Source organism: Haemaphysalis longicornis, unplaced genomic scaffold, assembly GCF_048455015.1.
Source record: "Haemaphysalis longicornis isolate Haplotype H1 unplaced genomic scaffold, Haemaphysalis longicornis Haplotype H1 scaffold_4, whole genome shotgun sequence".
Classification (NCBI taxonomy): Eukaryota; Metazoa; Arthropoda; class Arachnida; order Ixodida; family Ixodidae; genus Haemaphysalis; species Haemaphysalis longicornis.
The window spans coordinates 149,921,509-149,989,835 of NW_027526361.1; the positions used below are offsets into that span (position 1 = coordinate 149,921,509).

At 45.4% G+C, this 68,327-nt stretch overlaps 1 protein-coding gene across 1 annotated transcript; it reads right to left on the reverse strand.

Annotated features, from left to right (window-relative positions):
* Positions 1–33,913: 33,913 nt before the first annotated feature.
* LOC144179433 (carboxypeptidase inhibitor-like) lies at positions 33,914–59,638 on the reverse strand. The gene is made up of 3 exons (XM_077707785.1): positions 59,479–59,638; positions 43,771–43,887; positions 33,914–34,136 (listed from the first exon to the last, which is right to left on the reverse strand). Exons 1-3 carry the CDS (start codon positions 59,525–59,527, stop codon positions 34,012–34,014), a joined length of 291 nt encoding a protein of 96 aa, XP_077563911.1. The 5' UTR covers positions 59,528–59,638; the 3' UTR covers positions 33,914–34,011.
* Between the last annotated feature and the right edge of the window lie 8,689 nt (positions 59,639–68,327).

Genomic DNA, 68,327 nt, shown 5'->3' on the forward strand with positions numbered 1-68,327 from the left:
TGACTAGGGCTGCGAGTGCACTAGGTTTTACTAGTATTTTTAAAATAGCCGCCGTCTCGGTTTCGGCACGATTTCCGGTTCCTGTCTGACTCCCGCTTATGGGTGCTATATGGAGTCGACATACTAAGTACCTGTTTCATGGACCGGCTCGTATGATGTCATTGTTCACGTCACGAAATGTGCAATTTTAGCGGGAGATTTAAAATTTTGGCTTAAATTGCCTTATTTTTCAGTGAATAAAGCATCATTTGCTTTCGGGAAAGCGCTTGGGGTACTATGAAACACCTAAACTTTCGAATAAAACAAACTTTTGTTTCCTCTTCATGTCTCCTTTAACCCTTTCAGCGCGGACAGACGCTCGTGTTGTCCTCTTCTTCTGTATCGTCTGTCCGCTCTTTAAACATGAATCAGATCCAACTAGCTCAACTCTTCGTTAAACTAACTAGTTGATTAATCGGTATAAATGGGAATCACTATGCTCACATGCCGAATTGTTTCGGTGTCTGCGCTTGTGTCCCTCGGTGTTGTTGCCCAGAGCACATCAGGATGGCTAGGTTCCGCTGCCCCACACTACGATAGACGCTTCTCTCCGTTTTCTTTCTCCCGACTCACGGCCGGGCTACAGCGGCGGCGTCCGCTGCTCGAGCTCAGCGGGGCCGACGCTTTTGCGTTCGGCACGCCTCCCCCGCGAATTCTAGGTAACATCCCGCAGAATCTCTGGTTTCACTTCTTGTAGAGTTACGTGTGTGAATTTAAGTGAGATCGCATGGCCAATCGTTGTGTGTGCATGCAGTTTAAAGTTTTGCTTTCCAACCACCTTCACAGCGTGGATTGGAGCCAATTTTGTTTCAGCGATAGCTTCTTTTTTCAATTAAAAGAAGGGCGATGCTTTAATGTCTTCCCCCTCCCAGCATATGTACAGTTTTTGTATAGCGTACTTTCGACAGAATTACGCATTTCATAAAGTTGTGTTATATATCTTAAGATAAGCGCATGCAAGGGGTTGGTAGGGTATATACCAGTGTATTTCAGAAAGGATGATTCACCATCTTTGAACAGGTATGAACTTGCCTTGACCGCTCTCTATACGTGTCCAGGGGCTCAGGGAATCGCCATGCACTTACTTTCGAGATAAAAGTTTCCGGGCCATCTCCACTAACGGGAAACCCGGAGAGGAGTAAAGCATGGAGTGTATAAGTGTATTCTTGGCGCCTTGCCGTTTTTGCAACGGAGATGAAACCGTTGGGGGGTAGAGGTGCGCAGCTTTGATGCAAAAGCCTTCGAAACACGAAGCTCTCTAGCACGAGCCGTGAACGAGTGTCCCGGTATTTTAGTAGCGGGACTACATTAGATGACAATTACGACAACGACGACAGGAGACACTAACAGCCCCAGCCCCTAAGGGGCTTTGCGCCTAAAAAAGGGGTGCACGTATCACTAGCGGTGCACCAGGAACAAAACAGCTAGCGGCCACTTGCACCGGAGATTGGTTTGCTGCACCCCACATGGATTTCCGAACTTTCTGCCGTAAGTTCATCATTGGCAGGTCCGGATCGTTTTCTCCGGAGGCTTTCCCGTCTCTTGCAAAGTGGAGTAGCACGTGCTAGAAGCGGCGGCAACCGGCTTCGCGTACTCGGCGCCTGTAGCGCGAGTTTTCTTATTTTTCCCACTTAAGGCGACAACACACCTGAATTCGCCAGAACAAAATGCGAGACCACGCCATTACCGCTGATAGTGTGTTCTCAGACGTCGGTTGGTGCCTGTGCGCGCAATGACGCCATAGCTAGGCGACGCTTGGCTTCGCTTACGCAGCTGCATAAAGGTTGTGCCGGGAGCGTCGCGGTCGAGGAGCTTTTTTAAAAGGCGATAGTCTTTTTTGTGCTACTTGAACGGGAAAATTTTGGTCTGTCGGTCTGTCTGTCTGTCACTCGATTCAGCCAGCTGGCCACAGTAAATATACTGCTGCTCAGTAGCCTTATATACTCACAGCCAAATCTAAACGTCTAATTCCGGTGTTACTGTTCATAATTGTCAACATTGTTGAACAAGAACAAGAAATTAAGCAAATATAAGGGAGAAAATCAAAACATAGGTGACATTTGCAGTGTAGCTTTATTAAAAATTTACGGATGTTTGCGTTTTGTGATAGAAAATAAAATACTACATCAACCGCAGAAAACTGTCGCCTGCTGTTGCCCGCGTTACCTGGCGGAATTCAACAAAATCAAGCCACAACAGCAACGAAAGATATAATTAGATAGGTTCCGCGTTCGGGAACGCTCGTGGAGTACGGAAACGTGGTTCTATAAACGTTGTTGTCGGGTGCCTCGATTCACGCTCGTCTCCGTTGTACGGCAGCGCTGGCATCGAGGCACGCCACTTGGAGCAGTTGAACGCGGTAAATTTAATTTCATTTGAGCAAATTTCTAGCGTGCTCTCTTCTAAAAAACGATTTATTGATTTGATTGATTAATTGTGGTGTTTAACGCGCCGACGCAACGCAGGCGATGAGGCGCGCCGTAGTGGAGGGCTCCGGATTAATTTTGACCACCTGGGGATCTTTAACGTGCGCCGAAATTCGTACACACGGGCGTTTTTACTTTTCGCCTCCATCAGAAAAGCGGCCGCTGCGGCCGGGAATCGAACCCGCGACCTCGTGCTCAGCAGCGCAACGCCTTAGCCACTGAGCCACCGCGGCGGGTTTGTAAAAAACGAGACCGCAGAGGAACATCATGAGAGGTGAGCGGTAAAGAGAAGGGATGCAGTTGCTTGCTAGGGGCGCCAGTTGACTATCGCCTTGCGTCGACATTTGCAACGAAAGGAACAGATACGCGGCCAATTTTTGTGTTGGTATCATTTTTTTCTATCGGCCACAGACCAAACTCAAGCTTATACAGATATGCGGTTAAAACACATAATTTCTAAGCAAAAAGCACTTAATTAATATGACAGTATAAATTTACAACATTGGGGAACAGAAACAAAAGTGAACTTACAAACAATAAATAGCGCAGCAACGCTGGCTACTAATATCCAAACCTGTTTGTCAAATAGTTCCACTCAAGACATGTGGCATAAGAATGCTACGCATCAGTAGACAATTCTCTGAATGTGTGAAGATTTTTTTCAGTCAACGCTGCCTACGACGCCGGCCTTCCCGCATCGCGTGCTTTGAACGAACGCGTTGAAGCAGTACGGACGTTAGCCCGAGTCGGGAGCCAAAGAGCAGTGAACATAGTGTAGAGCCCGAGCACTGTACTTTTACACTGAGCAAAGAGCTGGGAGAGCGATCTGTATATATAAACTTTCCGTCAAGGCGGCGCGGTAAGGCCGGAAGGCGGAAATTGACTTTATAATCAATCCATGTCGGCGAAGAATTTTACGGTGCTGATACTTGTTTGTTAGTGTTTCGGTTCCAATGAACCCTTAGTTATTGGGTCAATTGCTTTCTAAAGCGGGCTGGGTGGTTGTTAAGTGTGGGTCCCTCACTTAATAATTAAAACCGCCCGGCAGCTAGATATCTTTCACTGTGGTTTCACTGTGGTTTCACGCCGGCCGAGCCGACTTGGACGTGAGGGGCGTAAGGAGAAACCGCGGAGGCTTCTTTGTTATTCGCCGCGCTTTTGTGTCCACCAGACGAGCGGGCCCGGAGACGACGCATACAAACGCGTCGGTCACCCTATAATAGTTGAAGCGATGTAAGCTTTCGATTGAGGATTTCCTTGCGTTCGTTTGAGAAGCCGGCGGAGGGGGACCGTTGACATTTTAACGACCCGCGATTACCGCCACCAGAATACTCGAACCGGACAGGAGCTGGAGGTCAGTCAAGGGGTCAAACACAGGAAGAGGGCAGCAGACGTTCAGTTTACGACAGATGCACTGCTCAAAGCTAGTGGGCTAAGTTCCAGTACGTCACACGTCTGAACATGACGATTTGGCGGATGGGATGCGTCATTAGGTAGGGGACCTGGCTTTGTTAGGCCCTCCACGTGGCTACTAAGGAAACGAATTTTGGCGGCGTGGGGCACCGTTATACACAATACTTTAAGACGAGCCGCCCGACAACCGATGGCCGGCGCTAGGTTTGCTTTTAGTTGTGTGATTTTCGTGTGTTATATTTGTGTTTTGCGGAATACCTCTGGGTGTCTGTATTAGTGAGAAAGGTGGGTCACGTGACTACTTTGAACCCACCGAGCTATGTTTGTAACTGTGGTCAATCAGTGGCCTAGCGTGGGCTAATGAATCCTCACTCTCAGATTGTGACACCCCTGTTGTGGGCGGGGTTTTAGGGGTAAAACAGAGGAGTTTGATGTTTTTGAAAAAAAAAGAACGAGAGAGATTGAGAGACAGAAAGGAGAGAGGAGAGCTGCAAGCCCCGCTCGACGCGGGCCTTGCCCGACCTCTTGTATGCGATCATGAGCCGTGTACGTTGTAAATACGTAGCTTTAATAAAGTGTACATATAGTACATTTTGAGTTTTCTTGGAGTAGACCGTCGTCGGCTACGTGCCTTCGGCCAACGAGGCAGCGATTCGTCGTTTCATCGGATCACCGCTTCCAACATTGACTATCGGCGACCGATACACCTTTGAAAGTTAACTGCGGTTTTAAATTCTTAATAGGTAATGAGATGCCGGACGTGCCGTGTTTTAACGAAAGACTCTGCAGCCCCTCGTGGTGACTTTGTGGTATAAATTATAAGATATGGCGGTGGCCTGTAATTTGGTATTGTCTTTTTTCTTTGCTACAAAAGAAAAAAAGTTCACCTCAGCATTATCCATTCATCTTCGTTGCAGGAACACCCGACGGGTGAAACCCCAAAAGCATAGATAACAGGCTGCGTTTTGCCATGGACGTCCTCTGCCGTCACTGGGGCAATCGTTGCGATAATGACAGACAACTGATTTGCTGAGCAAGCGTGACGTCACACGTAAACAGGAACCTGGTCGGTACTGTAATGACATTTTATGAGGAATAGACGACGGAGGATTGGCTGGCTGGGTTACCAAAAGCCATATAGACAGGGGGGGCTGTCAGAGTAGGTGTAATGATATCTAGAAAATAGGCTTGGAAATAATACTAGGTCTGGATCAGGACTTTTATATCTGCATCGAAAGGAGTCACGGGAATATACGATGGGTCGTCCATACTGCAGCCATGAATTAAAGCCGGGATATGATAAAAAAGGCGGTTCCAGGAGAAGACTAATAGTGGGATCCCTCTTTAAATGCCTGGAAACCGGCAGCACCCATTGTTCGTTTTTGCGGCCTTATTCCGGTCATTTTGAAATCAACACAGTCGTGATTCATGAGCGACGGTGTTGACAAGGAGATCCGCGTCTGGATTTTCATCAATGTCAGGGTAAAACGTGAGATGCCGCCGCCAATCAAACAGTAAAAACGTGCCAACTAGGATGGCTAGGTATATCTTCTCCGCGTGAAAATCGGTAACTTCGCGTGAAACTCGTCAGTAGAATTCATGGTGGGAAGCAGGACGAGTAGAATGAAATAGCGCACCCGTGGTTTTCGCTGGTTCGCCGTTAAGCTGGAGCTGCATACGGCATGGTTGGCATGAAGGCAATAGGAATGTTTTTGATTTCATAGCGCAAACAAACATACAAGGAATTCAAGAATTGAAGCAAATGAAACATCAACTTGGCCAAGCATCAGCGTTGACCAAGAGGTGTAACTTACACTAGTGGTGCCCTCTGGCAGGAGTGTCCTTACGGACAAAGGCGAGAACGTGCGGAGATACCTTCACAAAAACAGTTTTCGACCGGTTCACGCGGGCAATAAAGGTTAAGTGGCACTCTAATGCTACTCCGAGAAGCAGCATCTCCACCCCCTTTTAATGAGCATATTCACACTAAGTATGTGGCTTCTTGTCTCACCTTATGTCGAAGTAAACGTGAGCTTTTTTCCAATTTCGCGTATCAAGCAAATACAGTAGTGTAGACGCAGTGCACGATATGCAGCTCTGTCTGCCTGAGGGCATATACGATCGAATTACAATACAAGTGTTACACTGTCACTGGTGCGCACCTGAAGGTGCACGTCATTGGGGATCCGTTTAAAGAGAAAGTCATAGATGAGGTGGGTTTATAATAATGTTCTCAGGGACCAACTTGTGCACTTTTCTTCACTACCGCGTGGAGAAATTCGGCATTTCGGAATTGGTATCACATTGCTCGGCCACCACAAAACAATTACAGAGGGTAGTGTTCCTAAGGCAGGCAGTCATTTCAATAGAAAAAAAATGGCACAGCTTGCACTAGTGGTGCAAGCTGGTGTAAGCTGCGCCGTCAACCTACCCCAGTGGTTAGACTGCCGGTGTCACCGTTTCAGGGCGTAAATTTCCGGGGTTGGATTCCCGCGACCTTCCTAACTACATTTGTTTCTTGAGGCTTCGAGGTTTCTTGGTGCGACAGACGAAAAAGCTCTGACTAAAAAGCTCTGCTTTTAATAAGATATAGTTGCCTACAAAACAAAACAGAGTAGAAGGCACTGGCAAAGCCGAGGGGTTACAACCAGAACTGCAAGTCTCAATGCGCTGCTAATGGAGGCGATTGGAAATGTCAAACAGTGCCTCCGTTGCGTACTTGCCTTTATTAGGTTGCGGTGTTAATAGTAATGTGAAAATTCCCTACCTTACGTTGAGTGCGGAACCCCAGGAGCATTAAACAGGAATATTTGTAACGCAGATTGACTTGTACAAAAAGCGTTCGCGTTTTGGAAGTCAAGTTGAAAAGCATGGTTACGTTGTGTCTTAGTGAAGAGGTAAACAGCCAAAATGCTAAGTCGCGTTGAATACCTAAAAAAAAAACTGACGCGATGGAGCAGGATATGTCTCAAGCCATTGAACTTCTGAAGCAAATTGGGTCAAGGGTTTCTAGTCACTAATGTCCGTTCGTTCTGTGTGAAATCGGCCTCCTCAACTAGGCGGTGGTAGGGGTTACCTCTTCCTGCCAGTGTTCAGGACTTGGCCTCCGCAATGATCTCATCAGCAGTCACCGAACTATTAGGAACATGCTCACCAAAAATCTTACCCCTCATTCATCTTGTAGGGGCACGCACCTTGCTTTCCTGTGTATCCAGCAGATCCGCTTGCGCGCTCAACGAAAAAACACCTTCCCTGAGGTTGTAACGCTTTCATATGTCTTCAACTAATCTGTGGCCGTCTGGAGTCGCAAGCCAAGGGCAAAAAGACAGCTGGTAGCCTTCCAAGCAGTACCCAAACGGTGGAAGGGCGGGTGGGTTATTGACACCCCGGTTGCGAGAAGTTACCCGTAAATAAATTTTCAGCCTCTAGTAGCACCGGTCTGCTGCTACAGCTCGCTGTTCAGCCACTGGCTGTTCTGTTTGATCCAATCTTTGGCGTCCTGGAAGGCGTTGTCATAAAAAAAATCAGGAGTTCGGAAAACGGGGCACGATGAGCCAGTACATGATGATAGACCCCAAAATTTTATTTTTATGTCACTCTGGTCCCATAGCAATCACATGTATCGACGCAGCAGTAACGTCCCGAATCAACTAACCGTGTAATGCAGGTCATCACACAGTTGACCTGCTTTTGCTTTTGCTATTCGTGTAGAGAACGTTCTTTTTGTGGGCTTCTTTATTTTAGTCTGCTTTTTTAGAGATGTGTAAGATGGAAATTTTTATTTCATTTCTTTATTTTGGAAATACATATAATTACTTATTTTTCTGGTGGTTCAAAGTTCAATTCATTCAATTGTCATGATTTACGCGGTTTTATGGAATACGCGTGTTACATGAGCCAAATATCTATTTTTTAAAAAAGTCAGCTTTTAGGCGGTTGACCTGTTTTTGCTTTTTTTCATATGGAACATTTATTGGCTAGGCGAAAAAACAATCTGGTGTTTCTGTGTATGAAGAAAACTTTCCCTAGGTAACCTGACAAACATTCTTGAAAATTCAGTTTGGAGAACAGTATAAATAAGGGGAGAGAGTGTGCCCAGGTTTATCTTTTTTTCTGCTGACGGTGCGCGTCCCGAGATACTGCGTTAAGCGTATACAACCAACAATGGCGGGCAGTGGCGGGGGCCAGTGCTGGAATAGTAGCGTCAACGTGACAACCGGGAGTTTTAGTATAACGCTTGTTCATTATGCGTACGCTAAACGCTGAATTATTGCGCCACGCTACGTTAACTCTGCGACGGAAGTTTTAGCATATCGCCTCACCAGTTAGGCGTGGCGAAAGACAAACGCTCATGGCTCTATCTCTTGAGTAGATTGCAAACGACTCGCGCATCGGCTTATTGCCTGCGGAGGGCATGAGTGCCTGCACATTTTACGAGTAAGCGAACATGTGCAAACACACGCTTTTCCGTCATGAGGGAATGCTAAACGGCCACAACATGATCTGAATCTTCTTTTGCCTGACTGCGCTCCATAAAGGAAGCACAGCACAGTAATGATTTGGATGACCTGGTACATGGCGAAGTATTAAAGCGCTGTACAAGACGAGGGTAAGTATATCACAAAGAAAACACACAGGACACTATGTGTGCCTTCTTTGAGTGATTGTCCCTCGTCCTGTGCTACGCTTTTATAGTTTGCCATAAAGGCAACGTTGAATCCCCATGGAACTTGTTTTGTGCAATCTCACACAACTTGCTGAACCAAAAGTCCGGGTTTGAAGTAAGCATTGTACACTCGACGACGGATAATTCGGACCTTTGACGGACCCCGAAAATGTCCTAAAAATTGGGCAGTCTGAAAAAGCCAATCTTCCCGCAAAAAGCTAAATGTCCTGGTGCCGTGAAAAAGTCAGAATAACAGAGCATGACCGAAAAATTACGAAACCAGAAAATGGGTTGTCAACTGTGTTCAACTTCAAAACATTCAAGAGATGCGTTTCAAAAAAAAAAAAAAAAACACATCGACACGACATGCGCTGCAAGTCTGAACAGCGATTAACAGGGGATCGCTTGCCTCCTGCTCGTCGCAAATTCAGCACTCACATCTGGCCATTCGCGGGGAAGAAAAGCAAGTCACTTAACTCTGGCTCGCAAGCAAAAAGGTCTTTTAAGTGTACCCTGTACATACCCGATGCGAGGTTGACTAGTACGTCGGCAGAGAAAGATCATCTGAAGCATGCTAAGCGCAGTCCACCCGCAGAAGTACAACTTCGCATATTATGGCCAAACGAATGCGCCCACAACCAACACGCAGCTTCGGTCTCTGGCATGGTTGCAAAGCTGCGTTCACACAGTCACTGATGTTAGGACGACGCAGCGCTGTGGAAGTGTGACGTGAAACTCTGCGACGTATTTAAAAACACAACAGCAAAGAACCTAGTCCATTAGAGGTAATTACTTCCCATAGAAGAGCGGAACCATGGAGTGTCATCGCGCTTTTCTCCGCTGTGTTCGAAACAAAGCAATGCACAAGCATCTCGACGAATTCATAGCGCAAAAAGAACGAGGACAGAGAGAACACAACTTCAAAGAGCAAACGGAGCGCTTGCTCGCTACTGGGTATCCGGCGGCCATTCTCTTATCGGTGGCTGAGAGTAACCTCAAGAATTTAGAACAGGGGAAGGGCAGGTCACAGGAGGGTGAAAAGAAAAAAGTAGCAGTAATTCCATATCTGCACAATACGTCTCCCCGTCTGAAAAGGATTGCGAATCGTATGAACGTAAAGGTTGTTTTCTCTGCACCTAACAAATTGAACAAAATTTGCAAGTTGACTAACCCCTTCCGTAAAGCACCGGTTGGGTGTGTAAAAGGACATAGGAAACCATGTGTTAAGTGCGCAGTCTGTGTGGTGTATGATGTTCCCCTTTCGTGTGGGAAGCGTTATATAGGCCAGACCAGCCGATGTCTTAACGACAGGTTAGGCGAGCACAGACGGAATGTCAGCAAATACAGGGATGGCCATTTGTCTGTTCACTGCCACGACTGCGGCTGCGTGCCACGGTCTGACCAATGTGTGATACGGTCTAAACACAAGGAACAAAAAGTAAGAGAAATAGTAGAGGCAGATTTGATTAGTAAAGCGGGATTTTCCTGTGTGAGCGTGCCGTCAGTGAATTTGTCAGATAAGGAGGCAACGTTTCTGCACGTGACTGCAACACGTCAGCATTGGAGTTGAGAGCGGGAAGTGATTGCGGTAGGCTGGGGATACATATATGTACGTTTGTGTGAAATAAAATTAGTTGGAAGTTGGCGCTGTGTTGTGTGTTCTCTCTCTGCCCTCATTCTTTTTGCGCTATGAATTCGTCAAGATCGCCACACCAACTTGCCCAAGAATCCGTACTAGGGCGCAAGCAGCCTCGCGTACGCACGCTATTTTTCTGATATAGCGTCCGCTCGTCTTCCGCCACCTAAAAAACCAGCTTTGCGTACGGCGCATGCGAGTGCGAGCGAGGCAAAGTAAAAAAAAATTCACAGCATATCCACGGGGTGAATGATGATGAGTGGGCGAAGCTCCTGAGGGGAAATCATCGGTAAAACCGTGACTCTTCAGTGAAAGTTCGCCCACTACATCTGTGTCCGAACGTAACGTCTAGAAAGTCTCGCTTAAACCGCGCGTCGGCACCTTGGGGCTGAGCTCGCCTGATGCGTTTTGCAGACGCCTCACGAGCTCTCACTGCATCGGGGTCTGCCTGCCGATACGCGTGCTTTCTCGCCGCTTCCCGTTCTCTGACGTTTTGGAGATCCTCTTCGCGCCGCAGCCGTGCCGCTTCGCGTACGGCAGGGTCCTCGCGTCGTTGCCGTGACGCTTGGGCCTCTCGTTCTCGAACGCTGGGATCTTGGCGGCGTCGTCGCGCAGCCAGACGACACGCTTCGGCCTCCCGCTCTCGTACGGCAGGATCTTGGCGGCGGCGTCGCGCAGCTTCACGGAGCGCTTCTGCCTCGCGGGCTCGCACATCTGCAGCCTTATCCATCGGGCGACTCCGAGCGCGCGCCAACAGCGAACGGATTTTATTACAACGCTCCCCGCCATCTAGTAAACAATCCAAGCGCATCTTTTCATCATATACAAGTACCGCCATCTAGTAAACAATCCAAGAACTAAACTAGAGGTAGCCACGCCATCTAGTAAACAATCCAAGAACTAAAGTAGAGGTGGCTACATACATACGTCGAGGATGGACAGACCCACGCCTTAAGGAGCTTCGCCCCTAAAACGGTCACTAACTCTTTGCGTACGGCTGCGTACGCTATTCTAAAACTCTAAAACCCCGGCCGCTGGATACTTGGAGGCGTAAGCGGAGAGAGATTGGTTGAATTTATCACAGCATACCGTGTCTGCAGCGGGCTACTTCTTGAATCACAGCTCACGTGATAGCGCCGGGCGGTACGGCCCAGTAAAACATGGTTAAGTAGCCCGGTAAGGGCGGAACAAAAGTAGAGAACACACATGTCTAGTGCTAGACACATCAACTGAATTTTTACTACACGTATCAAAATATATATACAGCAGCTCGCATGCCTTAACATGCTCAAAATACAAAGAAAAATCATGACAGGGTCAAGTGGTGCATTCCATTACACACGTGGCAAGTTCGCATTCAGATACTCTATTTCTTTTTTTGACAAACTAATAGATGCCGTCCTTACACACTTATCACCGCCTTTCATGATGCGCCACGCTTCAAACAATTCACGGCTGGCTTAGTCCTTAAAACAACGCAATATTTGTGTCTTCTCGTAAAGTGGAACACATTGTAGAGCGCACAAGCAGCGGCGGAAATGGTCAGCTAAATGGCCCCCGGGGGCCATTTAGCTGACAACGTGAATCGATGACAACTTGAAATTCATGTGGCGTTTCTGGGTAACTCGATAGAGTACGTGTTGCAGCTTTTACGTAGAGGAGTTAAAGGAATGCAATTGAACTTCCCGCCCATTATAGCAGTGGGAATGGGCTAAATTCTGTCCTTCCGAGGAATTGAAAGCAATGGAATCAAGACAGGTTCCAATTCCTGGAATGGCATTCGTATAGAATGGTGATGCCCATTGCGCAACACTGGTACGGATCCAGCACCGCCAACCCGTGAATTGGAAACACCAGCCTTGCGTTACTTAAAGCCGTGTAGACGACGGGCCGTGCGTAAGACACCGTCTTAACGCATGAGCTTTACTGGTTCATCATCTGAACGGAGGTCATGGCTGGATATTTTTATTTTTTGTTGTATTTCTGTTTACAGTGTATTTTCTGGGCTTTCTCTGGATTTCTCCTGTGGTTTCTTCTCTGGTTTTCTTTCTCTGGTTTTTTTCTGCGTGTTTTCTTCGTTCAATTATTATGCCAGTTGCACACTGCACACACATACCAAACGACCGGCCACGGCCTTTTCGGGGCATCGGCCGCCGCTGCGACCGGCGGCGACCGGCAGGGACCGGCGGCGACCGGCAGGGACCGGCGGCAGGCGCGAAAGTTGGGCGAGCGTCTGTGGCGGGGGCCCGGTTAGGCTGACCCGGAAAAATTATGTCAGCAGCTCCCGCGACGTCACCAACCTGTTTTCCTTCCTCGCCAATCGTTGCCATAACGATTAATGCAACGTTTTTCAGACGCCAAGTGCCACTAGGGAAGTATTTGGCTCTGTTGGCCCGAATTACGCGGCACCACGGTGGATGCTAACAGTGGCCGTCCAGTGTTGAGAGGCTTACTTGTTAGTTTTTGGTCATAACGATATCCACATCCTATATCATGTTTTGTGGTTTTGTGACCCCCACTATATAGCGCAAAGTTGGTCGCTGTAGGCTATAAAAAAAAAAAAAAAAAATAAATAAATAAATAAATAAATAAATAAATAAATAAATAAATAAATAAATAAATGTGTTGCCGATAACTTAGCGTCCAGAAGTGTACCGCGCAAGTTAAACTTTTAGAGCGTAGGACGTGGAAAAAATGAACAACACAAAACACAATTTTCAGGATAATGACTGGAAAAGCGAGATACTCACGGGGTCCAGCATCGGATAAAGACATTGCTGGGGGGCGGAAACGAAAAGACCATTAAAGACAATGAAGAGGAGGAGAGAATTTAACGGGGCGCTATAATTTCATCTCTTATTGGTGACTAAAGTTTGTTTCAATCGAATTGCAATGAAATGCCACTATTCCGTTCACCCATATTTTTTTCTTGGTTGCAGGCTGGAAAAGAAATGAGCAGGCAATCTCAGGCGCGTCTCATATTGCCTTTCACCCCCCTTACGGTCTACGGCACCAGAAATTTGGAATATGGTGCGCAACTTCATATGGTATCGTCCAGAAAATAGATTCCTCAACATAGTACACATACCAAGGTAGTAACACTCTAAATAGAAAGTTACAGATGTGAAGGCTGTTAAATTCAAATTGGAGATTCATGCTCTAGGGCTAGATCTCGGCTATATATATGCTCAGCCAAATTGTTACTGATTTGTTGCTAGTTTCCTAAATGAAACAGCCACCGCAGTTTTTTTTTCAACTGCTTGCTGAGCAACTTTATGGCTTTGGCACTGAGGCCAATGGCATGTACAAATTTGTAATATTCGCCTTCACCTTTTCTCCTTGAATACAACGCGGGTGAGATTCACATCTCGCCTATACGTAAACTAACTTTTTTACATACGGCTGCTGTCCGTGATTTCACATACCAATAGATCTTTACCACTTTAATTCGCTTGGCTGATAAGGCATTTAGAGCAAAAAAACCCCGCAAACCGCATCGAGGTTAGATGTTCGTGTGACTGTAAACTACCAGTTGGATTATTGGCAACATAATTTGAAAATTGGGAACATCGCAAAATAATATTAAGCTAATGTAGTCGGCGGCGGCTGCTTCAGTTCTTGCAATTACCAGGAGGCTTTGTTGAAGGTGTGCGCAATTCTGACTGGCTGCACATCTGTAGGCCGTATTAATCATTATGACTTACGTAGAGATGAGCCGATGTTCCCACTTTTCACATAATGAATATTATGGTTGAGAAAATCGGGCGTCTTATCTTGATGCATTTTTTGCTTCGCAAGCATAGTAACAACAACGCAGAATGGTTCCTGTTTGAACATAAATGTTGCTTATGTGCTTGTAGGTAAGATCCACACTTAAAATTACCCAGGTTGGCACCGTAGGTTTCTAAAAAAGTAGCCTCTTGCCCCATTACTGGAAATTTAAGTACTACCATAAAACAGCACCAAAGGTTCTTACACATGCATTTTTTGTTTCACTTCTTTGCGTCGAGATTGACTTTGTTTCATTGGTGTTCGATTAACAGCCACCAACTGAACGCCAACCCAATTTCTGAGATAAAACGTAGACGCACTTCCTCTGAAGTGGTAAAACTTTTTTTTATGCGATGCACCATTCAACAAAAAAAAAAACCATCTTCAAAGGTCGGCGTCAACTTATATCCCAACTGCGTGTGATTGCGCATTCGCAGCATTTGAAACAGTTCGAAGCAAACGGATGTCTTTGGAACCATTCCATGTAATTTCAAGTAATGGCTAGTAATAGCAGGAAATTTAAGTACTTCTGCTCGCAGTTCTCCGACACCAATCCAACATTCCCATTAATAGACGAATGCCAGAAACAAACACTTGTCATTTTTGACTTCAGCGTGTAGCAAATCGTTAGTTAAAGCCCTAACATTACGTGAATAATATATAACTGATAGTAATGAATGCCCCCATTCAGCAATTTTCGTTGTGACAGTTCACTCGCCCACCGCATTACCAAGGCAGCTAGCGCATCAGCGCCTTTACCTTCGGAAAGCAACAAAGTATTTCCCTTGTTTCTCTTATTTGTACAGCGAGAAGAGAAATCCATCCTGTCCCAACGACTGCTGGCAGGTGGTGGTACTGGTATAAAAATTTACGAACCTCATGCATAAGTAGAAATAGCCCTGGAACGAGGCTTCGATTGCACGCCATTCCGAATTGGTTGCGTACAGACAGTTTTTCAAACATTTCTTTGCGCCGACAAACAACACGCGCTTGCCTCGCAAGGACATGAGGCGTGGTTTCAATTGTCACTTATTGTAGCAGCAGTCACCACGCTGCTAGCCCTCGACAGCGTCGCATGTGGACAGCACCTGTTTAGATGCCATTCCAAGTATATTTTTAAGTGCAGAGCACTTTGGGGGTTTGCCTTGTCGTCGTGGCTCCCTCGCTAAACCCAACTAGAGCCACACGGCGTTTCGTCGTAACCGAGAAGCTTCGAAAGCCAAGCGGTTTATATTGCAACGAAACACATAGGTAGACATTACCTTATGGAGCAATCAACCTCCACCGACACCGACGAGGAGGGTGGGACGGGCGTGAGCTCTTCAATGACCTCTTGTACATATATCATCCATGTGAATACATCATTGCAAATATTCGTCAAATATTCGTCCGCCCCCTCCCTGAAACTGCGCCTGCGGGAGTACTGCTCTCTTTGTGCTTGCTTTTCCTCCCGCACGTGCCGGCGTTGCACTGCCACTTATTTACGCTTACTATCGTAAAAACCAACCCAACGAGCTTTCTCAACTAAATGAACGCGAATGCTGGTGTTTAAGTACGTATATTTTGCCTCAAATGTACCTGCAGTTTTCTTTGCGCTAAACAACGGGGAGATGTATGACCAGCGCCAGCGGTTGGCGAGGTTCGAACGCTTATGACTATATTGTCAAGTGTTCTCGCCGTTGTCGCCACGTAACAATATAGTCATAAGCGTTAGAAACTTTTGAACCGCTGACGCTTGTCATACATCTCCCCGTTGTTTAGCGCCAAGTATACTGCAGGTACATTTGAGGCAAAACATACGTAATTAACCACCAGCGTCCGCGTTCATTTAGTTAAGAACGCTCGTTGGGTTGGTTTCTACGATAGTAAGCGTAAATAAGTGGCAGTGCAACGTCGGCACGTGCGGGAGGAAAAGCAAGCACAAAAAGAACAGAACTCTCGTTGGCGCAGTTTCATGCAGGGGGCGCACGAACACTGCGAAATCGGGAAATTTGAATTGCGTTGGGTGGTAGCAGTGAGCGCATAACGGCGCCACAGCCCATTATGGCGAATCACTGTTCTGCACGTCCGACGGCTTTCACATTGAGTGGAACGGCTTTAAATTTTAATACTGCTTCATCTGGCGACCGAAGCATCGTCGGTGGCGCTTTTGTCGGAGCCGCGAAACAGCACGAGACGCTTCCTTGACCTAAGCTTAGCTTCAAGGTGACAGTTGCGCTACCTGGCACTTCCTTGGTTTGTACCCGGAGTAAAACATATCGCTTAAGAATTTGTTACAAGGGTACTTGCGGCATTGTGGTAGATGCTGAATCCGGTGTGTTATGTCCCCGCGCCTCACAACCAGTGCAGTCGGAGCTCGGACTACACTGGCTGTGAGTGTGAACCTAGATGTTCCTTTCATAACAGGGATTCCGAAGGGATTACAAGAAGCCGGCTGCTACTCAGGTTTTTTTTTTTGCTTGTTCAAAACACTTGCAATAATTAGCGGGGTCCTAGAAATATTGTAACTTAAGGAAAGGGCTTGGCTGTAAAATTTTAATTTGTGAACAAAAATGTAATAATACGGTTGTTTGTAATAAATGTTACTAGAGCGCAACGTGGTTTCTACAGTTTATTGAAATATATCTTTTTTTTATTTTCTAGAAATTGCTCTAATCTTTGTTTTATGTGTAATACGTTTTGGTGGGGTGCTTCCGGGGGACAAACTGGTTATTTGTGTTTTGAGGAAACTGACGGCTTGTAACGTCCGACAGCACATCTTTAATGCTTGCGTTGTCTAATCCCTCCTTTCAGTAGCCCTTTCATGGGTGAACTAAAGTACGAGACCATCGCTAGAAACGACAATATTGTACGTAATTTGTTTTAAGGGAAAACGTCTTGCCGTTCGTCCCTTATATCTACGCTTTCCACGTGACAGGCGCAATGGGCGAGAAATGAGGTTGGCTGATGCGATATCTAGACGGAGTCACATCCAGCCGGAACAATATTTAAATAATCTGCAGTAGCGCCTCCGAAAATGACAAAGCACCGCTCTCGCACCCACTGCGCAAGCCTCATAGAACGAGCGGTGTGTGCTCCCAGGGACTTCGAGGGTTAGGTCAGGCATCGACGCCCTGCCCCGTCAGCTCTTATCTTCTGCCTGAAACATATTTTCGATTTTCTGTGCTGGGGTTCGGTATTTTCACTTCCTAGTGCTGCGAGAAATTGAAATCCGTGCATAATTCTTCACTTTGCCTTCTTTGTTGGTTAGAGTCTTATTTTTCAACCTGGCCGGACACATCAAACCTAAATGATGACTTCCTTAGTGATCACGCTTCAGTTTGATCACTCAGAGGGAAAGACACGTGAAATTATTCGTCACTTCGTCACAGTGAGAAGTGCACAAGCGGCATACAGACAGCATTTTGTATACCTAATAATCAGTGAACCCTCAGACAGCCTAGTATGCTTCTTTAAAATATCTTGGAACCATGTTCCCACGGGAATATTCTCCAAGCGAACTTTCGCATAGAGTGGACATAATCTCACATCAAAAGCTTTCTTTTCAATTGTCATATCATTCTGAACCGCCGAAAGACACGCAAAAAATATCACTCTTTATCCATATCGATGATATTGTTCGTTGTTCAGCAATGAAGGGAAGGCACAACTTTATCTGTGAGGTTTGTAACCCGGTAGCTTTCAAAATAATTCTCGGTAATTGATTTCCTGCAATTTCCCTTTATTAGAATATTTTCATACCGCACTGACGCCGTCATTGGTCACAAAAAAGTCAGTTCAGAAGAGCCAACTTTGCACTTCGCTTTAAGAGATATATCAAGTGCTTCAACAAAAATGCTGAAATTCAGAGAACTGGCTACTAAAGGGCAGCATTCTGACGCCGCTTGTCTTGAATGTGAGTTCTGGACAGCCCGATTTGGCGGTGAATAGCCGAAGAGGTTGGGTTATTTTACTGTATTTAAGTATTCTTTTGTTTCATGTGGTCAACGAATGGAATATATAGCATGTTAGCGATTAAGTGCCATTGCTTCACCAATTATGCATTTTCCGCAGATGCAAGGCATAGTGCAGGGTTTCTCCGTTTTTGTTATTTTTTATCCGTATTTCAAACTTTTTTCCGAGATGTTTTTACTTCGGTATTCCTTATTTGGCGGGCAGGTATAAGATGCATATTTTTTATTTCGGCAGGTCATTTCTGAGAAATTATTACATTTTCAATATTTTTATTTTCTGGTTTCTCAAACTTCTGTTCGACCAAACATGTCCACTTGCGCCGTCATAACGATTATAGCTGTAACTTCTGCCACTTTTCTGTGTCTGCGGAAAAGGAGGGAGTTACGTGGTTTGCTCATTTTCGTTATTTTCTTGCTTGCATTGGAAAACGTTCTTTGTAGCGTTTTCTGTGTACCCTTCGGTTTCTGAAGATATATATGATGCGTATTGTTTATTGTTCAACTTATTTTTGTGAAATCGTTATTTTTTTATTTTTCCTATAATTGGTTTTTCAAAATTCTCTCACACACATTATCTCTATTTGCGCTATTATAGCGAATAAATGTGTTACTTGCGTCAATTATGCAGTTTTGTGGGAATTCAGGGCGTTACACGGTCCAGTCTGCGTGGTTGCACGGCAAAGAATGCTACGTGCTAAAAACCGCTTCTATGGTCGGAATCAAACCTGAGCCCCTCACGTTATGAAGGCGACATCTATCCGACTGCGCCATTTCGACCCGGTAAAAACCCTTTGGATTTTAGACTTCGACTCCGGTTGCATAGGAGAAAGTTTCGCGTGTTACCCACGTTTCTCTTGGGAAAGGGACAAAGGGACTTCAATTTTTAATAAATCACTTTATGTCGATGAACGTTGCACGTCGGAATTACCGAATTCATGGCTTTCGATGTCAACTTCTTCGTTGTTCCGGAGGGGAGTGCAGGAGCTTCGTCGCACTTTTGAAAACACGGTTGTCGCACTCTTGAAACGGCCTGGCTGGGGTTTTTCACTCAAGATAGGGTATCTATTATTTATCACGTACGAAGTACATTCTCATGGGGATACTCGGCAACTACATTGCACTATTTGGTGGCCCATTAGGATTAGCAAGGTATTGTCCCAGAAGAGGTTAACTGAGTGGTCCCTTCGCTGAAAGCACCTGCTACTTCAAGGGACCGCAGGGACTACTGAGCTGATTATGTAAACGCTCGTTAATTCGAACCGCAGGAGAAGCTGTCTTATTCCAAATTGATAGAAGCTCGAACTAACAAAAGTGAAGAAAAATAGCACTGCACTGCGTCTTGAAAGCATTGGAACGTGCCAACAAGTTGAGGGTTGATGAACTCCAAAACTGCACCCTGCATTTGCTCGTGAAGGGGACCTCAAGCACGTTTTGCTTGTACAAGCGAATGGGGCGTAAGGTGTGACTTTTACCTCCTATAAAATGGAGGAAACAGGCGGCATTCAATCCGGCCCTCAATTCCTCAGCGGAGGCAAGCTGATGCTCCACTTTTTTCCCCTCCTCGTCTCTCGCAGTGACGACGAGGAACAGCCTCTGAGCTGGGAACCGATGTCCGCATCTGTCAGCCCACCACACACCACTACACTGGCATCTATATCGACGTCATCCGCAAGGACTAGGGTTTTATTCAATTTAACCCATTGTTTTTTGCGGAAATAGGTATTTCTCCGATTTGACGTACTCTCTACATCCTTCTCTCCGTTCATGAGGCAACGCAGCCACGTGTGTACGGGGCGAGCCTACGTTTTTCTGGCAGTGTGTCAGGGGCTAAGCTACCGGCGCGGTTGCCCGTATACAGTTCTAAGCATCCGAAGCGGTACCTACCTGCGTTCGAATCAACGGGATTTATTCAACATGTATTCTAAGACGCGTTCCCAGAGCAAATCATATAGTTCGAGGTACCCATAAATTCCAAACATTTCTAGAGATTCTAGAATCATTGATTATTGAATCATTTCTAGAATCATTGATAATCGAATGAGCAAGCTTTTACAGTGTCAACATTTCTTTTAGTTTCGTCAAGGTGTTACGTTTGCCGTTAAGTTATTGAACGCCACGATGAGGCCCTATACTCGTGACAGAATTGCCAAGAATCACTGGTGTACTTACCGAAAACAAGGACAACGGCGACGGCAATTACAGGAGTGAGATGACTGATCAACCGCATGGCGATGTCGGGTTAGCTTGCCTAGTTGATTGCGCTTCCCGTTTGCTCCTTTATATTTGAGTAGAGCCGTGCAGATGGCTATGGTCTGAAAAGAGCGATGCGGCTGATTGATGATAGAATTCGTGCTTTGTACCCTCATTCCAAATTAGTGCAATTACGCTGGTGGCCACTACTCTGCAAGTGCTCCGGTCAAGTTACTGGTCGACGAACTATTGATTCTTTTTTAGGGATATCAAAAGAGGTTCACACTTAGAATACTGAAGAGGTGTGATAATGTACATAGGTCATTCTAAGCTGGAATAGAATAAACACGTTGAAAGAGAGTTTGTCCATGACGGATGTGTTTCCCTTCGTCATCAGTGGCGACTAAGAAGCACGTCACGAACTCATCGCTTGTTGGAATTAGTTTATTCTTTTTCGGAGGGGGCTGCATCATTGCCATTTCTTACTGCTGTTAGTAAAGAACCTCAGAATATGATTATGGCACACGGGGGCTTTGTCTAGTTATGAATCCAGTGACGTGGTTGGTGTCATCTTTCCTTCAGCCACGTGACAATATATCGAGCACCAGAGAACCATTCGCCTGACCGTTTACACATTTACCGTAATCGCTTTATTACAGCCCTTCATGATTAAAAACTCTCCGTATACTGCCGAGTCAAAGTGATTGTCTCGTCAATAGTTAAAACTTTTATCGTTTAAATAAGGGCCCTTTATGGATGATCAATATATAATGTCAGCTTTCGTGGTAAATCAGAGCAGTAGGTATAACAAGCCAACAGTATTACTTATAGAATACAAGGATTTGCTGGTCACAAGACAGGAAAACCACTCGCTGGCAGAGTGATACCGAAGTCATAGGGCCCGCTCACATTATTCAATCAGTTTTCTGGAACATAAGAAGTGTAGTGCATGCCGAGTAAATATAGCTTCCAATCACTTTGCAAATTTTGTAAGTTTAGCCAAATTCACCTGCGACCGAAAGCTAACGAGGCACCCAGTACGTAAGAATAAGCAGTCAGCTTCCGGTTATTGCCTAATCCTAAACTGCTTGCTAATTGCATTCCCGTGGATGCCCTATGTGCCGTTTTCCGAACAAGTACTTCCGGGGCGTATCAAGCGGCCACTGGATAGGTTCTGTTGAGTTTAGGGGGGACTAGCATCATTGAGAACTGATGCTACTCCTGATTCCACAGGTCACGTTAGTGCAGCGGGCTTAAAACACAGCTGTTCGGCAATATAAGCAGCGTTATCATTGTAATATATGTAAAACATTCTGGTGGCTAGACGACCGATCAGAAATAAGTACAACACAGTAGCATTAATAATTATTTATTACCTAAACAACGAAAAACAAAGTCAGAGAAGCCCAGAAGAAACGCAACCCAGTTTGAACATCATGCAATCCGGTTAAAGCTGCCCGTCTACCCATATCCTCACTTTACGCCTCACTTTATCTGAAAGATGGGTGAAATGCGAGCATCTTTAATTTCAGGGTGTATAGGAGTCCACTTCTTCCCGCTACCTTTTGCTTTAATTACGGAGAGAAATTTCTATTTTTTCCACGTAAAAACGGCATGATTTAGCTTTCTACCAGAATACCACATGTTCTCTGCAACACATTGGTTGTAAAGCGGACAGGGTTGCGCCTGCCTACCAGTGTGGTTCCGCAGTGTAAGTTCATTTTGCAATATAGAAGCCCAATCACATAAACTAGGAGCACTCGCTTCAGTTATATACATCCTTATCCGAGCAGGATGGTTCTGTTGGGTAGTTGAATTGTGCGTTATCTTTCAACTTCGGCTGCGTTAAATGGCAGGCGCATATGCGTCAGAGCAGTTTGGTTTCTTACGTGGCGTGGCGAAATATCTAGCAGTTCTGAATCGGGTGAAACGCAATTCCTGGGGTTTCCCGGCAATGACACCGGAAGCAAAAGCAGCGTTTGGAGAGGTGTGCATCCGTGCTCATGGGTCTCGCCGTTTCGTCTTATTTATCTGGATTCAGTTGTTGCGCAAGAGGTATTTCGTTTAATTTGCTCAACGCGCTGGGTGGTTTTATTTACTCGTACAATTACTGCTTTCGAGCTAGTTTTGTTGCTGCCATCACTCTATGGCTAACGTTGGCCATCCGCCTCAAATTATATCGCATGCCCACGCATTAGGTGTATGGCGTTTTAAAACTGTAGTTTTTCTTGAGCTACTTAAACACACAAATTTTGGCCGGTCCGTCTGTTGATTCCGCCACTCGATCTAAAGATAAAAGCATTCTGCAACGGGAAGTTCATATAGGCAAAACCCTTTCAACAACCACATGTGTTAGTATATTTCGTGCTTGTTAACATTGTAGAGCATAAACAAAACGCTGGCAATAATTAAGACTAATCTCCCGTCCAAAACGGCTTCTCAGTGTTACTAATTGAAAATAACTGTGCACTTGATACATGCAATTCAGAATAACAAATACGCGTTGGAAACAATAGTTCGACCCCAAAATACACAGACAGATCTCGCCCGCGCACCTTGTCGCGTCGCAACGTAACTACAGATTCAAACAGATGACACCTGAGCAGTGCAACGCTAAAAAATTGAATTCACTTCAGCAGAATTTACCCGTGTTAATTGTGGGAGGCGCGAGACGGGAGTGGAAGAGCGTGCAAGGTGGGCGGGGAGATATGTGGGGAAGTTACTTGCCAGGGGCGGAAGAATACTTCCGTCGTCTGACAGCATTTGCAGTTAAATGAGACGCGGCCAATTACTCTGCCTTTTAGGCAAAATGCCCAAGCCAAACCATGTTTAAACAGACAATGTAGAGAGTGGGTATCCTTATTGCTTAGGTTTCCCGCATTGAGTCACTTGTTTTAGGCCTAAATAGCGTTAAATAAGTATTCCCAAACAGGGTAATTTGTAAACAAAAGGAGATACTGAGGCCGACCAGCCGTTGAAATGTGGGTTTCGTTGATTTGGCACCAATGTCGCCGAAGAGCTCAATTAAGAAGGCTCATCTATTAACGTTTAAATTTTTAACGCGAAATCTTGATGTCTCATAATATCTACCGTTGTTGTGACGGAAAGGGCCATGAAAATAAATAAGGCATTCGCCCGGTCTCAGAAATAAAGCGAAAAAAATTTGCAGAACTTCAAAGAATTGCCTACTATTGCCTAGCATTCCTTTTCCGCTTTTCTAGAATGTGAGTTTTTTACAGCCAAATACGGCCTCGACTAGGGAAAGGTGTTTGATCGTTTTATTATTTCAGTTTGTTTTGGTTTATTTTTGCCACTGATGTAAATATATACCATTATGCCGATGAAGTGCCGTTACTTCGCTAATTGTTTTCCGAAGCAAGGGGACTCCAGAGTTGGCCTATTTTCGCTATCTTTACTCGTACTTCCAACGCTCTTTTGCGGGCTTCTTCAAGTGAAATTTGCATTTTTGTAAGTTCAGGGCGTTACTCGTTTTTTTTTTTAGTTTCGCAATTCTATGCATATTTTCAACGTATTTCTGAGTACTGTTTTGTTTTTTTTGGGTTGTTTTGGGGAAAGATGTGTAAGCTGCATTCTTTTGATTTTGCATAATTTTCATAGCATTAACATGAAAACATTTTTCTGGGTCCTATATTTTGTTTTTCAAAATTCTGTTCGACAAATTATATGAAAATGCGTTACTATACGGTTAAAGCTGTTCTTTTTTTGCCAAATCTGCATTTTTGTGGAAATACACTACGTTACACGTTTTTCCGCTATTTTCGTCATGTTTATTTGTATTTAGAACAAGTTTCTGCGGACTTCTTTTTCTTTTTTCTTGGCTTCTGTGGCAGATGCATCAGATGCATATTTTTTATTTTGTCAGATGGCTGCTGAGAAACATTTCTTTTTCGTGCTTTTTTTTAGAATTCTGTTCGTCCAATTATTCCCCCATAATTAATTCTGTTCGAGTCACTAATCCATTAGTTCATGATGACAGTGGTTTTGAGGACGCCTCTAACAATCCTGTCCCTTTTGAACCGTGCGCGTCAATCTTAAACGACCCTTTCGTAAATAACTTTTCTAACTTTTCTGTAGATAAACTCCCGGCCATGCAACATTTCTTATATATTGTCATGTAGCAATTTATTGTCGCTGTTCCTGAGAATTACCATTATTTGACCGTTTACAGAATCATTGATCCCCTGGGTTTGACCTAATTACTGGAAGTTTTTTTGAAAAATACAAATGCCTATTAATCTATACTACTAGCCAAAATTTCCAAACAATTACTATATACATTTACGTTAGCCGCTGCGTAGGAAATTGGAAGGTGGTTCCTCTGCTCAAAACTGGAAATAAATACGATACCGCCAATTGTCGCCCGATTTCACTTAGCAACACATGCAAACTGATCGAGAATGTTTTTTTATAATGTGGCTAATTTTCTTTAATATAATTCATTTTTTACGTCGGCACACCACGGCTTCTGTAAATCATACTCATGTGAAACTCAGCTGGTAACTTTTACACAGAGTCTTTACCCTGTTCTTGATGGTTCACCCAATGCAAATTGTAATTTTGTTTTGCAAAGCTGTTGTCTAGGCCTCTCATAAACTCCAACTCTATAGACTACGCCAACTAAATATTGCTGGTAATCTTCTAAAATGGATTCAGTGTTTTCTTACTAATTGTTTGCGATTCGTTAGAGGAAACAGCTACAACTCACCCCTACGACACGTGCACTCGGGTGTACCTCAGGGGTCAGTACTTTTTCCGCTCTTATTTGCATTCACGATCTCTCCTCTCTGGTGACCTCTAGGAGACATCTTTTCGCTGACGAGTGTGGCAGTTTCTAAAAAATTAACACTGACAACGATTGCACAGTTCTTCAGTCTGATCTTACTTGTATCGCTAACAGATGTCCTAAATGCGAATGGAGCGTAACACTAACAAATGCAAAGTACTGCGTGTATCCCGTACAAACACCACTCCATCACTTCATTTTCTTAATAATTCTGCTTTATAATCTCATGTCCCGTATACAGTTGCCGACCGTTCTTTCGGACTCCTAAAATTCGGACTTGCTGGACATTCCGAACTTTCCCAAGGAATCGCCAGTTGTCTCAGGAATAATGTCTCACAGATTTTTCGGACTATTCTTTTTTTTTTTTGGCTATGTTTCGTTCCCCTCCAGGTCCGAAAAATTGGTCGGCTACTGTAAGTACCTCGGCGTTCACATCACATTGAACTTGCCCTGGTCCCTCACCATCGCATATGTTACTTAGAAAGCTAACCGTATGCTGAGATATATAAGGCTAAACTTTTTAACGCGCCGTACTGTTGCTTTTTACAACCATAATACGTTCAAAATTAGAGTACGCCGCCCCAATAGGGGATACCACTCCCCACAAACTAACAGCTGCACTCGAAATCGTACAGGACAATGCAATCCGTTCAAAATATCTCCAAATATAACCTAGGTGCAAGCGTACCAGCAATGAGCAGTACACTTGGCGCACCTACGTTGTGTTCTCGTCGAAAGCTGTTTCGTCTAACCCTGTTTCGTAAATGACATCACCACCCGGAAGTGATGGTTATGTACAGTGTGCCTGTACAGTCTGTTGTACATCATGTTTGTTTCTGCTTTCGTATTTGTTGCATTGTGAGTGTGTAAAGTGTATATAAATTTTCTGCGTGGGAATGAATCTAAATTTTTAATTCTTATTTGTGATCCAGTCAAAAAAGGTTGTTGCTCTTCCTTTATCCCGAAATTTGATTCTTTATAAAATATGTTTGTGAAACCTTAGCAAAAACGTGTCTTATTCCAGCTGTATTGATGTACCTCGTCCGCTGTGCCTTGTAACGGCTTCCTGGCATTTGTCAATCTGTTCAAGCAGCTTTTCGCCAGGAAGTCGTCCAGTTTATTCTGGGAAAAATAAACCCGAATTGAATTGAATTGAAATCCACCACCTCAAATACTTCCCATCGCATTGATCACTCTCACAAAGTTTGCCTGGAATCATACTCGTCAATATCATCACCAGCTTGCTGAGGTCCACTGCAGGACGAAGGCCTCTCCCACTGACCTTCAACCGCTCCTCTCCTGCGCTGCTCGAGTCCACATTTTACCCCCGAAGTTCAGTATTTCATCCCTCCATCGTGTTATTGGCCTTCCCCTCCTTCTAAACCCATCTCTTGGTATCTATTCTGTAACCCTAATTGTCCACCGGTTGCCGTTTCGTCCCACAACATGGTCAGTTCAAGTCCGTTTCTTGTTTATTTGAGCTATACTATCATCAGCTCTAGTTTGTTCTCTGATCCAGGTAGCTTGTTTCCTGTCCTTCAGTGGTACTCCTAACGTTATTCGTCCCATGGCCCGCTAGGCTGACCTAAGGTTGCTTTCTAGTTTTTTGGTAAGGCGCCAAGTTTCATCGCCGTACGTCATCGCTGGCAGCATGCATTGGTTGTAGATTTTTCTTTTGAGTGACAGAGTTAGCTTACTTTTCATTATTTAGGAGTGCTTGCCGAGTGCTACCCATCCTATACCTATTCTACGCCGCATTTCTCTCTCGTGGCTGGGGTCAGCACTTACCATGTGATTCCCATCAACCCAGAGAGCAGGCTGGATTTAGGAAAGGGTACTCAATCATGGATCCCACCCCTGTCGTCAGCGATGTGATGAGAAATCTGCAGTGTACACTAAACCCAGTTACATGGCATTTATAGATTATGAGAGAGCGTTTGATTCCGTGCTCACCGCAGCCTGTTTAGAAGCCCTAAAAGTCCACGGAGTAGAGGAAACCTACATAAGAACCGTAGAAGATATATTTGTAAAGAATGAACGGGCAGAATAACCCTCTACAAGCAACGCGATAAATTTCCAATCCGAAGTGGAGTAGGACAGGCAGCTACCATATCGCCAAATGTAAATGTCTGGAGCATGTCTGGAGGGGGTATTTGGAAAGCTTGACTGGGAAAACATAGCATTATGGGTGACCTGGAAATACTTGAGTGATTTGAGGTTTACGGATGGCATAGTCTTGTTGAGTGAAACTGGAAAACACATGCAAACAATGCTGAAGGAACTATAATCTTAAAGCGCGGTCGTGGGGCTAAACATAAATATGAATGCATCGAAAGTAATAAGGAATACGCATGCCGAGAACGTCTTCTTCAGCTTAGGAAACGAAACGTTGGAAGAAGTAAAAGAATATAACTACCTCGGACAGATGGCCTGGAATCAGGCAACCCGATAAACCTTCTGTCATTCATTTCTCCACCTACATCTCGGTAATGGAACAACCCCCTCGTGATATTGTGGACATTATTGATAACCTCGATTTTCATGAGAATTTAGCTAATATTCTACATTCATGAGCAATATAATGTTTTTTTGTTGTGATAGTCTTAGCATTGTGTTATTCTTTTTTTACTTTGTAACCCACCCCTCCCCTGCAATGCCTATGGCCCGGTGGGGTACAATAAATAAATAAATAAATAAATAAATAAATAAATAAATAAATAAACAAACAAACAAACAAACAAACAAATAAATAAATAAATAAATAAATAAATAAATAAATAAATAAATAAATAAATAAAAATTCGTGTTGTTTTAATGATTGCCGGTGTGGTTTTCGCCTAATGAGCATATTTGGGGAAATGCAGGGCGCTACAGGGTTTTTCGCTCGCTCGATTTGTTTTTTGAACGCTTTTGCGCCCTTTTCTTTACTTGTGAGTTTTGGGAAGAGATTTATAAGATGCATATTTTTGAGTCTGTCAGAACATTTTTGTGAAAATTTTGTTCTTTGCTGATTTTTTGGTTTTAATAATTCTGCTCGACGAATTATCTCCGTTTATGCTATTATAAGGACTAATATTCTTTTCGGCAAATCTGCATTTTTCTAAAAAATATGAGTTTACAAATTTTTTGCCCTTCTTTTCCTTTTCTTAACACCACAGATGCTTAGGCCGAAAAAATCCTTCCGGCGAAGACAGAAAACCCTCAACGCACGTGAGCACGTGCCTCACAGTGACTGCCCGGCGATCAAGAAAATAAAACGTGGTTGATGCCTCTTTCCTGGGAATGGGTAAAGCACGACAATAAAATGTGCCTTCGCATGAGAGGTTGAGTGTTTAAGGTACGTCGATAGTAACTCGTACATCGCTATTTATATCTCGTCGGTATGGCGCCGTTAGGCGAATCAACATTTCACACTAGATTACACGTGCCGGAGCAATGCGTAATTTCGATCGATACGCCCCAGCGCTCGCAACCCATGAGAACGAAACCAAACGAGTTGTCCGCGAATCGTTTCGTGAAGTCATAGTCTGCTACAGCGAAAGGAGCATGATTTGCGGGTCGGCAGCAGTCTTGTAGGTGTGTTTGGCGAGCGAAGCCCTGCTGGCGGGTCGCTTCGGCAAAGGTGTGACCATTTCGGTCCTGCTCCGTGGTGTGTACGGCAGGCGCTTGCGTAGCGACGAGCTGCGCTAGTGGAACACGAGAGGCAGAATTCGTAGCTTGGACTGTGAATGCGTGAAGGCGTTCCGCTTCCCCCTGGCGTATCTCTCGTCGCACCGAAGCAGTCAGGAGAGCGACATTCGCCAGTCGGCGTTGTTTGCTTTCTGCCTTAACGCAACAGTTTTCTTACCGGGTGCCCCGGTCAAGTATTAGGTGAAGTTATTTCTCCACCGTGCACGGGGCAATCACACCCGCATTGTAGGGGGCGGTAGACACCGCAGCTTCCGTGTCAGAACGCCAACTATCGGCGTTAATTATTATCATGATGTACTACTTAGCTTCACCTCTCCTAGACGGCAGGATTACGTGAAGATAGAATGTTATAGTAAAGGAGATAAAGTGCGCTCGTAGAACTGCACAGACTTCAGTTCATTGCCCAGTTGCCAAGGCGCTTCCCACCTCCCGTGGCGGCCACCGTGATAAGGGGCTCTTATCCTAACGCCAACGCGGAAATGGAACTTTTTCTGGCGATGTCAGTTCCGTGACGGATATTGTCACTTAGCCAAAGACGACACAGCTTTCTTGAAGAAAAAAAACAAGTTTATTGGAGCGAACTTGTGCTCCCCTATGAACTCAAAGAATACACAGGCGGCTAAACAGCAGTAAACAAAGTGACGTGCGTAGACTGGTGTCGGCGATTACAATGCCGCGGCATCTGCTCAGCGGGAATTTATCACTCGGCGCGACTATTTCTGGAATAGTCGAATTGTATCCAGAACACTGTAGATCAACGAAGATTATTCTAGGCTGTTCACAATCGTTCGGAACGCTCTCTCTATCAGAAGAGATAACACATGCGGCACTGAAAGAAAGAACGGAAGACGCGCCTCCCTTGGCACGGAGACAACATCGATAACACAGGCCGACGCAGCCGGGCGGCGAAAGCAAAACACAAATAAACAAACCCAATACATGGTTCGCGGCAATATGGCATCTCTGAGGTCTTGCTGTACCCCGGCATAAAACACATTCGAGTTAAAAAAATACGGAGTTCACGTGAGCGCGCACGTCGCGGAGACCGCCCGGCTTCGTCCAGTCTTGTGCGTGGGCGTAGGGCACCTGAGGACCTCCCGCCTACGTCGTTGTCGATGTGCAGCGACCGCCGCGGAACGGGTCCACCGCGCCGAATACGATGAGGATATTCTGTCAAGCCATCCCTTTAAAATCCACACGTGAAGACGGCCATTGGACCATGGTACGTTTCGAATTAGCATGCTTCAAATTCTCTACCATACCCGCAGTGGTGCGGATACGAGTGCTGCTATTATTATATTCGCAATTTCTTCTCGTTTCGTACGATTTCTTGTTCCCTCTTCATTTCTTGAACATATTCGCAAACTCGCAGATTGGCATTAATTACAGATTCACGAAACGTGCTTTATTGTTTTTTTGCCTACTATGCTTGGATTTATTTTCTAGGCTTTCTGCACAGGCCTGTACTACACGTTTGTGAGTCGAACGCCGGAAGGCCTTCATTAGGGCCCCGTTTATTTACCTAGTGCCAGTTATGTGGGCAATGCTCTGAATACGTTTCGGCGTGAACTCTAGAGGTCCTGTGCCTGAATCCCCGGCCGAAAAATACCTACGTGTGTGGGCTTATAATGTTTGGTACTTTTATTTTGTGCATCCTTGCGGATTTTTCGGACCGTCACAAGTCATGCTGAAGCGGGACGCCCCAATTTTGCGTAATGCGCTGCTTTTTCCTTTCGATATCCGAATCTCTGGAGGGATGGGAATGGACGCACTCTGAGAGGCAAATAACTTAATCACTACTCAACGTGGACACCCCGCGGAACGTGGCCTTCAAAATACTATAGATACGACTGAGAGAGTTCACAGGGGAATTACAGAACAGCGGAAAGGAATACGCCACCTTGTGCCTTCGTAGTGTGTCAATCGGAAATAATATACTCAAAGGTGCCTTCTTTAGTGTAAATCTCAGGTCTGGACACATGGTGCCGTGCGCGTGGTTGCTTGCGCAAATGATTAACTGGAATGCAACGTTGCCGTAGCCGCGCTGTTTGAGCACGAGGCGTATAACTTATCAAATAACTGAACCGGAAACACTGCTATGGAGCCTTCATTGTTCGATACATGTGGCTAGATTCCGTAAAATGAAATCGCAGTAGGATTATTTGTTAGCGTCATTAAACAGCTGAAGGCAAAAGTAGACACGGTGTATGAACCACATAGGGTGCTTACTTTTCAAATTGATACAGACAAAAGCCGCAAAAACATGACTTTTGTCCATGCAATGGAACAGATAAATTCGAAAGTGTTGTTTTGCTTCAGGAGACGTAAACACGCCTGTAGATGAAAAGTAGTAACTGTAAATGCATACTATTTCTATTATATGTATGTTTGAAAATAAATAACATTCATGACGTAGACACAGCGTGAAAGTATTGAATGTCAGGACTTCGAGTTGGGAAGTGGCGGGGGAATGTTAACTTCTCGTGCAGTGCTATGACGTGAGTAACGGGTCGGACAATGAACTTGGGCAGAACACGTAAACATGATAGCCGCCTTCTAATGACGTATATTCCGAACTCAAAATAGATATTTGGATGTGTGGGCGTATAATGTTTAGTAAACATTACTTTCTCCTAAAGTTGATCGAGTGATATTTCTGTGCGCAACTAAGAAGCAGTACGTGTAAAATTCGTGGAAAGAAATTTTCAAGACGCTGTTAGAATAGAATAGAAGTGTTAGAACAGGTGATCTTGCAGAGTCGAAACACACGATATGCACACTCTGAAAAAATCCTTATGAGCACAAGTTTCTCACATGTTCTTTCATTAGAGAAGTATTGGTTCACTCCTGCTTACAAAACATTCAAACACTCAAGCGGTTATCACGCACTCAATGCGCTCTAAATAATAGCTTGTAAGCACGGGTCTGGGCTCCCATATATAGTTTAAAAAGTCTTAGTCAACAACCCCCAAACAAAGGGATGCGAAAGACCGTAACATATGTTCAAACAGATGTAGTTCAAACAAGGGGCTGCAAAAACATTTTACGTGGTATGTTTCGCCTTTGATGTCACTACAACTTTATGGGCTAAAATGCAAAATGAAATTCCGAATTAGAATGCCACCTCCAACGAAGACAATGCTTAACCAGCAACACCACAATTTATTCATGAGCATTTGCCGGTGGCTCGATCTTTGGCCGTTTCAACTGAGAACTTTACAAGAAAGATAGGAACGTGTTTTTTTCAGCATAGTTGGCGTATGCTTTTTTCAGTTGGCAGTGGCGTATCATTCCCGAAGTTCATAGCGGATATAAGCCAATGTAGCTCTAGCGAAATCAAAGGCTGAAACATACCTTGTAAAATGTTGTTTTGAAATCGTTTTTAAAGGATTATGAAATTTATTCGAACCTTCGAACATCCGAAAACCAATTTCGTTATGTGGTTGTCGCGTTATGAATTTACTTAAAACATACTCAAACAAGTCAGCATTGAATATAACCTTCGTTTGTTTAGAACAGTGGCGTAACTGAATGGGACGGCGTATATGCAAATATATTTTCGCGACCCTCAAGATGATAATTATAGCACTTATCAATACGATAATAATATCATTATTAACAGCGGTAGTAAAAGCCCTGATTTCGGTGCTGAAGAAACAAATGTCAAGAAAATGCCCAGCGCTCGTCAACGCGTACCTCGCGGAGACCACAGAGTTCCGGCTCGCGCAGTGGCGAAAAATAAATTTCCAGCGCTGTCGTCAAGCGCCAGCATGAATATAATGCTTGGCATGAAGCACACGAGGATATCGATGCATATGACGATGACTACTACAAGCACAGGGCAAAGTAACGACCAACATTTAAATAAACAATTTCAAACTTGTACAAATGCATGGTGATGTGTCCTGCAGTGCTCACGTAGAAAACTTTGCTAGAGTTCGAGCCTTGCGCGACTTAGTGCAAGCTTCGCCAGTTGAGCTGACGGAAGTCTATAATGCTGAGGATGAATTTGCGTCCACTACTCGCCGCAAAGAAGACGACGACTTCTTCGAAGCCTATCATTACGATTACTAACACCGCATCGATGCAAATAAACACTGATACTGAAACTTAATTCAAGTTGAAACCAACCAGCTTCCACACTCTACGGCACATGAAGTTCCGGTGGCTTTACAGCGCACAGGAAAGCGTGTTACTGGCCCTTGGCGTGAATATCGTTACCGTGCAAAAACAAATACTCTTTTGTAGCCAGCTCCTCATGTAGTTTGTAAATTACACGGACTTCTCAATTAACACTTCGAAAAGAGCAAATCCGCCAACAGTACAATAGTTTTCACACGCGCGAGCGGCGATTTCTATGCGAAGCAGTCGATGCCAACGTTTAGAGATTGTAATAGGGTGGAAAGCTGGGCGAGTTGGTAAGGTTACATCTAGAAACAGGATATTCTCCAGCATAGAAACAGCATAGTCTTTTCTACTTCTTCCGTCCTCGTCCGTGTTGTGCTGTTTCTAGATATTTATAGGTTCTTTAAACGTTGGACTATAGTGCATAAACTATATTCAAAGCTATACAGTTGCGCGACGCGCTCGCAGCGCTGGACTTAATCTGGCAACAAAACCACCATGTGGCCCGCTGGTCGCCCGCTAATGACAGTACTTTCCTAGTTTCATGAGGAGAACTGTCTTTTTTAGGTTTCATCCAGACCCTTTCGGTGTCTTGCACGGGAAAGAATACGTTGGTTAGCATGACGGTTTAGTCCCATCAGTTATGAGCGTTGGCGCGTTGGTATCTGCAGAGCCAATTCTCGATGTCGACAACAGCAGTGTCAAAGTAGCAGCAACGTTTGCGGGTCTCCGAGGCGACGACGGCCGGCGATGGCAAATCCAGGTTCACTAGTGAGTGGTATAGTGCGGGGGGGGGGGGCGAGGGGAGTGCCAATTGTTCACCAGCTGCACGTTTGTTGCCACCCCCCAAAATACGTTACGTATCAGGCAGTTCACAAACTTATATGCCTGAATGCCTCTCTTGGCAGTTTATTTACAAGCCCGCGCGCCAGAAAGAAACAGCACATTTAGTCGGTCAAAATACTTGGCTGCTCAGTCCCATGTTCGTCATAACTAATTTTTATCATTTCATAGCCCACCACCTTACCGCACAGGGGCACCTTCTACGATGTCGTTTATAATAAATACAAGAACTTTGGATTCTTGCAACGTTACTTAGTCTAAACTTTAAATACGTTTCTTAACCCCATTTATTCAAGATGAGTAATTGGAGTGCGCTCCATTTATGTTTTGCATCCAAATTATGAAGGAACGACAATACAAACGATAAGAGGGATTTATTTCGAAAGTCCACCAATAGCAGTATTAAGTACGGGGCTAAGCAAAGAGGGGTGTGGTAATAACGCAGGCTACAACTATCACTCAAGTAGCACGCAGCACTTCTGCTCTTCGGAGCATGAAACATTTTCACTTGGAAGTTCTCTGCAGGGTTTCTCTCGCGGTTGGCACTCTCCTCCCTTGTTTTCGCAGCCGGTCAACCTACCTGAAACGGAAGGAGACTTAAAATGAGCTCAGTTGTACATACCAATATTTTTCAAAAATACAAAGGATATTTAGTCAATTACTTATAGGTGCATATAGCTATGCGAAGTTCAACATTCCAAATTTCCTCGACCAGCCTTCCAGAATACAATAATTTATTCACTGACACTGTTCGCATTGCACATCTTTGGCTTTAATACGTTATGTTTTATATAATACGTTATATACGGTATTTCTTGTACATGTTATACCAGTAGAACGGAAATTTGGCTAGTTGGTAGCTCTTCATCTTGAAGGTGGAAGCGCTCATACAACAGGGACGAAAGTCGAAAAAATCAGACGACACGGCGATGCATATATATTATCGCACATATGCATCCGGGTGGTTTCGGTTAGCTGAATTTTTTTGGTTCCCGTTCAGTTTCGGATCGACTAAATCACGTGCTAAGTCGGTCCTCGAGCTCACAAATGAAGCTTCTACCCCTGAGAAATTGAAATCAGGGAGCCACCTCAGGACGGGAGGAGCAGAGGAACACGCTGGTACGCGATATTTATATGAACGCTGAAAATAACGGAACGGCGTCAGATCACTAAAGCAATACGGAGGCCTTTTGAAAACGTTGAAGAGTGCCGTAGTTGGCCCTGTTGGTTAATTTTACTTTTTGTATAATGCCATGATGCCATCTTCACTTTTTAAGTTGTTATGCAGCTTGCAATGTTGTTGTAGCTTTGTAGGCGAGACTGACATATGCAGAAGGCACTGTGTTCTGCAATATTGTATTATTAGAGGTGAGAACGTTAGCTGTGCTTACACAATTAAAAATTATAAATATCAGTTAGCATACAACTCAACACAGACTTCAGAACACACTTGCACCTTGCACGCTCTGAGAAGCCCACGTAGGTTTTCTTTGGCCCAAATGTACCGAGCTGTGAATTATGGCGAAAACACGTGAAATGGCAATGCCAAGGATGCACTTTTACTCAAGAAATTGCAACGTTGCAATTGCAAGAAATTGCAACCTGGCGTCACGACAGTCCCCTGTCGTGATTGCAGCGGCGGCGTAGAGGTACAGCATCTGCCTCGCTTTCAGAAGGACCGTGGCTCGAATCCCGGTGCCGGACCATTCCCACCAGGTTTAAAAAAAATCCGCGTGTTCATGGAATTTCAGAACGAGGCCTAGGGTGCGGCCTGACCCCTGCGACCATTTCCGGCAACGCCCTCCATCACTAGAGCAGGATTGGCCACCCGTGTGTAGTACTGGCCACAACCTCCCATGAATACGCCAAATAACCCACGGCCCTCAGTCTCCAGAGGCTACGAAGCAATTGACCACGGCGTCGGTCAGACCTGTGACACAGCAGAGGTTGCTGAGAATCCCTGGAGCCAGACACGCCGCCATTGAAATCTGAATCTGGCGAGGCTAGTATAGAGGTGTGGCTCCAGGAATTAGAGGGAATTAACTGAGATGCCATAGGGCTTGGTGAGGCTGAGAACAGGTGAAGCCCTTACGGTGCTGAAAAGGGACACGTCCTATGTTGCCGTGGTCTAGTGGACAGAAGAGAGCTAAGAACAAAATCTCTAGTCCATAAAAGCATAGCTGGTAACATAGACGAACACCATAGCATTAACGAAAGGGCAGCCGTTCTTGTAATTAGTCCCAATTAGAGGTACAAACTCAATGAGGTACAGGGCTACGAACCTACATCCAGCCACAACGACCAGCTAGCTGAACGCTTCTAAGATGTGGAATCGGCAATAGATAAAGTAGAAACACGCTTTACGGCAGTTATGAGAGACCTCAATGCTAACGTACGCAACAATCAGACTGGTGACAAGGCCATTGGGAGCTATGGTCTGGTCCGTACAAATAGCACGGGAACCCACTAGTCGAGCCAACGCCGCCTGTATTAACATTGCCTGACGCGTCGCGCGCTTTTCAATGGGAAGGGTAGGGACGCTTATTTCAGGCACTGATCCGCTATGTGGCGCGTGCTGGTGGACATCTCGCCTTACGCCACTGCTCGAGAGTCGCGAACGCTGCACCCACCTCTACGACGTGTGTCTGTCAGCTTGCCTGTTGGGCCTCAAAGGGCCGTTTCGCTTACATCTTAGCCGCGACGGTGCGCTACTTCTGTGGCGCACTGGGGGATCTCGTTCAACGTGTCGCTCGCTTTATACTTGCAGCATTTTTCCAAAGATAAAGACGGAGGCGGACTGAAATAGCGCAAAACATACTGATTGTCGGGTAGACATAAAGCTAACAGAAAAACGATATTTTCGGATGGGGCAGCCATTATTCTACTGATATTTTTCTTTCTGGAGTATATAGAGAAGAAAAAATTGCGTGCACGTTTTAAATGCGGAGCATTTCTTAGGCTCGCCTGGTCCTGCGTCGCTGATGGTGGCGCCGTCCACACGCTCACTGCGCATGCGCAACTCTCCTTCTTACACCCACAGCTCCGCGATACTACACTATAAAAAAAAGAAATATTTAGCGGTGCCCGGCTTCGATCCCACGACTCTCTGGCCGCAACGGGAGGTACGCGGTGCTCTTCCCACTACGCTACATATCCGGGACAGGAGCAAGTGCTACGAACGCGCCTTATGTCCTTGACTCATTCAAACTACGTCAAGAAGCTACTGATACAACGAAGACACGCGAAGCTGAACGTCAACGGAAACGATGAACTGAAAACGTCAGAGGGGGATGCTGAATTTCCCGTGGGAAAGCTGTGGCGGGAAGCGCCAGGCGCCTTGCAGCTCAACCAGCCCCGTCCGCAGCGCCTCTGATGCTGATTGTGGCAGGATGCCCCAAGGGATTGGCCAACCAAAGAATTCATCACGAGATAGGTTCGCGTTCAACCACCGTCGTCATCTTCCCGTAGGGGAACCGCCGAAGAAGAAGAAGAACGAGAAGACAAAGCTGCGAAGAGGAGGGCGTGTACATTGCTCTCAGCCGGTGCACCAATGTCAACAACCTTTACCTCACCAAAGCTGACGGAGACTACCGATTCTACCACAGAGACAACATCGACAAGAACATGATGGACGAGTTTCGGCGCCTCGAGAACCACCGCCTACTCACCGTAACACAACCGCACTTGCGTGCCTTTGCCACCGGTGTGGACCCGGACGCGGAATTCCTTCTGGCGCTAGTAAAAACCAGGTCACTCAACATAACGGCAACACAATGGAACCACACGGAACCGCCACGATGCTTCGCATCCTCATCAGGGATCCCCACGGGAAGATGATGTAATTTTTTTTGTTCAGGCGTTCATTTCTACGATTACTTTCCAATAATATCACGTGCTTGTAAACTTCAGAAAATTATAGGAAACAAAAGGATTAGCAGCTGGGATCCCGCCACGCTGTCCGGGCGCTTCTACAGTACAGTCCTCAATTTTAGAAGTGCGTACCGATGCGGAGTGCGAACAGCGGGGTCAAAACAATACTTAAATGCGGAGGGGATAGAGGTGGGATGCCCCACTCAGAAAATTTCAGAGCCTGTGATCCGAGTAGATAAGCGCGCAAAGCTGGCATCAGCCTGAGGCAGCGCAAGGGATTTTGCTTCGTGACAAAGGAAGTTTTTTTAGTGACAGACCAAGACAGACAGGCATGGTGAAAAACAAGAAGGCGTAGGAGCGCCGCCTCGGGAACGCTGAACAAACTTTCCACTATTTTGCATAGTTTCCGAGAAGCGGTGCTGGCTGGTGGACACGAAAGCACGCTGGAAGGCTACAGAGCGGGGGAGGGTAGGAGAGAGCAACAGGAGAGTGGCTGTTTGGCCATTTTTCGCTCACGCGTTAGGCACTGTTTATAGAGGCGGCGTTGGTCGAGATCACAGAACGGAATAATCTACGCACCATGAATACCTTCTTCTGCAAACGGGAGAGCCGTAAGTGGACCTGGAGGAGCCCGAATGGGGAGCACAAAAATGAAATATATTTCATATTATGCGATAACCCTGGCGTCTTGCAGGACGAAGTGCTGGGCAGGGTATTGTGTAGTGACCATCGTATGGCAAGATATCGAATTAGGCTAGATTTGAGAAGGGACCGTAAGAAGCTAGTACGAAAGAAGCCGATCAACGAGCTAACAGTAAGACGTAAATTTGAAGAATTCAGGATCGTGCTGCAGGACCGATATCCATCTCTCACCGAGGAAGCAGAGCTTACGACACAGGAAGCCAGCGACAATCTTACACGCATTATCACGGACTGTGAAGTAGAAGTTTGGGGCACAAAGGCTAGACAGGATACTGTTAAACTGTCCCAGGAGACGAACAATCTGATTACAAAACGGCAAAGCATGACAATCTCCACCCCAGATGACAGAATAGAACCAGCGGAGCTTTCGAAGGTAATCAGTAAGCGTAAGACAGCTGACATACGGACGTATAATTTGGAAATTATCGAATATGCTGTAAAGACCGCAGGCAGCCTGAAAGCAGTGAAGAGGCGTGTAGGCGTGAAGTGAAATCAAAAATCAGAAATCAGGCAGAAATCTATTACAGACAAGCAAGGCAATGCAATCACAAATAGGGATAAAATTGTTATAGTAGCCGAGGAGTTCTATGGAGATCTGTACATTAGCCGGGACATCCAGGATAACGGCGAAAGGGAAAGTAACTCAGAGGAGATGGACATCCCACCAGTAACGACAGAAGAAGTAAGAAAGACTTTGAAAGAAATGAAACGGGGCAAAGCACCTGGTGAAGATCAAATAACAGCAGACCTCTTAAAGGATGGTGGACAAATTGAACTAGTAAAACTGGCAAACCTGTAGACTTAATGCTTGAGGACCATGAGTGTACCGGAATCTTGTAAGAACGTGAACATCGCCCTAATTCGCAAGAAAACTGACATGAAGGACGTGAAAAATTACAGGCCGATCAGCTTACTGTCAGTCGTCTACAAGGTATTGACGAAGGTAATCGCTAACTGAATTTCTGCTCTTTAGATTTCAGTGAACCTAAAGAACAAGCAAGGTTTCGTAAAGGCTATTCAACAATGGACCGTATTCACGTGGTCAATCAGGTGATAGAGAAGTGCGCGGAGTATACTGAACCCCTATATATAGCCTTCATAGATTATGAGAAAGCATTTGACTCGGTCGAAACCTCAGCCGTCAATCAGGCATTACGCAACCAGGGTGTAGACGAGCATTGTGTATGAATACTAGGGGATATTTACAGTGGGTCTACAGCTACCATCATACGTCATAAGGAGAGCTGTAAAATATCTAAGGGCGTCAGACAAGGAGACACAATCTCTCCATTGTTATTCACAGCATTTTTACAAGAAGTATTCAGAACATTGGATTGGGAACAGGTGGGAGTAAGGGCTAATGGAGAATACCTCAATAACCTCAGATTTGCTGACGACGTTGCCTTGCTAAGTAACTGTGATGACGAATTGGAAAGTATGCTTACCGCACTGCACAAACAGAGTAGAACCATGGGCCTGAAAATTAATATGCAGAAAACTAAAGTAATGATCAATAACCTCGGGACAGCACAGTGGTTTGAAATAGTTGGTGAGGCATTGGAAGTGGTAAGGAAATATATCCACTTAGGGCAACTTGTGATCCCAGATTCCAACCATAAGGCAGAAATTATTCCAAATACAAGAATGGGCTGGAGTGCATTCGGCAGGAATTATCAGATAATTAATGGCATCCTACCATTGTCTCTGAAAGAGAAAGTGTATGACAGCTGCACCTTACCTGTACTCACGTACAGGGAGTACGGGCAGAAACTTGGAGGCTCACTAAGAGGGTTCAACTTAAATTGAGGACGACTCAGCAGCAATGGAACAGCAGATTATAGGTGTAACATTAAGGGACAAGGACAGAGCGAAGTGGGTCAGGGAGTAAAACACGGGTTAAAGACACATTAGTAGAAATTAAGAAGAAATAGACGTGGGCAGGGCATGTAATGCGAAGGAAAGATGACCGTTGGCCATGAAGGGCAGCAGAGTGGATCCCTAGAGGGCAAGCGTGGCAGGGGGCGGCGAATAGTTAGATGGGAAGTTGAGATCAAGACGTTTGCGGGGATAAATTGTTCGCCATTAGCATAGGACGGTGATAATTGGAGATTAATGGGAGAGGAGTAGGAGGCGCAGGAGGAGAGGCCTTTGCCCTGCAGTGTGCGTAGATAAGATGATGATGATGATGATGATGATCATGATGACGATGATTATTGTACCCTCACAGACATCACGAATCAAGAAATTTGGCAGAGGCCATGTCCCAGCCCATCTATGTTTTTGAGAGAGATTGTGTTCTGTACTTTCAATGAAGCGCTGAAGGCTGAATGAATTTGTGTTTTAACTGAGAGATCATGCTTTTTGGAAATCTCGTGGCTTTCCTTCGAGGAGCAACTCTACGATATTTGTTGAGAAGTAAGTAACTAAAGCTGGCATTTCTCTCTCCCGTTTCCCTTTCATTTTATCGTTGATTGATTGATTGCAGGGTTTAACGCGCCGATGCAACGCAGGCGATGAGGCGCGCCGGAGTGGACTGCTCCGCATTAAGTTTGACCACCTGGGGATCTTTAAAGTGCGCCGAAATCTCGTACACACGGGCGTTTTTGCTTTTCGCCTCCATCAGAAAAGCGGCCGCCGCGGCCGGGATTCGAACCCGCGACCTCGTGCTCAGCAGCGCAACGCCTTAGCCACTGAGCCACCGCGGCGTGTTCCATTTTATCGCGACGTAGCCATCGTGTAATAACGTTGGAGGGAGGAGTCGGTGCGGTCTACTGCGTAAACGGTTGGCGCTAGGCGCTCTCAAGCTCGCAACGGTAGCTTTTACGTCTCCAGTCATGGGCGACCTTCCGGCGTTTCTCTGGTCGAGGAGGCTGGCTTGGACGTTTAGTATTTGTCAATGACGGAACGAGAAATGTTTTTAAATGCTCCAGCGGCCAGTGCGCTCTCCCACAGTGGCCACACACAACTCTTCTAGCCTGCCGGGAGTGAGGACTCCTTCTGAAGCGACAAGCAGCGTTTCGAATATCCTGCAAGGGAGCCTTCCCGTCTAGGCGCCGTTCAGGCAGAAGCCTTCCCCGTCACGTTGTCAGAGGATCACAGCCATTTTATATACTCTTCCCTCGAGCAAACGTAGCCTGAAATAAACACACTCCCGGAGCACCCGCGCCTAGTAGTCCTCATTGCGCGGGCTCCCAAAGGGCCAAATATAACCAGGTTACAGCGAAGCAACGCAGGCTTTAAGGATTGCTAATCAAGAGCGGCTAGCGGTGAACGGAAGAGCACAAGGTCCCACGATCGGCTACCCGCCTGCTGTAAGTGACCTGTACCTTCAGGGGCGATAATGTTCACATTGGGTGCGGGAACGCTTTCCAAGCTGTCGGAAGGAAACGAAAAACGGAAGCAAAAAACAAGAAATAAAGCTATTGTTAGCCGCAACACAAACAAAACCAGGAGGTTATTTGTTTATTTCGTTCAGGGGCGAAACAAAAAATAATATAGTTTCCGGGTTGAATTTGAGTAAACAGATAGTTTATTTCAGGAATAATTTCAATTTCCATGGAGCGAGAAGGAAGATTGCCGTCGGTTCGGTCACATAAAATCACCTTTCGTCTCGCTGGCTGGCGATGTAGGGTTGAAGTTGGCTTGCTGCCTATTTCCACACTCTCTCCGTCTGGCTCGATTCTAAGAGCTGAGCTACCCGCACCATCGCCTCATGCATCTGGCTCCAATGCAGACGTCGCCGCATAATATATTTAGTAGCTCGTGGAAGAACATGGCATCCTGAACAGAGGAGGCCACCCACCATTCTTCATTTATTTTTTGTATTGCTCTATAAAACCTTTTGCCTCCTCCACCTGCTATTTATTGTTTTCCCATTTATTAAGATATGTACATTCGCCCTTCGGGGTGGTTTTAGAGGGGTTTTACATATGAAGAGCACGAATATTCTGAAGCGACGTAACATTAAGGTAGAAAAAATACTTTTGGCGTAAAGGGCAGAATACGCGATTAGTAGAGAAAACAGCAGAATAAAGCAGCTCGCTGAATGGAAACACCTACATGCCATGTTGCTCTTGCATGCAAGCTGCCAGATTGCAGCTGAAAACATTTCAGAAGGAGCGGAAAGAACAGCGCAAGGCAGGGCATTGCTATGTTTAACAGTTTTTAGTCAAAGATGCTTCGAATACGGATGTGCGCCATGAATATTCAGCATTTTTTATGATATCGCTTCGTCTAGGCGGATGCGTTGGGGTGGGACAGAATGTACTGATATTGATCCATTGCTACCTCGTGTCATACATTCTGCTTTAAAATTACAGACAGAGGGAAAGCGCCGGAGTTTTAGCGTCCCGTGAGACAGAGTGTTTAAAACATGTAGCAACAATATCACAACTCTGCGAGTTAGTTACAAAACGCACAGAATGGTTTTTAGTTGCCTTAAATATATTCATACAAGTTCTACTGTCGAGGTCAAGGACCAAGGCCGTATATTTAACTGAGCGTACGCGAGCAGAAGAGTCGTTTTCTGGAAGCTTGGAGTGTTCGCAATTAACGATTGTATTCCTCCTCCTAATGGGGCGCCCCAAAACCGATAGCGCTCCAGGCTTTTTTGTTTAACACAGTCTCTTGATTATACCTGGGTACCGGGTTGAGGACTTCAGGTACGTAGTTTTTGAGGGCCAGGGTGGAAACGTGGAGCGTCTTTTGCAACTGCGGCCTCAAGAGGTATGTGATATATAACATTGAAATGTTCTCAGTTTTTTTGTGTGCGCAGTTGAGGTATATAAGGGAAATTTTTAGGAAAAATTGATAAGCATCACCTTGTTTTTGACATAATTTCACAATTATCAATGTGTTTACCATGATTTTCTAAAACCGAACTTTCTGGTGCCCAAACACGAACGGGTATACTTTTCTTTCCAGAGCTTAACCGGAAATAAAATTTTATTTATGGAAGGAATAGAAATCGGAGCGAAAAACAATTCGTTCCGACACACTTTACGTACGCGCTCGGAGAACGGAAGAGTAAAAGCTCAGGCTGGTGGCTTATTTACCTAAAGCACATCTTTTTCCTTTCGCCGCTTTTTGCTCGGTCCGGCGATCACCGTCGTAGGCTATTGATCTCACTAATTGCTCCCCCCCCCTCCACACCCCCGAACCAATGCTTTTCCTAGACGAAACTGAAGTTGTGTTGGCTGACTCTGGAGCGTGAGGGAAGCAGCCTGTGACGCAACGTGTAAAAGCTGTAGTTTGATTTTTAATGAGTTGAGCTCACGGAAAGTTTTCATTTACATTATTTCATCTGATCAACCCCTTAGGAGTGCTTATATCACAAGATGATTCATACAAGCCTCTCCAACGAGCTCTCCCAATTCATAACTTTTGTGACGTCCTAATTCATAGTGACACCTGTTTTCACGTTATTGGCATTTCGTGCCTCCTTAAACAACTGCTATTTTTGAGAATCATGTTTTCTTGGCACCGTAATCTACGGATAAAAGCCACTTATTTCCACCATTTAGTGTCCCTTCAACCGAATCTCTACCGTCCCTCTTCCAGCATTGATGTGTATGTGGGAGGTTATTTCCTCACGTGTAAGTTCACCCCACAAACAAATGAATATAGAAAGGTGTTATGCTTGCTTATATCGCAGCAGACGGTGTCACAGCCGGTGTAGCTCAGCCGCAGCTCCGGTGGGCATCGAGACTCCGGCGTGCAGCCGAAGCCATGGCTGACACAGTCGTTCACGTCACCGCAAACTGCGAGGAACGGAGAAGTAGGACGGATAGAATGCATGGTGTAAACTATGCACGCACTGCTTGTAAATTTCCAAGTTTCAATGGAGGAGGAATAAATTGCACACCTTGTTAGTGTGGTAGGGCATGTTATCAAAACCGTAAAAGATTAACTGGGCAGACAAAGTCGGAAAAAAGCTTCCACGTCCCGCCACAAGAAGGTCAATATTAGATTTGTATCTTATTAGCAGCACCAGGTCAATATTAGATTTGTATCTTATTAGCAGTAGCGTTTGCAACCGCGATCCTCAAGTATACGTACTTGATGGCATATCAGATCACGCTATGGTTGCCCTCACAATATCTCAGAGTTCCACCACTAAAGTCAGTAAAGAAAAACGCGTAGTTGCTGTGTTCTGGAGATCTGATGACGTTTGCATAATAGATCGTCTTGACGGCTCATTTTCAGACTTTCTTTCCCTTTCTATGTTCAGATCTTGCACTGTCAATGACTTATGGTGTTTTTTCAAAACGCTTTTATTAAAATATGTTGAAGAATTTATGCCAACGAAACTAAAAGTTGTCCATAATGGGAATCCGTGGATGACCCGACATGCAGTACGTCTTCAGCGAAAAGCAAAACGATCCGAAAACAGTGTCGGCAACGGCCTTCCCCAGCTAACAGCGATAAGCTCTCCGCAATACGCCTACAGCTTACTGATGGTATCAAAAAAGCCAAGCGACATTTTTACGGCGCGTCAATGAAAAACTTCCTTTTGCAATCTCCGGCGAAATTCTAGAGAGACTTTGCACCAAGAGAACAAGCGCTCCCTGGTGTGGACATAGACGGACATTGGGAGACAAACAAAAGAGTCATCGCAGAATCCTTCAATAATTTTTTTGTCTCTGTTTTCACCAGTGACAAAGGTATTGGACCACAGTTTCATTTTGACGATGTCCTACCGATTTGTAGCGTTTCTGTAGGTCAGGAAGGAATGCTGGCGCTATTGTTGGATGTTGATACAAAGAAATCGCCAGGAATTGACCATGTACCTAATACCTTTCTAGTACGATTCGCCGAATGGTGCTCCCATTACTTGACTATTATATACAATAAGTCGCTGTCGCAATCTGAACTTCCTGAAGACTGGAAACTTTCAAAGATAGTCCCAGTACCAAAAACTAACACCAATCGCTCTCCACCTTACAGACCGATTTCGTTATTATGCACTAGCGCAAAAATTCTCGAGCACATAATCCTTAAGCATTTATCACAATTCATGGAAGAACACAACATCATTAATTCTTGCCAGCACGGCTTAAGGACGGGGTTATCTACAACAACGCAGCTAGTCGAAACCATCCATGACTTCAGCGCTGTCCTAGATAGCGAGGCCAAATCGACGTTATTTTTGTTGACTTCGAGAAAGCGTTTGACCGCGTGCCACATCCGAAATTACTGTTAAAGCTTCAATCAGTTCTGAAGAACGACGTTGTGCTTGGTTGGATTGAGGCCTATTTTTCTTTCAGGTGCCAAAGCGTCGTTATTGACGGCGAGTATTCAAACCCACATGTAGTTCGTTCCGGTATACCGCATGGGTCCATTCTTGGTCCCCTTTTCTTCTTAATTTATGTTCATGATATCACGAACGCTATACCGGTCAAAATGAAACTGTTTGCCGATGACTGCGTGCTTTATCAGGAAGTACAAAATACTGCTGACCAAGCTCTTATAAATTCGGCATTAGACAAGCTTCTATCATGGTGCGAAACCTGGCAGATGAAGGTTAATGTGAACAAAACAGTATCCATGACGATTACGCGAAAGCGGGAACCTTTAATATTTTCATATTGTATCGATGGTCACACATTATCATCTGTAAATAAGTACAAATACTTAGGAGTAATACTTTCCTCGGATTTGCGATGGAACGATCATGTCACATACATAAAAAGCAAAGCCATGCGCACCTTCGGGTATCTCAGAAGGACATTGAAAACGTCTAGAAAAGAAATCAAACTACTAGACTACAAAACCTAAACTATGTCCGACCAATATTAGAGTATGCCTCAGTGGTATGGGAGCCTCACAAACAGGTCAATATCGCAAAATTAGAAAGCATACAAGGAAAAGCCATCCGATTTGTCAACAACAGTTACAGTTGGCGCATATCACCAAGTGTGCTTTTAGAAAACGCGCAGTTAGATACTTTACAGTCGAGACGGTATTATGACAGGCAAAAACTTCTGTACCCAATTTTCCATGACAAAACACGCAAAAATAAAAATACGTACATGGAACCAGTGGTTGCCCGTTCTACACACTCACAACACTCTAAAAAACTAAACGACTTCTCCTGCAGAACGGATGCCTTTAAAAATTATTTTTTTCCGAGAACCATTCGTGAGTGGAATAGGCTAAGAGCAGACATTGTGGAATGTGCGTCCCTTGAACCTTTTCTATCAGCGTTAAAAAATAACTCTTGATTTACATCCCCTCGTTCGTTCTTTTCCTGGACTATCATGGCGTGCGCGCACGGCGCCGCAACGACTACTACTTGTCCTGCGCCGGTTTCTAAAATGCTATTTTAAAAGCGAATGATGCGGTCAGTGTGTTATTTTGTTGTTGAAGACAACGACACATTTATTCTTGCTTATCTCTTGTGTTGTGCAGTACAGTTGTGCAATTTTGCTTCTCCTCGTCTTGATTTTGTATGAGGTGTTGTATAGTTCGGTGGCAGTACCCCAGTTAACTGCTTTCGTATACATGTTCCTCTATCTTGTGTCATCTGTATACTGTATCGCTCACTCCTGCCAAGGACCTTGCTTCAAAGGTCGGCAGTATACAGAAATAAAAAAATTAATAAAGAAAAAATAAATAAATAAACATTTTATATCCTTACTGTTTTCGAGAAGCAGAGACATTTTCACAACGCGTACTCTTCATAGAAGGTAAGCGTAGTCTTCCCGTTCTGATGTATAACTGCCGCAGAAGAAATACCAGCCGCTCCTACTTGAACAATATGTGTTCAAAAACATTAGAATCTCGTTGTGCGTAAGCAAACTTCGCATGGTTTGGTATGGCTTTGCATGACATTATTAATTTGAAAATTTTTTATGGGTGTTTATCCGCGAAGGCGTGCAGACGCGAGCAGTTCAATGCACATGGCAAACTCATATTTATGCTTGTCAGTTTATGTCATCCCAAAGACCATTCTTAAGCGAAAGGGTGGTTAGGGAGGGAAATCAATACGCCCTTATTTCATTCACTATTCGGTTATCCGAATACGTAGTTGAATGAATGCGTCGTATGGGCTACCGGAGAAGTCAGAGTGTTAATAGACTAAGATGTGTAAATTTATCAGTGCTGTGAAACAGTGCTATATTTATACATTATACAACAGTATGATGGGACAAGGGGTGTTTAGTTGCAAAAAGGTGAGGGGAAGTGGATTTGCACAGCACCAAAGCTACAAAAGCGCCTAACGTCCTATAATGGCTAGAAACTCCCATTCCACTTCCCGTCCTCTTCCCATATTCCTGAGAGGTAACATGTATGCTCTAATGACTACAAATGCCGACTGTAGTTTGAGCAGAACTGTCTAATGTACATTAAAACTGCGATAGCTCCGCATTTATTTCGGCTTTACAAAGCGCGCTTCCAATCTACTTAATGAGTGCGTACATATTGTGACTATACCGTGGCTCTGATTGGGTGTGCTGCTAAGCATGATGACGCTTGCTCGAACCCGGTCATATCGTTTTTTTTGGTTCTTGCTGAGGACCAAAAGGATAGTCCATCTACACTACTACAGCTTTAGAAGTGGGCGCGAAAGTGTGTGTCTGCGGGGTATTGGTGAGTTTAGGGAGATTGTTCCGAAATGTATAAACTGCGAGCGTCGTAAGGCAGTCGGCTCTTCGCGGCGTTGTTCGGTTTGTCAATAGACAGGCACGGCTTGCCCTTGAGACTGCACCGTGAGAGGTAAATGAAATAACCTCAGATTTGTATAATTACAAGATACTTACTGAGTACATTTTCGAATTATGACGCCTTGTATTTTGCTTTGCGTCTGTTCATATTGTGGGCATTTTATTGGCTTTAAAGACTAACGAAAAAAGTTTCCAGGTGTTGGAGTTACGTGACGCAATAATGGCGCCGGCATCAGTTCCAGTAAGAGAGGCTCTTTGCTGTTATGGAGTAAGTTTGGTGCACAGGTGGCGACCGTACTAGCCGAGTACCCAGCGGCAATAGTGGCAGAAGGGTCATCAGGAAATTGAAATCATTGAAATCCTTAAATTCGCTAGGGGTGCTGTTGTTGAATATTGGAGGGGACGCTGTATAGTGGATAGAGTATCCGCCTTCTCTTCGGCGTTCATGGGTTCAACTCCCGGCGTAGGATGATTTATTTATTTTTCTAGATAAGAGGAACGCACATAAAATTGAGTTTGAAGGAGGATTTAGTCCAGGATAATTGGTGTTGTTTTATAGCGGAGCTTTATTCCGCTAGAAGTTCATGCATTTTGCGATTCCTTCTCATCAAGACGCCTTGCGGCAAAGCCATCTTTATTCACGTGATTAACGTGAAGCCCTAGGATTTAAGGGTATCACAGAGGAAGTTAACTTTGAGGCTGTCGAGGGGACGAAAAGAAGATTAGAATGCTGGTGGACGAAAAGCAGAGAGGGGAATATTGCCTAGGACAGTTACCACCTGTAAAAGGGAAAAAAGTTTTACGGGCCTAATAAAATTTAGTGCCGGCCCTAAGCAGCGCTAGTATTAAACCAAGAGTGTAAAACACGATTATATTAACAACGTGAGGGTTCGAGCTAGTTGGTACTCCATAGTGAAAATTTAAAGCGCAACAAATTTAGACACAAGACGAATGACACAGGGACAAGCGCTTGTCCCTGTGTCTTTCGTCTTGTGTCTAAATTTGTTGCGCTTTAAATTTTCACGATTATATTAGTCCTTTTTGGTAAGATGACATGTCATCACCCCGCTGCAAAGGGGAGACCAATAGCAATCATCATCAATCATCATCATTATCATCATTTAAAAGCACGAGGCGTTCCGTTCAGCGAAGCGGCCGTGGTTGGGTGTTTCTTTGTTTGCGTGAGTGCCTGCTATAGCATATCTAGGTCTTTAAATGCGTTCAAGCATAAGGCGGAAGGAGTCGCGACGCAGATTTCGAGAACTAGGGGGCGGAAGCGTGGTGTCCCAACTAAAGGGTGTACATGAGAAGAAATGGTAAACAAAAGTGAAACACAAAAATAAAGAAATCAATTCTAAACATTGAAAAACTGGTATACAGTAGACGTGTTCTCGTCAAGTCATCTAATTGCTTAACTGTTTGTTATTATTAACAAGCATTATTTAATCAACAAAGTTTTGCCGCACAAGTCTTTGCGCCGCTAACGCGAACGTATGGTACGATGACAGATCAGATTGTGGTAAAAGTAGATGCCGAAGCTTTCTGGGCTCGTTGCACCGCTTTTAATAAAAAAACAAGTTCTAGTCGTCATTAGGATGGCTTGTCTATATTACATGAACCCCCCAAACAAACACAAATTTCAGGCAAGAACGAGACCCTTGCACTCTCCTTGCTTCCTACAGCAGAGCCCATCCTGCTTTGTGTAGTTGTGTCATTGAAGGAAACAAAATGTGAGGAGTTTGATCACCCAGATCACGCGCCTGCGATGTGATGTAGGAAGAGTTCAGTAGTCCGAATACGCGTGTGCCCTGAGCCACCATTGCCGCTACAGAGCTTGTGCGGACTGTTGTTCTCTACTCTCCAGTTCCTTTTTTACAATGCGAGCACGGAGGCAGGTAAGGAATGTCCCGGAAAATGAAGGCAATCCTCACTGAGTTTGTCAGACCAGGTATTCAGTGTATTTTTCCCGGGCACAACGTTGAGAAGCAAAACCAACTCCAAAATATGCTCGGGTACAATTCACTGAAATATTCCAGTTCACTCTCACGAGCAGTCGGCTTTCGGTAGGGGAAGAAAGGAATTGGGGAAAGCGCAAAACCGTCGTACCTTGCCTATGCCCCATTTAAACGTTTTGCCGAAACAACATACCACTGACGTTCTACTGCAAAAATGTTTGCTGTCATCATTCATCATATGATTTTAATTAGTCTTTGTTTGGCACGCAACAGTTACTTTGCTTCATGTTCATGTGTTTCTAAAAAAAGGAAAAAACTTTTAATGCGCCAGAATTCCAACCCAGGGACATCGAGTTTCGGACGGCTACTATATCCACTGCACTATTTCCCCTTCAATATTCTACAAAAGGGCCCCCTACGGATTTCTGGATTTCTGGCATCAGTGCCTCCCATTGTAAATACCTCGCTTTTGCCAGTATTACAATATTCTACTTCACTGTAACCAAGCCAAATTAATCGTTTGAGAAATACATTCGCTGCGCATACGTGGTGCTTCCCAAACTCACGCATCGCTTCTTTCCTTGTCGAGAGAGAGAGAGAAACTTTTATTGAGCGACTGGGGTTAGGGAATCGTGGTGGCCGCCGGTTGAAGGTCGGCGGCGACGATGGCAGCTCGTTCCATTAAGGCGATCTGAACGCCCTATTCGGAGCTACCCAGCGCACCCTCCCGTTGCTCGTCACGGGTGATTAATGGGAAGGGCTTAGAATGAACTGCCCACATAGAGTAGGCAAGTGTGGCGCACTGGCCACATGCGGGGCAATGATGTGAGGGGTAGAGGGAAGGGTGGATGTGATGGAGCACCGCCCTGCAGGGAAAGGAATGAACCTGAAGAAGTCGCCAGGTACGCGTTTGCTCATTGCTGAGCTGGGGATGTGCCGGGGGGTATTTTCGGCGTGCGAGGCGGTAATGTGTGAGTATGTCATGATACGCAATTAGGCGGTCTCTGGTGGATCGGGCTCCATGGTAAGGAACTAGGCTGGCTCCCACTCGGATTGTGAATACTCGAGCCGCGTCATGGGCCGCCTCGTTCCCCGCGAGTCCCGAGTGCGCCGGGGTCCATAGCAGTTCTACCGGGGAAGTTGGAGGATTTTGAGCGATACTTTTGAGTGCCAGTGGCGAAATGAGACCACGGAAGAAATTTTGAACGGCCGTCTTTGAATCAGAGATTACGATCGTGGGGGTCGGCATATGTGACAGGGCGAGCGCAATACCGCCTCCTCCGCCGTGGCAGGGCAAGGGGTGCGAACTGTAAGGGAGCATAACGGGGGGTCGTCCGGCCGATTCACGATGGCCAGAGCATAAGCATCGTGGTGACGGTATTCTGCCGCGTCCACGTATAAAATATCTGGTCTTGCAGGTAGGCGTGCTGAAGAGCCTGCGCTAGTTGCATTCTGCGACCCGCATGATACACAGGGAGCATCTTGCTGGCACAGGACGGACGACAAGTCGAGCGTGAATAGCGTGAGAAATGGGGCATTTATGTCGAAGATTCATCGTCGGCGATCCTACTAGCACGCCCCCCGATCCTTCCTTCTCACAGCATAGTTGGTGTGCGCCCGTCTCACGCGGCCCTTGCTTTTGGCTGCTTCGTCTTTGTTTCCGGTTGGTCTTTCATGGAAGATTGATACGGATATCTGACGAGCATGGATGACTAGCACGGGACCTTCGCATGGCTAGTTTTATTGGACTGTAGCTCTATAATCCTAGTAATGCTCTTGAATTAATCCAAAGACATCCATGACACAGATTTCGGCACATGTAAACGTCTCCAGGGTTTCTACAATAATCAATCGCCCTTCACTGCGGTGCGCCTCACAGGCAGGCCCAGCTTCAGTGTACTTCACAAAATTAAATTTCTTTTTGTTTTTATGCAATGAAGCATTGTTTTGAGCTATGGGTCTGATACTATATTGGCTTCTTTATAGCCTTTGAGGCGTGAAACGCCGCTTGCTCCTCCGCTAAGTGCTTACTCCTTCCAAATAGGTTTCTGGCATATGACGCTCACGAACAATTTCCCGGGAAAGGCCAGCGGGCTGTGTGATTTCTACTGCATCAAAAGTAAGCGACACTGCATAAGGAACGGGGCCGCTCACTCCTCTATTACCATATATACGCAAACCTAAAATGAAAGATGACACTGAAGCTCATGACGTTCTCTAAGTAGGACAGTTAGGAAACTATATACGAGAAAAAGCTTATCGTTGCTACTTGAAAGGATGGGGAAGGGAGGGGTAAACTCTCTTTACTGTGCCACTTTTCCACTTATCTTACTAAGCAGATGGTGAAGCCTCAGAAATGTTATTTCCCTTTTTAGTATTGGTGTCAAACTTGGTGCTTTCATGCAAACCGTCAACATTTTGTGTAAGACGAGGCCCACCGCCATCGAAATATTCATGATTGCTCACGACGTTCAACGCGCCGAAGCTACACCACGGCTATGATGCGCGCGGTAGTGGGGCGCTCCCGATTAATTTATAGCACCTAGAGATCTCTAACGTGCACTGAAATCTCCACAAACTGGCGTTTTCGCTTTGGTTTCCATCTAAAAAGAGTGCAGCGACCGCGTTTCAATCGGTGTCCTTGTGCTCACCAGTGCAATGCCTTTGTTACTGAGCCATGGTATCCAGATATTCATGATGGCTGTATTGTGTGCACATTCATGAAAGGCGCCAATAATTAACTTTTTATCATTACTAGTGCGTTATGCGGACCCCCTTTATAGGGAAAAAATGTTACAGCATCGGCCATCCGTGAACACAAAATGCTTACATTGTCACCCTCCGTGGACAAAAAACAGAACTGAAGGGCTCTATCGTACTCTCGGACACCGCTTCCAATCTGTGAGTGTGCCTCGCGAAGCTTTCATACAGCAAGCTAAGTCATTTATGCAGGGTGTGTAACTTGGCTATGAGCTTGTGGCTGGAGAACACGGGTGCAGCATCGTTGGTGTTAGCGAGAAGCCGATAGTAAAACCCGTCGAACTTTAATTCACATTGGTCGATGGCTGAGCTTTCAATACCTGTGTACAGTTAAAATTACCTGAGTCTCTTTACAAATAACGGCTTGTAGCTAGGCAATGCAAACTTGAAAAATTGTAACGGCGACTCTGATAAAAGTGGCACACCAGAAACAAACACTCATACTGTATTTGATGCATGGTAAATGTCCTGTATGAACTCATCCGTACGTTTTCGTGTTATGCTGGGCCCATAGGCGTAATGAAGCTTCATCGCCTTACACCAAACGATCGTTTTCGTAATTGGCCGAACTTTGCGAGAATATTCCTCTACAGAAGTGGTTGTTGAAGGAAGCTGCACGAATGCAAAATACACTGGATAAAAATACAGCCGTGAGCATTTATTTTCTAGGGTGTTGAAGAGTGTGTCCGCACCCGCAAGTTTTCTCATTACCATTACAACTTTACCTACATAAACATGTTGTAAGGGCCATTCATTGAGCAGTAGCTGAAGAAGACAGGCATATGAAGGAAGGAACGATACACTCAGCCTTCTTTACATCTATTCCCGTCCTTGCCTTATCGGGCTGTTACAACCGAAAGGGGTCTCAACTCAAACAATCGTTCATTGTTAAAAAGTTGTGATCGTAGTGCTAAGCTCGCAAACAAACTTCTCCCTCCAAAGAATATTTTTCACTGATGAACTGAAATGGCAATATGTGTTCATCCTCCTGATGACATTGTATTAGCAAATCCAGACTAGCCCGACTCCTCGACGTTAATTGTTTATGATGTGCTATCGTGCCTGCATTAACACGCCCACTACCTGTTGCGGTGTCACAGTGGCAGAAATATTCTGTAGCTCCGCACGAAGACTGGAATTCAACCCAAGCAACAGTGTGCCTTCTTTTGTGAGGGGTGAAATACTGCTACGCCAATGTGGTGATATTTCGGACCACGGCACGTATCACCATGTTCGGCTTAATTAATTTGCAGCCCTTAACTTGCCTTTCACTATAGTCGCCGTGAAGGTTCGGCCCGTAAAACCCCGAAATGAACCGAGACGCACCAATCCATTGCGGTATTCGTGGGTACGTTTGCGCGTTTTGATAGTGCTGCCTTTATTTATGCCTAATGCGTTGGTCACCCTAGTAATTAAAAGGTGCAAAATAAACAATAACAAAGCGATAACAGTTGATTTTTGCGACTTAGAGAAGTGTGGGGTATTTTATTTGTCTGACGCAGAAGCCGCGAGCTGCCGAGTGTGCACGCGCGATTGTAGCGGAAACAGCACAAGTAACGGGTATTTGCACCATGTTTTTTTTATGTCTGTCGTTTTTTCTCTGCACGTGCCGTTCTGCCTGTGCCGCTCACTGTAGGAGACCGCCGCATACATCCGGGGGGTATGAGTTTATTGCAGCGGTGAGGCGAAACAGAATCCAGAAAAAAAACCGCAGGTGCAGATGGCGTTACCACTAAACCGATGCCACCATCAATCGGTTACAACGCCACTTTTCATACTGACGAGTATGATGCTAGCGTGGTTGCACGCTTCACTTGGAGTCGCTATTATAAGCGGCTCCAGCTGGGAACCCGCAATACTAGAGAAACTGCCGCCATCGCGGGAAACGGCATTCAAGTGTTTTAGGAAGCGAAAATTCGCATGGAAAGAGAAGACATGGGACGTGACAAATACTGCCCTCAGTTTCTATCGCCTTGTTTTTTTAATGTTTAAATAAAAAGACAAGATTCCGTGCAGACGCTGCGTCGCAGTGTGCACTTAAACAAGTGTCTTACAGGAAATATTTTAACATAACGACCTAAATACACTCTTGCACCTCTTCATCAACCCTCAGATGGGTCGCGTAAGCTATTTGGTAATGTCTACCAGATTCAGTGGTAGTGCCTACCGCTCAAGGATACTTAGTAGCATCTTGTGTACTGCAGTCTACAAGCATCATTTAAACGAAGGGTATTACCAGCGCTCTGCTTTTGTGATGACACCTATACAGCGACACCGTTGTTATTGCCTTTTTCCTTTTCCTAATGGTATTTCAAAGGCAACCAAAGTACAAACGCTCATGGTAACCAAATTAGAAATTCGTGTGCGCAAATGCATGCACCCACGCACATTTGCATGAAAAGTGGATGGGGAAAGAAGGAGATTGTGTGAACACATTTTTTCGTGTTTGCAGAAAAGGCGAAGAACTTTTGAACTAAGGGCCCTGAGTTCTGAAGCAGGCCTTACGTTCCCGCGAAACACATTTCTTAGCTGACGGGAACAGAAAAGTTTGATGTTTATGCCCATACATGTTGAACTCTAATGCAGTCCAAGCGACATGCAAAATTTACATTAGGATTCCTAGAAGTAACCCTTTCATACAAGAAGCGTTTGGAATACTGACTTCCTGTTATTAGATAATTTTCTCAGCGAACAACCCGGTATGCAGTATACTCCTGCGGGGCGCGTATTTGCAAACACTTCGCTGCACAGAGCACCCACATGACATGTCTGTTCGTGTGATGGAGTACGGTAATTCAACGTGGTCACTGGCTACGGCCCAAACCATAGCTACCTAAAACAAACCAAATAACCATTATTAACAAAAACAATGCGTAGATTTCACTACAGGAAAAAATTTAAATTTAGCAAAAATTAGGCAATAAAAAAATGCTAAGAACTAGACCGGCTGGGGCTCGAACCCAAGCCGTCAGCGTCAGTACTCAGTACCCTACACCAAGGCCGCAGAGCTAAAACGACGGGCTTGTGTTAGTAGGGGCTGAAAAGGATAGTGCGCGCAGTGACATCACACATGACACGTGGATGCTCTGTGCAGTGAAGCGTTTGAAATCACGCCTGCCGGGCACTCACTGAAAATTATTAAGAGCGAATGCTCTTTATAAGCGACCCCAAACCATCCACCGCCGGCGGCGGCGGCGTCGGCGGCGTCCGCAGTGCTCCTCTATATTTAAGAAAGAAACAGCATCCGGCGCCAGGTTTCGATCCGAGGACTTTGCGGGCCGCAGCCCGACGCTCTACCGAATAAGCTACGGACGCGACGCTGATATCGGTGTCAGAACGCGCCTTATATCTTTAACGCACTCAACTACGTCGTCAGCGGCGTGCTTTGGCGACTCAGCGGCGTTATAGCGGCTTGATAACTGCGTGGTGTACACGTGATACTACAAACCCGATGGAAGAGATGGAAGAGAAGGCGGCGAGGCGGTGGGCTGCGGGGGCCGAGCGCAAGCGCCGCAAGCGGGCCGACAACCATGCATTCGCACTTTCACATTCTCCCCCTCGGGGAAATGCGGGGGAATTTTTGGCCAAAGTTTGCCGGCCTGATCTACAGAAAAAACGACAGCCTTCAATGAAATCTAAAATTGCGGCGCATACCCAAACGGAAGAACAGAATGAATGTAATAAGAGCAGCTTTCACCTTGCGAATAGCGTTAACCTTCTCGACAGTACTCTTGCTCTCAGGATCGCTGATAAAAATGGCACTTCACGTTTTATGCCCTCCACAACCCACTAAAAAGCGGTCAGCTGCCATTCTTTTTCTTTCTTATTGTGATTTTGGCGTTTCTAGCACAGTGGTGGGTTTCTTGTTCTGGCTAAAGATGTGTAGGTACATCCGCACATGGCTAAGGAAATTAATCAGAAAACAGGACTTTTTGGCGTTCCGTATGTTGCTAGTGGAGGAGTAGCCGCTACGCTCAATGTCATAGGCATCCAAGTGAATAACTCTTTTGCAAGTACACTGTTTTATACAATCCATCGTTATGCAACTAATATCCATTTTCGTAAAAACGACTGAGTCATCCTTTCGCATCACATTCGTGCCTTCACAATCAGTCCATCACATTCTTTCCTGAACATTATTCACTAACTCACAAAAATCTCAGTTTTTGACAAATTCTTTTTACGCAGGATAGCCTTTGTGCTGAATGCGTTTGTAGTTGGCTATCACAAAGGTGCAAGTAATAATAAGCATTCAGATGATGCTGAATGGTGTGTACAGTGCGCGTCAGGCTTGTCTAGGGCAAGGGAGCGCGCGGCTTCGGAGCGTGCTGGCGACATCTACTGAAAGCTGCTGGGTTAGAGATAGCTTGCCATTGCGCGTGCGCCGATCTCGAATAGGGTCAGGCCGGTCGTCGTTTCGCATGTACCGCTCGAATTTGCCGACGCCACCACCCTCGAGAGGCGCTTGTCTTTCACAGTGGCAGCTGGGAGCGTTGACAGGCCAGATAGACGCGTCGTTCGACGCGGTGCAATAACCCAGCAGGCGGTTACGTAATACTACAAAACGACCTCCGCTAATCTTCTGAATCTGGCGTTTAGCAAACGAAAAGCACGCAACAAGAATGCAGTGCAGCGCTTTCCGTCGAAACTTTTAAGCGATTAAGTAACGGCTGCACTGATAATGCATCGCGTCAAATAACGCGCTTATACCCGTGTCACCGCCTACGATTGGCACTGCAGAATAAAAGCGCCCCTTGTGGGGCGTGGCGTCTCTATGTTTGAGGGGCCACGGCCGGACTGGAGGAGCGGCGAGCGCGCGCAGCCCGGCCGTGGAGGGGCCCATGCCGAAACACGATCGACCTGAGTCTGTCCGAGATCCACGCACGCGCAATGGCAAGCTATCTCCAACCCAGCCACTATCAGCAGATGTCGCCAGCGTGCTCGGAAGCCGCACGCTCGCTTGCCCCAGACAAGCCTGACGCGCACTGTACACACGCGCTTTGATAGGAGGTTGTAGGCCTCGCGTTCACGTTAGAATGAATAATTTTCTCTTACGGATAAAGAGGTTAAAGTCTTGTTAATTGGAATCTTTTAGGCTCTATTGGGGATTACAACACAAAGGGCACTCTACCGGAGTCGCCCAAATTTTGCAGCATCACTTATGGTATGTGCATATTGTGCACGTAGATGACTGCAAATGGTTGAGGTCGTCTCCGTTTTTTTGTGAAGGTCCAAACAATACTTTTTTATAAGTAACAAGTTTTTGCGGATCAGTAGTAGCCACATACGTTTCGTCGCAATTGAGAGTCCCTGCGCAGTTTTTTTTTAGGACGTCGATATTGTGTGGTTTTTTGACAGCTATATTCAGTAAAGTGTTCCTGTCATCGCGCGCTTTGCCCGAGAACAGGCACTACTGTACCATTCCAACTGCATATTTACGTTTGTACCTCTCAAAAAGTGAAGCTGCATATTTCGCCATGATTCGCAAGCCCCTTTCGCATACATAACACGGCGATTTTTCACGGCGTGACAGGTGTATTCATGAACTACATGTCCACAGGATGTGCTGCTCACTTGTTCCACATGGAAAAAGTTGTCGCCCCCCCCTTTTATTCTTTCTGTAATGTTCATGGTCCATGGTGTGCACCGTGCAAAAAACAAGGTTGCATCTTAATGCTTAGCTCCAGTTGTTTATTATGGTGTGGGAATCCTTTTCTCTCCTTGAGTCGGGGCAGGTGCATGCGCAAATGCTGCGCAAATGTCCCGAGGTAATGCTCTTGCGTCGTGTTGGAAAGCACGCATCAGCGAAACCCACCACGCACAGCCTCTTGTTGTGTCAATTTTGTTAGCCTGCACATGCGCAATGATGGCTAGAGAAACAGTATGATTTAATACCCCTCGAAAAAATCGTGACCTAGAAAAATAAATACTTTTGTCTGTGCTCCAAATTCATTTTACCGATGAACCCTCACTGAGAATTTCTCTCTGGGTGCAGCAGGCTTTTGCGTGGCTTTCTACTGGCTCGTTGTATCGCGTGGTAAATCACGTGTTCTAACGACTGCGGTTACCATTATTAAAATTATATCTTCGCTCCTTCTTTGAAAGCGAACAGTATTGGCAGGCGGGCGAACACTTGCCAATACGTAGGACTATTTGATCTTGCGGTGCTTAACAGATGCACGCTTTTGTGTCTTTGTTTAATAGAAGTTTGGCTGAGTAGTTTCTAAATACATTTGTTACTATGAGACTATCCTGAATTTATTTCTACACTCTTGCGAGCATAATACCTCGGCAGAACAGCGTTCCTCAACAAAGCGTCTAGAATTCAGATATTTAATTCATCCTCTATATAGCATTGTCAGCAATGTGCGTCGCCGAAATCCCCCGATTGCGTCATTGGCACCTCTATTTGAGTTAATCTGGATGCTAAAAAGTGTTTCAAAACAGGGTGGGTATTTAAAGATAACTGTACGTATCACTCAGGCACTCGAACAACAAAGTAATTCTTGCCTAAGCACTTGAGAATACCACGTTTTTGTTTTACAATTATCTCTTCAGATCGTCTGGACTATTTTCGAAGGAATGTTAAAGCACAGGTTGACACTCTAGGTTTACAATTTCAAGAATTCGCCTTCAACAAAGACGCAGGTATCGGTGATTGGCTGCCTGAAACGGCGAAACTGCGGGTCGAAGTCTTGGAGTACGGGCATATTGTAGTACTCCCGTGGGGCCAGTGGCGGGGGCATCGCATAAAAGTTTAGTGTACTGTGCGCATTTCGCACGGTGGAACTTCGAGTCCTCTTGTTCATTTAAACCATAATTTTCACTTATCTCTGCTGACCGCAAGTGCAACTTCATCTCGTTCCTCCATAAAGAGTTCTTAACTCATCCAAGGGGTATTAGCGGTGTAAACTACACCCCGAAGGCGAGACACCGTTACCCAGTAATCCATTACAACCCTCGTGCTCACCTAGAACCAGGAGGCAGAAGACGATGATTAGAGCGACGGTTGACTTCATGGTGGTGAAGAGTCCTTGCCTGCTTAGCTGACTGGTTTGCTGCTCTGGCGCGTCTCCTTCACGTAATTACCCTGCCGCTCACTTTTGTTACGTCGGGCGGCGGCAGCAGCGCCCCCTGGTGGAATTGCAATGGAGCAAGAGTGATGCTTTTTCTTTTATGCTGCCCTCTCAGTTTCTTTTTACTATTCTGGTGCAGCTCTTCCGGCCGGAGTGAGCGTGGCTCCAGGCCACGCACGTAGTCCCGATCCGCGCTTGCTACTTTTTTTTACGTTTACGTTTCGGCGTCGCAGATGGCTGCCTGTTATGAGAGGATCCCTTCGCGTTAGGAAAGCGGGAGCAGTGTTGACGAACGATGTTGCGGCAAGCGAACACAAGTGTACCGTGACGGACGGTGATTTCGAAACAGAGGAGCGCTTGGCGGCGGTTTTGCCGTTGCCGGTTGCTTTGACTGGCGCTTTCTCTTCGAACCGACCGTTGCGGGAAGGGCATAAGGGCCGACGAAGCCTCACACATTCCTGCGAGGCTTGGTAACCCTCTCGCTTAGATTACATGGCCTCCAATTCCATGCCGGCATATGCATGTTTTGGCGTCTCTCTACGCAGTGTACGCCGCAGGATATGCGGGAGCATCGGTTACACGGTCGTATATACGTCTACCCGATGTTTTGAGGTGGAAGCGACGCGTAGGCGTACTTTGAGTGCTGTTATGGATGTCCGTCGGAAGAGATGAGTGCTTTAGCTGAAGGCTGTGTTCGATGCTGGGAGGCGCCTTTGACAAGGCGGTTAAGTACTGTCATTGGACTGGTTACATACTGGCCTTCTGATCACTCACAACGGACTGTGCACGTGCAGCCTTTAGAAAACAAGAATCTGGCACGTAACCTTTCGCTGAGGCAGGGGCATGGTTTGTGCACATCAGAAATACGTGGCCCCCAATTACGGTAGAGAAGAAGTATAAAACTAAGCGCAAGGAGAATGTTAGCTTTTCTCTCGAGACACCTCTCGGCGATAATAATTGCGATGTTTCAAAAACCTTGGCTTATTGGAACGAAATATATTCTACCGGCTTTATATTGCCAACATTTATACTGCCACTCAGATGAGCACACTTATCTGTGATCTTGGGGAAAATTCATTACGCTAGCTGTTGCCAACAAGAGGAAGATAATTAGGCTACTGGGTCTATAAAGCACACATACACACAGTCCTGCTTCGTAATGTAGGCAGTAAGCAACTCTAAACACATACCTCATCCAAGTTTGGAAACCGTGGAATGTAAGCCGTTTTAAAAATCAAGCTGTTTCTCTGTAATTCAATGTAGCCACGTCTCATCGCACATTGCGGTTGTAAACTACACGCACAGAATTTAGGTATTTGGGAGCTGCAGGACTAAGTTTCGAAAAAAAAAGCGAAGAACAGGTTAACGATTACGGCATCGCCTATTCTGCGGAATCGTGTTGACGTAGCCTCATATAGGACTGACTTTTAACCTCGGGAAGCCACCCCTACATGAATATTTTGAGCGTCACCTAGCTGAATAGCCCACAGAGCTGTTGCTTGTGTCACCTCGGCTAAATTGGTATCCCAGGGTACTCCTAACGCCTTCATGGCTTAGTTTTTAGCAACCACGCAGTTGCCATTAAACAGATATGCACAATTTGGATAGACATTTTACTATTGGACCAACAACAGTGATTGTACAGCACGAGCTGTTAAACAATTTATTTCAATGCGTGCTGTTTTTTAGGTAGTACACACTCGACCAGACATTTAAAAAGAAAATTTGGCATGAGAAAATACAGGGATTCATAAAATCCACTCAAGGGCAGCATGAACGTTGTGACTCATGTAATCTAGCAAGTTTTAATTCATGCGTGTTTTTCACGTATTGTGGTACTCTCAATATCGTACCCTCAAATAAATTAGCCTAACTGTAAAGTGCTAAACGTATAGCATTATTGGTTGTGATAACAGGACTTGCCAAATAGAAAACGCCAAGTGAGGCGTTCATGTTCAACTAAGATTAATTTATGGGATGGCAAAATATACACCATGTCCCAGCACCAATATGTTAAAAACGACCAATTGTGTTATTTAAATAACACCAACTGCGCAGCACTTCAAGTGCGGTTGAGTAGCGGCCAGCATTTTTTTCGTTAATATGATCAAAATAATTTATTTGAATTAATTTTCTAACTCGAGAACTACTGGCTCAGTATCTAAAGTGTCAATGAGGCCCTTGTAAGTACCCAGAAGAGGCGTTTAACTGCGGTCTTTTCAGCGACGAAGCAATTGCGTACTCAGTTATTCTGACTGATAAAGAAACTCCGCGAAATATGAGAAATACCAGGTGACGGCCTTTCCGCCTGTTTCAGAAGCCAGCGCCCCAAATGAGCAAATTGGAAGCATCTGCTTTGCCTTTCCCACGCCCCAAGAGACAGCGCACACTTTGATAAAGGCATGCATTCAAGAAGCAGCAAGAGCAAGTTTTGCGGGGAGCGCGTGGCCGATAAGGGCAAAGTCGGTCGCGAGTTCTTTTTTGTTATTTAATTCTGGCTACCTCAGAGGCAGCCTGTTCCAGGGCACTGCTTTATGATACGTGTGGGAGCGCCGTCGCGGGGATTTTTCGTATTTTGCGCGGTTTCTTTATCAGTCAGAATAAACGAATTCGCAATTAGTTTGTCGCTTAAACCACCCCTCTTCGATGCCCCTCGTGAGTATCTAAAAATGCTTTATTGACACTTTAGTGACTGGGGCAGTACTTCTAGACTTAGATCATTATTATAATTAATCAGTTGAATCTAACTCACGAACAAATTACTGGTAGGTACTCCACTGCACTGGACACATTATGTACTTGGTTTTCTACCAGTAACACCATTGATTTCTTTTTAAATCTTGGTGCATGATGTCTGGGACATCCTGCATGTGGTTTGAATTATGAGCTTAGATCCCGCGAGCCGCCTCTATGGAAAAAGAGGCGTACATTTCTCCATTTTCGTAACGCTTCTAACTGAGAGTATATCTTGGTCGTGTTTGTAGTCAATCCAGATTAAGTGACATGGATAAAACGAGCTTGTTTCGGCGGGGGCTACCTTGCATCGCGGCAGTCTTCGATCAAATGAAAGATAGCATTTTCCCGCAGTGCTTAGCCTAACCTGCACAGGAAAATCAGCCCAAAAGACATTGGTGATATTATAAGCGGTGGTCCCACAGACTCCATGATGGTGGCTTCTAATGTGTTCGTTAATACTTTTTTGATCGGATTTTTCTTATCACGGCTTCGCCCTGCGTCATTAGTTGACGTTCTATAGTTGGGTACTCCACGTGTTCTGAGTCTTATACACATGTCCTGCCTATCGCCTCTTTGTTCTTTGAATAGACACTCAGAAGCCTTCTACCCAAGATTTATTTCTGAATAACTGTCTTCGTTTCATATGCTTCAGCATTACTTTAAACCCCTCATGCTTATTTGGCTGACGTAATTTTTATTTTCAGATGCATACTTAATTCCAAGTGAGTGCCTCTAAATTAGCAACGCTAGCCTGCAATAGTTATCAGTACTTTTTGAATTGATGAATGTGAACTTCTGGTCAAGATTTTGGAGTGGACCCAGAACTTTCTTCAGACCATACAGATTTTACACCACGATGCTTTCCTACGATTTCATTGAGTGAGTGAGTGAGTGAGTGAGTGAGTGAGTGAGTGAGTGAGTGAGTGAGTGAGTGAGTGAGTGAGTGAGTGAGTGAGTGAGTGAGTGAGTGAGTGAGTGAGTGAGTGAGTGAGTGAGTGAGTGAGTGAGTGAGTGAGTGAGTGAGTGAGTGAGTGAGTGAGTGAGTGATTTGTGGTTGTGAAGACGCAGATCTAGTCTTGTAAGGTGTGCCGGTAATTGTTGGCCCGAGAAGCCCTTTTAACTATATACAAATAGTCCCAAAGATTTCGGTCTTTCAAAAACTGCAGGAATCGCTACAGGAAGGAAGCCTCGCATAAGGAACCGGTGTCCGTATCAGAATAAGACGCCGTCGATTAAGGCATACGGGGTGGCTCTCCATCCTAGTTCTCCAACAAAAGTTGGCCTGTTCATGACATGTTCTAGACAGTAAATACTAGCATGTCTGAAGTCACCTGGTACAATACAAGTTCGACACAAGGGCGGCGAGGAAATGTTGAGCTTGAAACGCCATGCCGGTGTTTCTGCTGTATTCGTCCGGCTGCGTGACAGAAGCAAAGCATCTCCCCTTTTAATTTTATCATGCTTTTTTGGTGACGCAAGGTCATCGGCTCTATGCTATAGGGACGTCATATGTTCCGTAATTGTTTCTTTTTATATGGGTCTTTTGGGTTTTGCCACTTTTAAGAAGACAGTTTATAAATGCCCTTCTCGCATCCACTTGTCTGTGACTTTGTTTCCATACATTCATATGTGTTAAGAGAGCCACTAAATCCAAACACTACGGCTGCTTTTGCTAATGTGCTTTGCAAAACGTAGGGAGTGTTTGCCTGTTGTGCCTGTGAATTAAGCAGTCACCTTTTCGGCAGGTTTCAGGGCATACAAATCGTGAGTTCTCATTCTTGCGCTTCTGAGAATTAAAAAAAACGATACGACTAATAAACAATACCGCACTCGTGCATTCTTGGTGCTTTCTCTCTTGGTGAATTCTCATTGGTCACTGGTTATCCCTTCTTGTTTAGATACGGTGTTTTGAAGCTTCAGTTCCTCTTACTTTTAATGACAACTTTTTAAGGATTGAGTCCCCGATGTCGGTTATGCATGCGTAGCAGTTTTGTATTCGCACTTCAACAAGCATGCCTCAATTGTCGCTCGCCCATGCTGGAACCTCGCATTCTGAGGGCCTGGGACCCGTCAAGCTGCGCACGCAGGTTTTTTATTTGTCCGACCCCGTCTAACCGGACAAAATAAATCAGTCATGAAAATCTTGAAAAATACTTATACGACTCGACAGATGTCCCTTACATATGTTTAACGCAAAAACCAAAGACGATACAAAAGAAAAGATAGACAAGCGCTAGCGTCCAACTAAACTTTGATTACCGGGGGAGCCGTAAATACAGAATAACTGGAGCATGCTGCATATGCCCCAGTTGTTGTGGACGCTATAGAGGTATGCACCCTATGGAAATAAGCATGTTATGCAGTTTTTATGCAAGCTATACGCCACGATATGCAGGGTAGCTTTGTAAAGCAAATTGAACGGCCGATTTCAGCCGGCCTTTCGTGCAAGGTTTTGAACTCGGGCGTTAAGGCCCTCCTCAAGAAGGTTAAAGCAGGAACCTTTAGAAAAACGGCTGGGAGTGCGAAAAAAAAAAGGCAAAACCGGAAGTGGTGCCGTACATACACAGAGTCGCCGAAAACCTCAAGAAGGTGGCCTACAGGCAGGGGATACCGATCGTGTTCTCGGCGGCGCGCAACCTGGCCAAACTTTGCGCTAGCACTTCTCGCGACGGTAGCAAAAAGCGAGGATGCGACAAGAAGCATGCTAGGCCTTTTCTGGACTGCGCTATAGAATTTGTTTGTCTAATTCTACTTCAACGCGGGAAAGTACATGTTAGCCACACCGGCCGAAGTATCAACGATCCAGCACGGGAACTTAAATTTTCGATAGAAAAAAAAAAAAAAAAAAAACTCCGCATTTGCCCGCGCATTGCAGTGCCTGCAAGCATGAGCCAGTTACAACGGATATTAAGATTCTGGGTAGGAACAGAGATTCGACGGCACAGCAACTGTTAGAAGCATTTTATATCACGCAAAAGGCGACTATTGTATTACTGATACGTAGGTGTCGCTGTGTAACTCCGGGAAATCTTTTTGCGAGCGTTTTATTTGAGTAACACCTACGCACACTTGTGATTACCTACTGTGGCGTATGGTGCGCTTGCCCCAGTTGTTCTATATTTACCGGCTCCATCTGTGATTCAGTTGAAAGTTGGCTGAAAGTTGAGTTCAAAATTAGCGCTTTTCTTGTCTCCTTTCTTATGTATCGTCTTTGGTTTTTGCGCTAAACACATTAAAGAATCATGAACGAACTAGCCCCCCGACAAGATTTGTTAAATTATGGGCGTCCCATAGCTCCTCTTGCATAAAGTCGCGGCCTAAACATTGATGGCAGGATAGAAGGGCAACGCCAAAAAACTCAAGTTCTCTCGAATTTACGTAGTGTTTAAAAGTGTTACAGCAGCTTAATGATCCTGAATTGTTACCAAATATTGGCTGGCAGCCCAAGTAACATGCCAGTATTATAATCGCGACAATGGGCACGAATTCAATTGCCATTCTGGTGCCCTTAAGCATCCATAACTGATTTACAAATTAGCAAAATTCACCCAGCACAACTGCGGCTTGTCTGAAACACGATAGTTTTGTTCCTCGTGAAGTTTGTGGACGTAAATTTGCAAATCTTTCTTTAAACGGGTTGAAAGTTAGGCGACTTGGTAATGGTTCATTCGACAAACAGCGGCGCACAAATTGACGGAATGGGAACACAGGAAGAAAGTATTGCTCTTTTATTGTCTTCCTGTCATCTCGCGGTGCCTGTCATCTCGCGGGAGCAGCTCAGGCTCGAGCTGCTTCGTCTTCATCTCATCGCCATGTTGTAAAATAGAAAACCGTCATCGCATCGCCGGGACGTCTCGGCCCTTGGTCCTCTTATTCCACATTTTGGAGCCGATGAACCCGGGAAGAGGGCCCCCTGCGATTCGGAGGCATTCGAACTTTGGCCTATTAGAAGGAGGACCCCACGATACCGATGACGGACCCTGGTGATGGCCAGATCGACGGTGCTACCCGAAGCCGAACAACGCGATGGGCGGACGAGATGGTGGCGACTCCTCACCTGCGACGATTTTCCCCGTTGACCTCTGGCAGCGATATTCTAAACGGTGAGGAGAACTCCGCTGCTCATCGCGCAATGAAAGATTCAGCACCTGATATGCACCAACGGAGTATTCCTCTGTCTATGACGCGGCTTCAGGAACAAAAGCGTTTGACCACTAGAATGTTATGCAGAGGCGCAAAAGCAACACTAGAATTCTCCGTAACGACCAGTGATGTGGACGATGTGGTGAAGAGTTGTCTGCACGAGTTACGCAAAACTGAAGTACAACTGAGAACATTAAACGAGGAAATCGAACCACTCATCGACATTGAACACCTATACGAAGAATGTGCTACAAATATTGAATATGAAGACAAAATTAGGCATGTTATGATTCGATTATACTACCGATTCAAAGACAAAATATCTGAAACCAATGACCAGTGCCAGATAATCAAAACGTTGCAATCCTCAACCAGCTTCAGTGAGTTTTTTACACTGACTGAACTACTTTGTGACGCATGGTGTTTGAATTACCCCGAGGAACAAACCATCTTACAAAAAACCGCGCCTCCGTCCCATTTGTTATCTCAAACCGAATGTGAAAATGAGACCCCCCTTCGGGCGACGCCTGACATCCCATCGAAACATTTGGTAGTATCGTGTTGGTTTGAATAATTGCACCAGATGACCGAGAAAAAAGTAAGCTGCTTGTCGGAGGCCGCAACGGTGACAGATGATACGTATACCTTATATCCTGAGCACAAAGACACCGATGCTTCTGCTGAGAAGTTGAAACGGCAAGACGACATTCAAGCGTTTGTAACTTACGACCAAGAGACGCCGCAAACCAAAGAAGAAGATCTTGATTGGTTTGTAACAGATGCAAAAAAGACTGCTGCGGCACTCACCCGACAACGCGCTCTAACGAAGGGAGCACTTGGCAGGCACCGTTCGAACAACCAGGATACATCTCGCTGCGCCAGCCGGATTACGAGACTACAGCGTTCAAGACAGAAGCGGAAGCCGTCAAATCACCTTTATCAAGCCCCACTGAAAATACCTGAATCCGCACCAGAATTCAAAAGCGCCGAGGACAACAAACGAATTTTAACCTGGCTGCGTGGACTGCGCCGACATTGTATGCGTGGGTTTAAAAGACGGCACCGGCGGCAGTTTTCCCGTCTGACTGCCTCATCGGATCGAACTGGACCGAACTTGAAGTACCGACAGGACACGGACTCACCACCGTTTCTTTAGGGCCGCGGAAGATGTAGAAACTTCATAGACAATCCTTGCTGAAGCGATGATGATGATCGTATCGGTGCCTGTCATCTCGCGGGAGCAGCTCAGGCTCCAGCTGCTTCGTCTTCATTTTATCGCCATGTTTTAAAATAGAACACCGTCATCGCATCACCGGGACGTCTCGGCCCTTGGTCCTCTTATTCCACAATGACAGTAATCCTCCGCGCGCCGACACCATTCGTAGTATTTGATTCAGTTATCGCATCGGGCACAGAGCAGCTGTTCAGCTGACGGTTAGTCACCATGCTGACAAACAGCATCGCAAACTCTGCCCTTCTGCAGTTTCTTTGGCAAGCTCCGTGGAGTAACGTGGTTGCTACATTGTTGCCAAAATCAGTTGCGATGAACCAGTCCGACTCATCGTGACACTCTGCTGTGGCCCGATGAAGAGAAGTGAAATAGGCGTTGCCAACAAACAGGGACATTTCCGTCCCCTGGGCTAGGCAGGTGGAACGGCGGGCGCCCGATGCCTATTGTGACTGCTTCAGCGTAGAATGTTACGGGAAGTGATACATGCTCATCGGCCTGATTGTTGACAGCACAGAAGTACTCCCGCTGCTTCTGCAACCTTCTGAACTTGTAAAAGAAACTATAGAAGGTCACCACTCATCTGCATTTTGATCATTGTCTGCATGCAGGCGAATGAGTTGTACAGGAGAAGGT

Coding starts and splice junctions, on each gene's coding strand:
- LOC144179433 (XM_077707785.1), bottom strand. CDS start 59,527: ATGAAGTCAACCGTCGCTCTAATCATCGTCTTCTGCCTCCTGGTTCTA. Junction 43,888..59,478: donor CTTCTGCCTCCTGGTTCTAG/GTGAGCACGAGG, acceptor CGTTCCTCGCAG/TTTGCGGTGACGTGAACGAC. Junction 34,137..43,770: donor CACCGTCTGCTGCGATATAA/GCAAGCATAACA, acceptor CTTCCGTTTCAG/GTAGGTTGACCGGCTGCGAA.